The 72,089-nt window shown below is 43.1% G+C and overlaps 1 protein-coding gene across 1 annotated transcript; it reads left to right on the top strand.

Moving 5' to 3' along the window:
* Window positions 1-24,096: 24,096 nt before the first annotated feature.
* LOC136872092 (uncharacterized) lies at window positions 24,097-66,309 on the top strand. The gene is made up of 2 exons (XM_067145948.2): window positions 24,097-24,161; window positions 64,589-66,309. The coding sequence occupies exons 1-2, from the start codon at window positions 24,147-24,149 to the stop codon at window positions 65,135-65,137; spliced, it is 564 nt and encodes a 187-aa protein (XP_067002049.2). The 5' UTR covers window positions 24,097-24,146; the 3' UTR covers window positions 65,138-66,309.
* Window positions 66,310-72,089: the final 5,780 nt, after the last annotated feature.

Raw genomic sequence — 72,089 nt, 5'->3', positions numbered from 1 at the left:
GTCGGTGGGACGTAAAGCAACTTGTGTGTAGTCTATATAATGAGCAGAATACGACCAATTGTACATTGCGAACCCACGAACCTGCTACGCAGGCGTAGCAGGGGGAGAGGTGATACTCCCACGTGGCGCGTCCCAGGTGGCGGATAGGGGGGTCCTAACCGGCTTGCCGGCGGACTTGAGGGAAATAAAATACCTCTCGCGGACCAAACACACACCCCCTGTGAGTGGGGGAGGCTGACGAATAATACACCCACGGTATCCCCTGCCTGTCGTGCGAGGCGACTAAAAGGGGCGACCAAGGGATGAATGAATTAGAACCATGAAACGACTCTTGATTCGTACCATCATGCGGGGAACACCATAGGTTGCATGTACTTGCGAGTAGTATCACCAACATGGTACGAAGTATGTTTGTGATTCGTTGCAGTAAAAAGCCTCACCTGGTGGATTCCAGTACCCGTGCGTTGTACCCATGTGGGCAACACCGCGGGTCTGGGCGTAGCCTGTGAGTTGTGCCACTATATGAGCGACATCGTGGGTCTGCGTTGCCTGTGATTAGTACTCACTATGTGCGGAACACCACGGGGCCCTTGGGACCGGCACCCGTGACTAGTACCCTAGGTGAGGAAACTCATCGGTTTGCGTTGGCTGTGGGTGGCGCCATTGTGTGCGAAACACCATAGGTCTGCGTTACCTGTACGAAGTACAATACTTGTGAGTAGTACCATCTTTTGTGGAACACCGTGAGTCCTCGCTACTTCTGATTAACACCCCAACGTGACACATACCATGGTTTTATTTTACTCGCGACATGTACCATTCTGTGGGGCCTTAGACGTGGATTTTGCACCCCCTTTAGACACCAAGCATCATTGTGCTTTATGAGTGGTTCCTTGGTCGGTAATAATGTTATTTTCGTTCTCTGTTGAATCCGATCCACTGGTTTTTGTTTTTGTTTGTTTGTTTTGTGTTTTGTTGGGTTCATGTCCATCCATTCATTCTTCATGACATTTTTTATTTTTATTTTGGTCAGTGGATGCCTTTGTAATTTTTGTTCTTTCATTTCGTACCATTAGGGGCCGATGACCTTCGATGTTAGGCCCCTTAAAACAACAAGCATCATCATCATCTACATTGCGAACCATAAAGTTTGGGTGCAGACTTTTAAGGGGTCAAGGTTTGAAGTACAGGGTTGTTGGTAACCGAGGAGATAACTCCTCGCGATCAAGTGAAGGGCCAGCTTTTCCCAAAGTTCAGCCGTCAGCTACTACAATACTTAGCAATGAGTGTCATAATGTTTATGGAAAATATGAAAAAGTAAATACAGTAAAGAGAACGTTATCCGTCAGTTTACCTTATTTCAGAGGCCATAAGAAACTTGTCACGAACTGTGTATTTCATTCTATACGTGTGAGCTTTTAGGACAAGAGAGAAAGATAATTACACTCTAGCTCCGTGACTGAATGTTCAGCATAGTGACGTTCGTTTCGGATGGCCTTGGGCTCGATTTTCGGCCCGGTAGGGCAGTTTATCCGTGATTAGTTAATTGACTGGGTGTGTGTGTTCGCCTTAATACACAAAACACACTGGGTGTTTGGTACATCGTCCTTTCGATAGCCGCGCTGCTCTCAAACTCATCGGTTTCTAGGAAGGCAAATGGTCATTCTCCAAACATGTAGGTCCACTCATTCTTCGTTTCTTTCCAAATAACTTTGTGTGTGTGTGTGTGTGTGTGTGTGTGTGTGTGTGTGTGTGAGAGAGAGAGAGAGAGAGAGTGTGTGTGTGTTTTTTTTCAACCCTTGTCATGCTCCTCTACGGGGTCGAATATGATCTGTGTTTTTACGTCCTTTCTGACGTCAGCCTCATCAGAGAAGTTAAGGGAATGAAATTAGTCACGTGTATATGATAGTAGGAAGAGAGAGAGGGTGAAAACCGGTGCCAGCACATACAGTATGTGTCTCTTTTATTCGTACAGGCTTCAATTTCTCATGAAATCGCATATATTCACATTAACAATTGAGAAACTAAAATAAAACGTACATTACGAGTAAAAACATGGTTTGACAATGATAATTCGTTAGTCAAAACCATACTTATTTAGATACAGACAGCAAGATTTGATATGATTGTGCCGGCATCGACAAACGGGAGTACCAGTTGTATCCGTACACATGGGCAGGATGATGCGCACCGTTTGTTTGCGACGCATGGAAAAGTCGCAGTGACAACATACGACTGGTCAAGTGCATTAGTCTCCTTTCTAGTGTATCTGTGGTGAGCATGGGTAGGAGGACAGAGTTAAGTACGAAGCGTAAGAACGCTATACTTAAAGGGGCACTAAAAGGATTTTCATTACTATCTGCGCACTTTTTAGCGATAGATTTACACCCTAGTGCTGAAGCGGTCGACCTCGGCAATCTTCGAGATTCGTACTGGCAATCTTTGAAACACAAACTATGAATCGCTTATGCATCACTGTGCGACGTCTGGCGTACACTTTACGTACTAGTACTGTTGTTATTTACACAGCAAAGCCAAACTATAGAATTCACTCTAGGAATAAGATTTGCATCGAGAAAAGTTATATAATGTTATATAATGTGTGTGTGACACAGTTGTTGGCTTAAAATAACAAAGATTTAGAAAATTCATATCGATCGATCATATTATCGATTCATTCCAGATTTCATTTCCATTCAGTTGGCAGTACTAACGGAACCGGAAGAGCTCCCTCCTTACTCCTCAAACCCGTACACAAATCTATCGCTAAAACGTGCGCAGATAGTACGAAAGACTGGGCAGCTGGTCAATAGAACAAATTTTTGGATGCAGTATGTGGTTGATAAATGTAAATACAATGGCACTATAAAGAACACGCCAAGGAAACCCGGGAGAAACTGAACTGAAAGGGAAGAACGGTTTGTTGTTCGGACGAGTAAGTCAGATTCCAAATTAAATGCACCAGTATTGAGGCGACTCACGGGGGAACGAACTGGAAAGGAGATCAGTAACTCCACCATCCGTCGGATCCTGTATCGGCATGGACACTATGGAAGAATCCCTCGGAAAAGGCCATCCGTAAGTAGAAAAACCGTACGACTTAGACTGACATTCGCTAAGGAGCATAAAAATAAGGAGAACGAATTCTGGAATGATGTTATCTGGTCTGATGAGACAAAAATAAACCTTTTCGGGTTAGATGGCATCCACAGAATATGGAGAAAAATTGATACGGATAGTGAGTGATGTGGCAAATACATTTCCAACTGTAAAATAAGGTGGTGGGTGTGTAATGCTTTTGGGCTGTATATCAGACAGAGGTGTGGGTAACACACATTTCATTGATGGAATAATGAACAAGGAGGGCTATAATGAAATCCTTGAGGGCCAACGTGAACCAGAGTGCCGAAAAAATGGGGATGTCACCTGTTCCAGAATGATAATGACCCAAAACACACTGCTGAAATTAATAAGACATGCTTCATCTGGAACATTCTTAAGCAGCTTAGAATACCTCCCCAGTCTCCAGATTTAAATCCCATCGAACATCTTTGGGCTACGTTGAAGAGGAATATCCGTAGGCAACGTGTGCTTACGAAGGAGGAACTTAAAAGTGTGATTCTTCAGGAATGGCAGAATATCAGCCCGGACATGTGCAAGAAATTAGTGTATTTAATGCGGCGACGATATCAGGCAGTTATAAAGGTTAAGGGACATTCCACCAGATACTCACATGTTCCAGGAACCCTTTATTTTTTGTTTACTTCAAGTGTTCAATTTGCTTGTGCGAATGGGAAAGATACGAGATTATGGGCGCGCTTTTCTTTATTAGAAGCCGTATGTTTTGTAAACATTGTTGTAAACAGATATAGCAGATATATGTTTTTCTGAAGGATTTGTTGAATATACGTTCAGTGAATAAAATCCTTTTTTAGTTTATTATTTTCTGGCAGTGCGTTGAGGTACTAACGCAAACAGCCCGTACGAATAGAACAGGTACATATTGTAGTCTGTAGGGGGTCTGTTCAAGGCTTAATGTCTCCATCCGACGGACGAATCACTATAAACAGCGTCATATGCCCTCACTCCACATGAACAGTGCGGAGAGGTTTGGAACTGAATCCAGGTTTTCGGCACGCAACTTAGTGATTAGAAATTGTATACTACCACCTCTCCTACACTACCAGCCAATATTCTGATGGTGAGTTTTCATTTTATTTCTTACAGTTTACTTTACGTTGCACCTATACAGATAGGTCTTATGGCGAGGAGAAAGTGTTTTCGACCTACGGACTCGAACTGGCTAACCACGGTGTCATTAACGATAATGGTCACCAGGCGACCTTTTCGTGTCCATTTACAGTACGATCCTTCAATATCATCAGCCCAACAGTCCGGCTCCATGGCTAAATGGTTAGCGTTCTCGCCTTTGGCCACAGGGGTCCCGGGTTCGATTCCCGACAGGGTCGGGAATTTTAACCATCATTGGTTAATTTCCCTGGTACGGGGGCTGGGTGTATGTGTTGTCTTCATCATCATTTCATTCTCATCACGACGCGCAGGTCGCCTACGGGAGTCAAATCAAGAGACCGGCACCTGGCGAGCCGAACCCGTCCTGGGATCTCCCGGTACTAAAAGCGATACGTCATTTCCATTTCATTTCATCAGCCCGACACTTCATTACTGAATATTGGGCTTGACTGTCTCGGCGAGCACCGGTTGAAGTGTTGTTATTTGTGCACTTCACGTAATTTACCACTTCAGCTCATGTAGAATGTGGAAATACAGGGTTATTCACCAAATAGGCCTGTGTTCTATGTTCAGTATTCAGCCTTAAGGCTGGTTGGATCCTCAACAGCTCTGCCGTCAGCTGTCATAGATGGCCTAGGCATCACTGAAGAGGCGTACTAGGGAAATGAGGAGTGAGGTAGTTTCCCGTTGCTTTCCTTACCGAGCCAGAAGTTGCTATTACATATCAGTCTGCCAAGCCCACTGAAATGCATGCACCAACCGACCCTATGAGCAACATTTTCACACCATTCATAGCAGGGACTGGCTGCACAAGGAATGGCATTACTAGCATCGCTCATACCTCAGTCACTTTCATATTGTCTAAGACAAGGATAAGACAGAGACAGAACTATGGAAGTAACAACATTGCTCTAGCCTATACCAGAAGACATAGTGCACTGTAAACACTAGGTCCTGCCAGCGAAGGCATCAAATAGGCCTATGTTGCACAAAAATAAATTTGAATCCATTAAATATATCGATAGTCTGTTTTCATTTTCTTAAATTATATTAAGGGATTCGTAAAACATTGTGCTACACTTTTCCGAATAACGGATGCTTTTCCGCGGTTTCCCATTTTTACAACATGAAAATGCTGGGGATTTACTTCAATTAAGGCCGCGGCCGCTTCCTTCCCAGTCCTAGCTCTTTCCTACCTCACAAGACCTATCTGTATCGGTACTACGTAAAGCAGATAGTAAAAAAATAAAGTTTGTTTCCGTTCTTACGTGTTTCTGTTGTGATCTCTCCATTTCGTAGAGAAATTAATGCGGAAAGCTTTTGTTTAAACTGCTTTGTAGGGAAAGTTTAATTCTGAACGTTGGTATGATTGCCCTAACAAGGATAGTGTTATACTCGTTTAGCCCAAACGCAACAGCAAGAGATCAATAACAGAATTCTCCAAAGCAAGTGCGAATAACATCGTGGCATTAAGGACCAAAATGTCAACTAAAAGGGAATTGAACAAAGTCATTAAGACAAAAATATAAGCGAAATTAATGTAAATTCTAAAATCAAGATTGGAAATGACACGTATATTGAAAGGCTGTGAGGAAACAAGAAAACTCAGAGAAAAATATATGGATGAGATGAGTAAAATTGAAAATCAACTTGATTATTTCGCTCTTGTTAAGTTATTAAACAGATAATCTAAATACCAGGCTGGGGGTGATATTATGCAATATTAATAATACGTACCTCACTTGTGAACTATGTGACCTTGCCGTGGTGGGGAGCCTTGCGTGGCCCAATGAAGCAGGTAGCCGAGTCGTAGGTGCAATCATATCGGACGGGTATTTGTCGAGAGACCAGACTAACGAATGGTTCATCGAAAGGGGGGTAGCAGCTTTTCGGAAGTTGCAAGGGCGGCGGTCTAGATGATTGACTGATATGGTCTTGTAATAATACTTAACAAGGCTTAGCTGTGTTGATACTGCTACATGGCTGAAAGCAGCGGGAAACTACTGCCGTAACTAACTCCCGAGGACATGCAGCTCTCTCTGTATGAATGGTGTACTGATGATGGCTTCTTCCCGGGTAAAATATTCCGGAAGTAAAATAGTCCCCCATTCGGATCTCCGGGTCGGGAATACACTAGAGGGAGCAATCATCAGGAAGATGGATACTGACATTCTGCGAGTCGGAGCGTGGAATGTTAGAAGTTTGAATCGCTGTGGTAGGTTAGAGAATCTGAAAAGGGAAATGGATAGACTAAAGTTATGTAGTTGGTATAAGTGAAATAACTTGGCAGGAAGAGGAGGATTTCTGGTCAGGCGACTACAGAATGTTCAACACAAAATCAAACAGGGAAAATGCAGGAGTTGGTTTAATAATGAATAAGAAAATAGGGCAGCGGATAAGCTATTATGACCAGCATAGTGAAAAGATAATTGTGGTCAAGATATACACCAAGCTAATGCCCACTACAATAGTGCAGGTTTATATGCCTACTAGTTCAGCAGATGATGAAGAAAACGAAAGAATATATGAAGAGATAGAAGATTTAATACAGTATGTAAAAGGTGATGAGAATCTAATGGTGATGGGAGACTGGAGTGCAGTGGTAGACCAAGGAAGAGAAGGTAATACAGTAGGAGGATACGAATTGGGACAAAGGAATGAAAGAGGAAGCCAGCTGGTTGAATTCCGCACCGATCATAATTTAGTCCTGGCTAACACTTGGTTCAAACACCACAAACGACGGTTGTATACATGGACGAGACCTGGAGACACTGCAAGGTATCAAATAGACTTCATTATAATTAGGCAGAGATTTAGAAACCTGGTGTTGGATTGTAAGACTTTCCCAGAAGCAGACGTGAACTCTGACCACAATCTGTTGGTCATGAAATGCCATCTGAAGTTGAAGAAAGGAAGGAATACAAGGAGATGGGATCTAGACAAGTTAAAAGAAAATAGTGTAAGGGAATGTTTCAAGGAACATGTAACACAGGGACTAAATGAGAAGGCTGAAGGAAACACAGTAGAGGAAGAATGGACAGTCGTGAAGAATGAGATCAGTAATGCTGCTGAAGAAACGTTAGGAAGAAAGAGAAGATCACCTAAGAAACAATGGATAACTCAAGAGATGCTAGACCTGATTGACAAACGACGAAAGTACAAGAATGCAATAAATGAAAAGGGCAGAAAAGAATACAGCCGAATAAAGAATGAAGTAGATAGAACGTACAGGACAGCTAAGGAAGAGTGGCTGAAAGAGAAGTGCAAGGATGTTGAAGGCTGTATGACCCTAGGAAAGATAGATGCTGCATACAGGGAAATCAAGAAAAACCTTTGGAGAAAGGAAAAGTAGGTAAATGAATATAAAAAGCTCAGTTGGAAAACCACTTCTAGGTAAAGAAGACAAGTTAGAAATATGTCAGGAACATATCCAACAGTTGTATCAAGGTAAAGAAGTAGACTATGGTGTTCTGGAAAAAGAAGAGGCTGTTGATGCTGATGACATGGGAGACCCAATTTTGAGGTCAGAATTCGACAGAGCTTTAAGAGACCTAAGTAGGAACAAGGCTCCTGGAATTGATGACATACACTCAGAATTGCTGACTGCTTTAGGAGAAACCAGCCACGAACCTGCTACTCCCACGTGGCGCGTCCCAGGTGGCGGATAGGGGGGTCCTAACCGGCTTGCCGGCGGACTTGAGGGAAATAAAATACCTCTCGCGGACCAAACACACTACCCCCATGTGGGTGGGGGAAGCAGACGAATAATACACCCACGGTATCCCCTGCCTGTCGTGAGAGGCGACTAAAAGGGGCGACCAAGGGATGATTGTATTAGAACTATGAAACTACTTGTGATTAGTACCACCACACGGAGGACATCAAGGGTCGCTTTTACTTGCGCGTAGTACCATTATATTCGGTACGAAATAGGTTTGTGATTAGTAGCACACAGGAGCACCGTGCGATCGGCTTTTGCAGTACCTGTGATTGGTACCACCATATGAGCAGGACCATGGGATGATAGCTACCATGGTTCTGCCTTGCCTATGATTAGTACCCACTATATGAGGAACACCACGGGATAGCGGAAGGTCCCTGTGGTTAGTACTCTTATGTAATGAACACCATAGGGTTGCGTTGCCTGTAAATGGCGCCGCAATGTGAGAAAAACCATAGGTCTGTATTTTATGTCGATTTTCATAACCTGTGAGTAGTACCATAATGTGTGGAATACCGCGAGTCTCTGCTACTTTTGATTAGTACCGCAACATGACAAATACCATGGTTCTACTTTCCTAGCGATAAGTACCGTTATGAGGGGCCGATACCTTAGATTTTGGACCCCCTTTAGACTGCAAACATCCTCGATTCAGTATTATGCTCTAGCAGCAGTCCCTTGGTCAGTAATCCTTTTGTTTTTCCGTCAGTTTCTATGAATGTAAGGTATTGCGGGTGGGATCCACTGATTGTTTTAAATTCATATCCATACATTCATTCTTCGTCCTCATGTTTTGAATTCTGGTCAGTGGAGAATTTTGAGCTTTTAATTTGTCATTCCATTTCGTCTCATTTCGTACCATTAGGGGCCGATGTTAGGCTCTTTAAACAACAAACATCATCATCATCATCATCATCATCATCATCATCATCGAGAAACCAGCATGGAGAGGTTGTTCTGTTTAATGTGTAAGATGTATGATACAAGAGAAGTGCCATCTGATTTTCGGCAGAATGTTGTTATACCTATTCCCAAGAAAGCGGTGCTGACAAGTATGAAAACTACCGCACCATTAGGTCAGAATCTCATGCCTGCAACATTTCAACACGTATTATTTACGGAAGAATGGAAAGACAAGTTGAAACTGAGTTCGGAGAAGATCAATTTGGCTCCAGAAGAAATGTGGGAACACGTGAAGCAATCCTGACTTTACGTCTGATCCTAGAGGACCGAATAAAGAAAGATAAGCCCACGCACATGGCGTTCGTAGTCGGGATCAGGTACCGAGAAAGGAGAATTATCTACAATCTCCACGAACCTGCTACTCAGGCGTAGCAGGGGGAGAGGTGATACTCCCACGTGGCGCGTCCCAGGTGGCGGATAGTGGAGGTCCTAACCGGCTTGCCGGCGGACTTGAGGGAAATAAAATACCTCTCGCGGACCAAACACACATCCCCTGTGGGTGGGGGAGGCAGACGAAGAATTCACCCACGATATCCCCTGCCTGTCGTAAGAGGCGACTAAAAGGGGCGACCAGGGGATGATCCAATTAGAACCATGAAACTACTTGTAATTAGTACCATCGCGCAGGGAACGCCATGGGTAGCATTTACTTGTGCGGTGTACCACTATGTTAGGTACGCAATAGGTTTGTGATTAGTAGCGACAGTTTGTGAATCAGGATGTGGGTCCTACAGTACCTGTGATTCGTACCGCTATATGAGCGACACCATGGTTCTGCCTTACCTATGCTCCGTTCCCACTATGTGAGGAATTCCACGGAATAGTACGGGTCCCTGTGGTTAGTCCATTATGTGAGGAACGCTATGCGTTTGCGTTGCCTGCAGACAGCGCCGCAATGTGCGAAACACCATAGGTCTGTGTTACACGTGCGCATTACACTACCTGTGAATAGTACCATAATGTGTGGAATACCAATAGCCTCCGCTACTTTTGATTAGTACCGCAACATTACACATAGCATGGTTTCACTTTCCTAGCGATAAATACCATTATGAGTGGCTGACGACCTGGATTTTGGACCCGTTTCGACTATAGGCATAATCGATTCAGCATCGTGCTATAGAAGCAGTCCCTTGGTCGTTAATACGGTTGTTTTGTGCCAGCTTCTGTGCATGTGAGGCACTGTGGGTCGGATCCACTGATCGTTTTAAATTCATATCCGTCCATCTATTCATTCTTTGTCCTCATGCTTTGAATTCTGGTCAGTGGAGGAATTTGGAATTTTAAGTTGTCATTTCAGTTCGTCTCATTTCGTACCATTAGGGGCCGATGACCTCGATGTTAGGCCCTTTAAACAACAATCAATCAATATCTACAATCTATACAAAAATCAGTCGGCAGTGATAAGAATTGAGGGCTTTGAAAAAGAGGCAGCAATCCAGAAGGGAGTGAGGCAAGGCTGTAGTTTGTCCCCTCTCCTTTTCAATGTGTACATAGAACAGGCAGTAAAGGAAATCAAAGATGAATTTGGAAAGGGTATCAAAATTCAAGGAGAGGAAATCAAAACCCTGAGATTTGCCGATGATATTGTTGTTTTATCTGACTGCAAAGATCTGGAGAAATTGCTTGATGGTATGGACAGAGTCTTGGGGAATGAATACAAGGCGAAAATAAATAAGTCCAAAACAGAAGTAATGGAGTGCAGTCGAACGAAGGCAGGTGATGCAGGAAATATTAGATTAGAAAATGAAGTCTTAAAGGAAGTAGTGAATATTGTTACTTGGTAGTAAAATAACTAACGATGGCAGAAGTAAGGAGGACATCAAATGCAGACTAGCACAAGCAAGAAAGAGCGTTCTTAAGAAAATAAATTTGTTCACCTCGAACATTGATATAAGAATTAGAAAGATGTTTTTGAAGGCTTTTGTTTGGAGTGTGGCATTGTATGGAAGTGAAACATGGACGATAACTAGCTCAGAAAGAATATAAGCCTTTGAAATGTGGTGTTACAGAAGAATGCTGAAGGTGAGATGGGTAGATAGAATCACGAATGAGGAGATACTGATTCGAATTGATGAGAGGAGATCGATTTGGCTGAATTTGACCAGAAGAGGAGATACAGTGATAGGGCACATCTTAAGATACCCAGGTCTTGTACAGTTGGTTTTTGAGGGAAGTATAGGTCGTAAGAACGGTAGGGGTGGACCAAGGTACGGATAAGACAAGCAGATTAGAGCAGATATAGGATGTAGTAGTTATGTAGAAATGAAAAACGTTAGCACAGGATAGGGTGGCATGGAGAGCTGTATCAAACCAGTCTATAGACTGATGACTCAAACAACAACAACAACAACAAGAATACGTAATATTAACAAAGGAATGTAAGAAAGGAAATCTAAGCTTGTACATACAGCTGGTACTGTTGTAGGGAAATGCAAGGTCCGTGTTCAGACCTCTCAATGCCACCTTTGCAATAAGAGCTTGTGAAATTGTTTGCGGCATGACACATCGTGCAACCATCGTATACGGTAATGCATTCTCGCCACAGGCTTCACGTAAACCGCGATAATATTCTAATGCATTTTTGCCACGAGCAACCTCGATTTTAATCCATGAATGTTGATCACCTTTTGAAAACATGCTTTAGGGCGGTGAAATCGACACTCTTCACTTCAACGCCACACAGCAACAACACTCCCAAATGGACGCCCGTCAATGCATACTACACATCGACAACAGCGCCACCTGACCGCGCATGTCCAATCTCCTGCGAGTGTCTGGGCTGCGTTGCCACTCCTTTATCTACAGCCCTCGTATCTTCTTTCGTCAAGGTGTCAGACCGTTTCCTTTTGACATAAAATGTGTCCTAGAGGTAGGGAGCCATCCGAAAATTTGTGTAACAGAATGTATGGCGCGATGTAACATAGCAACATCACCCTGAGAGATGTACAGGCCACGGATCTGCATAAAGGGAGTTGCGCAGGCCGTGGATCTGTATTTCATGGCCATCCGTCAATACTTCACAACAGAACGTGCATGGTTGCTAGGTAACATCGCATCACACATTTTATTCAAAGGCATATTAATGATCATTTAATTTTCCCAAAGAGAAATTTAATATTTTTCTCTCTCCTGATTAACCATAACAACAACAACAACAACAACAATAATAATAATAATAATAATAATAAAATTAATAATAAATCCCTGGTGCAGCCCTTGAAAGGCAGACCCTCCGACGATTGTGGGCGGTATCCGCCGTGTATAGAATATGCGTGCCATTGTAGTGGAGAATAGTGTTGTGCGTGGGTTGTAGGAATGTAGGGGACAGTACAAAAACTCCGTCCCCGAGCCAATGGAACGAACTATTTAAGGTTAAAATCTCCCACCCGGCCGGGAATCGAACCCGGGCCCTCTGAACCCGAGAGCACTATGCTGACCATTCAGCCAAGGTGCCGGACGTACTTCCGCTTAAAATATTAATCATCACCATCACCACCGTATGATGTTGGCATGTAAAAGATCTATATTGCCACATTCACGTTCACACGACAGCAATTAATTAAAATTCAGCGCTAGATTACCTAATTGAGATCTGTTTTATCTCCCACCTTCAATAACGCGAAACGTCGACTTTTCTTTGCTTGGTTATTGTTAGGAAGTTTTGATTGATATGGTAAATGCGATGTACATTAAATATTAAAATGATAGTGGCTTTACGTCTCATCGACACAGACAGGTCTTATGGCGACGATGGGATAGGAAAGGCCTAGGAATTGGAACGAAGCGGCCGTGACCTTAATTAAGGTACAGCCCCGGCATTTGACTGGTGTGAAAATGGGAAACCACGGAAAACCGTCTTCACGGCTGCCGACAGTGGGATTCGAACCCACTATCTCCCGGATCCAAGCTCACAGCCGCGCGCCCCTAACCGCACGGCCAACTCGCCCCGTAACGTCGAAATTGACCCGTAACTAACCTCAATGGTGTACCCTTCTAGGTGGCCCGCCGCACCCCTTCAGGGTGGGGAATGAAAACTTGGAAGCAATGGTGTGAAAACTTTATGTACACACAGCAGCTGGGGCCATAGGATTATCATTCGTAAATGGAACTCTTTTTCAAGACAACGTTAGGCACTACAGTGCCTCCTTAAAAGAACACACTGAAGGTTTGTTAAATACATAGCTTTGTTAATGTCAGGCTTTACGTGGATCGGAAACAAAGTAGCGTAACTTGGTGTCACTTGCAAAATCTCTTCTTGACCGTTTTGGCCAGTTTTTTATGGTCGGCACTGTAGGCCTATGTGGATTCGGCCCAGTGTTACGGTCGGATGCCACGAACCTGCTACGCAGGCGTAGCAGGGGGAGAGGTGATACTCCCACGTGGCGCGTCCCAGGTGGCGGATAGGGGGGTCCTAACCGGCTTGCCGGCGGACTTGAGGGAAATAAAATACCTCTCGCGGACCAAACACACTACCCCCTGCGGGTGGGGGACGCACATGTAGAATACACCCGCGGTATCGTCGTAAGAGGCGACTACAAGGGGCGACCAAGGAATGATTGAATTAGAACCATGAAACTACTCTTGATTCGTACCATCATGCGGGGAACACCATGGGTTGCATGTACTTGCCAGTAGTATCACTAAATTGGTACGAAATAGGTTTGTGATTAGTTGCAGTAAAAAGCCTGGCCTGGTGGATTCCAGTACCCGTGCGTTGTACCCATGTGAGCAACACCGCAGGTCTGGGCGTAGCCTGTGAATTGTACCGCTATATGCGCGGCACCGTGTGTTAACGTTGCCTGTGATTGGTACCCACTATGTGAGGAACACCACGGGAATACCGGCGCCCGTGACTAGTACACCTAGGTGAGGAACCTTACCAGCTTGCGTTGGCTATGAGTGGCGCCATTGTGTGAGAAACACCATACGTCTGCGTTTCCTGTACAAATTGCAATACTTGTGAGTAGTACCATCTTGTGTGGACCACCGTGCGTCTTCGTTACTTTTGATCAGTACCCCAAAATGACAAATACCATGGTTCTACTTTACTCGCGACATGTACCATTCTGTGGGGCCTTAGACGTGGATTTAGCACCCCTTCAGACACCAAGCATCACTGTGCTTTATTAAATGGTCCCTTGGTCAGTAATACTCTAATTAACTACCTTCTTTTTGAGTCTGATCCACTGTTTTTTTTTTTTTTTTTTGTAGGGTTTATGTCCATCCATTCATTCTTCATGATATTTTTTATTTTATTTTGGTCAGTGGATGAATTTGAATTTTTTGTTATTTCATTTCGTACCATTATGGGCCGATGACCTCGAAGTTAGGCCCCTTTAAACAAGAAGCATCATCATCATCATCACGGTCGGATGCCCTGGAGAGGTTGAAAGGATTGATAGTATGTGTATAGATGAAGATAATTCTGTTAACCCTACACTGCATGATTTTCTATTTTATCCTTATTTTAATTCTAGACATGCATAATCTATTCCAGAGTGGGGAAAAAATGTCTAAAACTTATTAAAATTATTTTGGCAGATTTATAGCGTGAAAACTCACATCTGACTAACTAGTCCTACCATGCACTGACGACAAATATTACATATTTGTATTGAAAGTTCAATTCCCATTTTAAATTTGCTCACTTGATGCGAAAATCCATGAAACAGTGCTTGTTGTTTGTGATACACTATGCTAAATCGCACTTTTCACAAAATATCAGGGTTTTGTCCTTGCATGAGGGAAATTTACGCTGTTGTCGAGTGTCTTTGTGAATTAGCCAGTGTGAGCCAGTGTTTCAGACGACCTTGACGGACTGGTTGTGGAGGGCAAACTGCTGCTGGGGCTTCTTTCTCTTATTTACGAGCTCGCCTTCAACTTCAAAACTTGGCCATCCTCGCCAGTGTCACGATATTTTGAGTACCCAGACAGGCACTAATTCGATACAGAATCCAGGCATTCACAATTGTGATACCCAGGAAATGGTAAAAGAGTTTGATGTACCATTTCTTAGTTCTCACAATGATTTCATAACATGTAATGATTGCGGTCCGCGTCTGTGGTGTACTGGTTAGCATGATAAGCTGCCACCCCCGGAGGTCCGGATTCGATTCCCGGCTCTGCCACGAAATTTGAAAAGTTGTATAAAAGCTGGAACGGGATCTACTCAGCCTCGGGAGGTCAACTGAGTAGAAGGGGGTTCGATTCCCACCTCAGCGATCCTAGAAGTGGTTTTCCGTGGTGTCCCACTTCTCCTCCAGGCAAATGCCGGAATGGTACCTAACTCAAGGCCACGGCCTCTTCCTTGCCTCTTCCTTGTCTATCCCCTCCAATCTTCCCATCCCCACACAAGGCCCCTATTCAGCATAGGAGGTTAGGCTGTCTGGGCGAGGTACTGGTCCTCCTCCCAGCTGTATACTCCGATCCAAGGTCTTACGCTCCAGGACACTGCCCTTGAGGCGATAGAGGTGGTATCCCTCACTGAGTCCGAGGGAAAACCCAACCCTGGAGAGTAAACTGATTGAGACCGAAAGAAAGAAGTCATGATTGAGTTCAATAGTTCAAGCCATCCTTTATCATACCACTGCGTCACCAGACTGCATAATGGTACAAATTAGTTACATCCTCAAATTAAAAAAATAATAAATAAATAAATTTACACTAAATACCAAACCGTTCTCGTAGTGTATTTGAATATGAGTAGAAGACTTACTGGCAACAGAATGATTTTTCTTAGCGGCCCAATAATCCAGTTTCATGCTATTATTGCATGCGATTTTAGCCCAAATATTGAACTCCCTCTGAAGTACTGCCAACCTTATGAAAAATAAATGATACCCGCTTATTTTGCGCATCTAGGTGCATAGAAGGTTGATTTTGTCTTGCGTAACTATAGTTAGAGAGAAATATTTAACATGTGCCTGAATTGTTTCACCATGCATTGTAGGGTTAAGATGAGCAAAAACTGCAGTTCCCGAGCCAGAGGAATTAACGATACGCTGTAAAAATCCCCGTCCCTGTCGGGAATCGAACCCGGGCTCTCTGAACCGAAGGCCACTACGCTAGCCGAGGAGCTGACAAGTATTCATCTGCCTATATTCTCCATCTTAATTTTGTTGATATCGTTCAACACAACTTGATGGCGATACGTGGGTGCTGTCTGAAATATTCTGTGTTTTTTCAGGGGATTCAATAATAGCATTCTCTGTTCGGTAAGTTACATAACATATGAATGACTCAGGAGCAGCTCAGACGGAACTAAGAGCTCGTTCGTGCCACGTTAGTATGACTTGTGTAGTAAGAAACACGCACTCACATTCCTCAACTATCATTATGTTTTAGCCATGCTGCTTGTTCCGGGAAGTGCTGTAGTAGACGCTATCGTACTTGTGTATTACTCACGTTCCACACTCGCGCTCAGGCAAGTTTTTTTAACGACCAATATCAAATACCAATTTGTATGCGCTGATGACGACAAATCACGTGTGCAGGTGAGTGCAGCGATGATCCAAGGAAGTTTGTATTACATTCATCTCTCCTTAAAGTTCTGGTTTATTAGGAACGCTCAGAAATATTGTACAAGTAAGCAAATTCGACCTTATAAACAAATAATCAAATCAAATCTTTATTAGTTATTAGTAACTTCAAATTCTGGAAAGCAGAAGTCAGAAGGTGTATGAAGAAACAGTGTAACATTTACAACTGTAATGATTATTTCTTTGCTGGTGACAAAGACAGCGTCAATCTCACCTTCCACAAAATACGTTATCTAACAATCTGGCTGTGGAGTAGAAGTCCACCTTATCTACAATAAAATTATTCTTGGAGAGTGCTGGGTTTACGAACTTATGTTTTAGGTAATAAAATAAAACGAACGTAGTGGCTTTCCATGCTCTCATTCTTGTGACGAAGCATTATTTCTTTAGTTCATGATACAAAACTTATGTTTGCTCGACAATGCAAGAATACATGGGTAGAGCCCTGCGCGGATATACAGACTATTATCCGCATCCGCTCCGCATTCGCGAATGGTTATCCGCGGATATTGTAAATATAGTATATTACACCCAAAGTATTCAAACGGATAGATCTGTTAACATAATACAATAGGCCTGACACCTGGCACCAGAACCCCTACAGTCACAGGTTTATGAGAGATATTCTCTTGCGACAACTACCGACGTATTGACCTTTGTTCCCTCCTTCTATTATTTGCGGGCAGGAGCCAGTTAGGCTTATGTCGGATTTGCGGCTTTATGGTCTCAAGGCTCTTTATGTATCACTATTCTTCGATAAGGTACCATTGTCAAGGGTCGCCTAATCACAAAGAAAAATAACAGTATACCAGAGTGAAAATCAATAAACTTAATTATTTAGAAATTATCAGCAAAATTATCCGTACTGCCGTACAATTTCCATCCGCTAAGACTCAAACGGATAAAATCCGTGGATATCCGCATCCGTGCAGGGCTCTGTACATGGGATTGCATGGCTATATTCCATCCCGACCAATATAACTATGGGAATTTTAACATCCCGAAGTACGTTGCTCTCGTTCCGGTTACTGCATATTAGAGAGGTCCTGTACCTACGTTCAGAATACCAAGTGCCACATGAAACTGCAAGCTTTTCTGCTTCTTGGTTTTTGTTTTTATTTTCTCGTCGAGGAGATGAGCTCAACCTTTCTTAGTCTCAACATTCATTGAGCAAGAAAAAGCGGTTCCAAGTCTGTAGGCCAAACGGTCAGCGTAGCAGATGTCGGTTTAGGGGGTCCTAGGTTCGATTCGCGGCCAGATCAGGGATTATGGCCACATCCAGTTATTTCCTCTATTTTATAGAGACCGGGCGTTTGTATTTTTTTTTTTTTTGCTAGGGGCTTTACACTCACCGACACAGATAGGTTTTATGGCGACGATGGAATACGAAAGGGTTAGGAGTGTAAAGGAAGCGGTCGTGGCGTTAATTAAGGTACAGCCCCAGCATTTGCCTGGTGTGAAAATGGGAAACCGCGGAAAACCATCCTCAAAGTTGCCGACAATGGGATTCGAACCCAGTATCTCCAGGATGCAAGCTCACAGCTGCGCGCCCCTAACCGCACGGCCTACTCGCCCGGTGGGCGTTTGTATTCATCGTAATAACACCTTCATTCACACCAACCAGTGCAGAAATAGTGAGTACATCCCTACACATATGGTTGACTCTGGAAGGTACATCTGGCAGTAAAACTGGGCTTGGTCTAAATGTAGTGCTAGCATCAAGTAATTGGGAAAAGGTCAGGAAAGAAAGTATTTCCTGAATATATCTTAGAAAGTCGTCAGTATAGTTTTGAAAATTATATTTGACAAAACTGAGGCGGCAGTTCCAAAACTCGTCTTATTCAGCATAAAGGCTATTTCAGGAAAAGACAAGAACTAGATTTTGTAATATCTCACTTATATAATTGTATTACCATGCATTCAAGTCTAGAGTCAGAAGGGCGTCTTACCGAGGAATTATAAATATAATTAGTAGAATGTCAATAAATTAAATTTGTATTGGATAAGACGAGTTTTGTACCATCCAGTGAGAAAATAAAATATTTTACAGTACACAAATTTAAAAAGAAGAAAAATGTGTGTGAATATAACGTTGTTATGAAACACATTAGTACAATAATACATTTTCTCCTATCAGTATAATGATATTCACTAATGAATTTAACACTCCAGTGGATTTTTGCATTTACATCCTATCAATCAACACTCATTACCAAAGTTATAAACGTTGTTCGTTTTTGGCCCCATTAACTACTTTTATCGTTTTAGGAGAAGCCGTGGTACCGCAGTTTTGTCCCGCATTAGGTCTTTAACGTGCCAGTAAATCTACCGACACGAGACACGTATTTGAGCACTTTGAAATACTACCAGTCTAAGGCGGGATTGAACGCATCAAACTGAGCTCAGAAGGCCAGCGCTGTACCGTCTGAGCTACTCAGCCCTAACCCTGTGTGCATATGCAATTGTGTATTCAGCATTCTGACGAGAAACTTGAGATGTAGAAGAAAATAATGTTAAATTACTAACTAATGAAGACAAAATTGAAATACTTCAAGTAGACACAAGAAATTCGTCCTCAACAGAAACGTATTAATGAGGTTTCACTGAACTCAAATATTAGGATGTGACATTCATAGCCTACCTCCCTAAACTTTGGCGACATATTTCTGCGGGAAAAGACAAGTTATGACGCGTATTTTCGTGATGGAATTATCACAAATTTTACCAAGAAGGCATGCTACCTTGAACTCATTTTTCAAATAGGATAAAACGAGTTTTGGAACGGAGCGCCACAAATTGTCGACTTACTCGAGGCAAGATGCTATTTAAATTCCCGGATGATGACAGTGTTTACAAGATGACATCAGGAAGAAAAGAGTCACACAAACGGTTCAGATAGCTGGCTGTGAAAATAAGAGAGAATAATGTCTTTCAGATCATCATGTTACTCATGCCTATTGGAAGGAAGATGATCGAGACGTAATGTGGGCAAGGAATGAATCAGCATACGTACTGTCAAAATGTGTGCCAAATTTCTCCCAGTTTGGCTTATTCATTAGTGACATAATAGCAATATTATTCGGTCAGAGGTAATAACATGACCTCACTGGAGAAAGTACTCTGCATTCTGGCACACTGGATGATGACCCCTGTGGGTGCGGGCAGTAGAATAATACCCACGGTATCCCCTGCCTGTCATAAGAGGCGACTAGAAGGGGCCACAAGGGTTCTTAACTTTGGATAGGGGGTTGACGACCAAGTGGCCCTCAGCTGAGTCCTGGCATTGCTTTCACTTACTTGTGTCAGGCTTCTCACTTTCAACTATCCTATCCCACCTCCCTTGGTCAACTGTTGTTCTTTTCCGACCCCGACAGTATTAGAGTACTCGAGGTCTAGGAAGTATTTCATTTACACGCCCTTTGTGGCCCTTGTCATTCTTTCGCCGATACCTTATTTTTCGAAGTGTCGGATCCCTTCCGCTCTCATTAGTGTTATATAGAGGAAAGTCGTACTTTCTCTTAAAACAGTTATCACCACCATCACCACCACACTGGATGATGGCAGAATTGTTAGCGAGCTACAGTTCGATGTAGCTATTGTAGGGTCCTTAATGGCTGTAGTATTCTCATATTTGTTGTAGCCAGACACTAGAACAAAATGTATCATTCACTGTTGTCTCATTCTCACTTGAGTGTGATAGTGTAGACATTACTGATATATGTGTCATATGACATGATTAACAGTTACATAGCAATAGGATCTTTTCACTTACATGTACCGAGCGAGTTGGCCGTGCGGTTAAGGGCGCGCTGCTGTGAGCTTGCACTCGGGAGATAGTGGATTCGATTCCCGTCTTTGCCACGAAATTTGAGAAGTGGTACGCGGGCTTGAACGGGGTCCACTTAGCCTCGAGAGGACAACCGAGTAGAGGGGGGAATCGATTCCCTCCTCAGCCATCCTCGAAGTGGTTTCCCACTACTCCAGGCAAATGCCGGGATGGTATCTAACTTAAGGCTACGGCCGCTTCCTTCCCTCTTCATTGTATATCTCTTCCAATGTTCCTATCCCCCCACAAGGCCCCTGTCCAGCATAGCAGGTGAGGCCGCCTAGGCGAGGTACCGGTCCTCTTCCCCAGTTGTATCCCCACGAGTTTCACGCTCCAGGAGGCGGTAGAGGTGAGATCGCTCGCTAAGTTCAAGGGAAAAACTAACCCTGGAGAGTAAACGGACTGATTAAGAAAGAAAAGAGCACCCAGTCTTTCAAATCCCGTAATACGATCCGCTCTAACGCTCTGAATGCCGGATTTAAATGGCAGTGGTACGGAGTATATAGAGCAAGTCCATGTCCTTTTCTCTCACACTGCCACACATTTACTTTCGGACTACCATTTCAATATTCTCTGTGTAGTACGCCTACGCTGTGCGAAACAGGAGAGAGAAGTATGAGGGAGTAACTTACAGCCGAAATGCATTGTGGCTTCGCTATCATGTGTTGCACCCCGTGTGGATAGGAGGGGCTGAATACATCCAGAGGCAATCCCTGCCTGTCGTAGAAGGCGACTAAAAGTGTTATGCGTCCATCGGTCCCCTCTTGATAGTTTCATTTTTTCTTGAGGGTTAGTTGTTGATCGAAACAAAATTTGATGTGCGTCCTGCTCGGGGAGGGGCCTCTTACGTGTGCAACTACGATCTGAAGTCCAGACGGTATCTCCAGTCGTTTGGATGGGAGCGCCATGTATTCAGCAGTAGTGTCCGCCTGACAACGCCGAATGCCAGAAGGAGTTTAAAAAAAAATCTATACTTATTACTCTGGTTATGCTATAGGGTACACGCTATTGCGGGTGATTTGAGGAAGGGAGTCCTAGTGCTCATTGCCTCAGTCATCCCTTATTAGGCATTGTCTAATACCGGACCCCGGGCAATAGCTGCTACCCATGGGTATTGCCTTGGCTGCTTGGTTCGGCAGCAAAGGCCCCTGATCGGACTGGATGGCGTTTGGGGAGGATGTTTCCAGGCATGGGTGAAAAAATAACGTCTACAGTCTGCCCAGGGTGGTCCGCAACCAAAGTCTTTAAAGTTTGATACCCTCAGAGGGTCAACACCCTGGGAACAAGGCATGGGATTCAGCTTCCCTAGGTTCCTGTTCGCTATCAGAATCGATGGGCAAGATTTTAAGCTAGTGAAGTCTATCTTGTTTGGTAAACACATTGAAGGCGTGCCGTACATAATATGCTGCCTTACACCTGCGTGGGATCTGGAAATGGAAATCAAATCCACAATCGCCCTTGCAAAACATGTGTTTCTTAAAGTGAACAAATTGGTATTTTGAATCTCGTGTAAAAGTAAGGAAACACAGGTGATTTGTTTTCGGAAACTCCATAAAAGGGGAACTAAAAAGGGGGCCAAATTTTAAAATGAGCATGTCTACAGTATATCTCAAAAACTTAACATGTTACAGAAGTGAAAAATGGTACTTTTATCTCTATTAAAAATTAAGAAACATGTATTTTTTTGTTTTCGGATAAACCACCTGGGTGGGGGGTAAATATGACTGAAAATGGGATTGAATTATTTTTATTAGGATACTGATACCGAGCTCGATAGCTGCAGACGCTTAAGTGCGGCCAGTATCCAGTATTCGGGAGATAGTAGGTTCGAACCCCACTGTCGGCAGCTTGAAAATGGTTTTCCGTGGTTTCCCATTTTCATACCAGGCAAATGCTGGAGCTGTACCTTAATTAAGGACACGGCCGCTTCCTTCCCACTCCTAGCCATTTCCTGTCCCATCGTCGCCATAAGACCTATCTGTGTCGGTGCGACGCAAAGCAACTAGCAAAATAAAAAAATAAAAAAGTATACTGATATCTCAAAAACTGAAGATTTTACAGACGTGAAATTTGGTATTTGGATTCTCCTTTAAAAATAAATATGTATTTTTTTGTTTTCGGTAATCCACTTAAATGGGGGGGGGGGATAATTGAAAAAATAGTTTAATTATTTGTATTAAGATGCTATTTCTCGAAAACGAAAAATGTTACAGAAGTGAAAAATGGTATTTTAATCTCTATTAAAAATAAAGAAACATGTATTTTTTGTTTTCGGAAAAACCACTTGGGTGGGGGTAAATATGACTGAAAATGAGATTGAATTATTTTTAATAGGATACTGATGTCTCAAAAACTGAAGATACTACAGACGTAAAAATTGGTATTTGGATCTCCTTTAAAAACAAAGATAAACGCTTTTCGAGGGGAAAATCATCTTGGGCGGCGGGGGGGAAAAGGAGTTGAATTCCTTTTATGACACATATCTCAAAAATTGAAGACGTTGTAGTCGTGATAATTGGTATTTAAAAGATCCTTTACTAATAAAGAAACAAGTATTTTTTCAAGAATATTTAAAGGGTGGGGGGAGTGTGAAAGGAAGTGAAAAAAGTGAATTCTTTTTATGGGGAGACTTACATCTCAAAACTGAAGGTAACAGATATGAACATTGGTATTTGGAATCTCCTTTAAACATAAAGAAACACGCCTTTTTTTGGGAGGGGGTAGGTTGGGAAATCAACTTAACGGCGGTGGGGTCAAAAAGGAGTTGAGACCAATTGATTGTACTGTTCATGATGTATTGATTATGAACAAAAACCGATCATTTTTTTATCTTTCCTGGGTTCGTTTTCAAGAGCTATCTTTCCCTTTGGAGAACTTAGTTAGATTACAGTGGATTCTCCTGGAATATAAATAAAAATTTAAACACATTTGAAATAAACGATAGGAACGATTTTGACCGTGCAATTGTTCACCTCTATAATATCAACAATGCCCGGAAGTACAGTATATCATTTGTATAGCCAGAAATCCCGCGCACTTGCCTACGCGCGACAATGGTGCTAGTCACATTGTCAGCAATGACAATGGTAGCAGATGTAATTTACCGCCAATTAGCGGTCTTGTATCTTGCTGCGGGGTCAGAACATCAATAATAATAATAATAATAATAATAATAATAATAATAATAATAATAATAATAATGTCCTGGACCATCGTCAAAATGTGCGGACCGCCCTGGAAACGGGTCCTGGCTGGGTAATGACTAGGAATGCAGTTTGGCCGCGGGTTCAGTACCGGCAAGGCACCAAGACGACACCATACCGGATCTCCTCAAGGATTTGATTCATATTAAAAATGCTTTTAGGAAAAGAGGGCAAAGATTTAGGGACCCAACTGACCGGGATGAATACCTGGAGCTAGCCCGGGAAGTACGAAATCGTTTGCTGGAAAGAAAGATTGAAAAATGGGAGGAACTTTGCCGTCAGATCGCGAATTTTGGCGGATTATTTATGAAATGTTAAGTATTAAATTATAAATTTCAGTATAACACCGTAGCGAAGCACGGGTATCTTGCTGGTAATTAATAAATAATCTACATTTAGAGTTTTGGATATTTCATTTCTTATAACTGTGGATCACGATAATCCGTATCAGGAGAGAAATCTCATGCTGTCTACAGTATGCATGACATCAGGGTGATTATGACGTGATTCACGAGTTAGAAGAAGGGAAGGACGTAGTCTGTGGAAGCCTGACACCACCTTAACCTTGCTGTGCTATATAACTGCTTCGCAGAGACACACTCGTTCACTACGGTCCAAACTCCACACGTTCCTTCACCATCATGACGAACAGCTTGGTAAGCCATTCTTATTCTCCTTTATGTTCAATTCGCGTTTTACCGCCAGAGGCTCGACGATTATATCACTATGTACTTTTTTCACTGCGTACTATTATTAATTTCTCGTGAAGTACTCACCTCAAAACGTTGTCCTTGTAGCAATCTGCCCGAGGTAAAAAAGAAAAGTCTTCAGCAATACTCAGCAGTGGCGATTGGGAATTAGAAGTGGGGGGGGGGGGGCGCAGACATTTATAGAAAACAAAATATAACCGGGGCTTGGAGAATATAGTGAGGGGTGGTGTAGACAACAAAATTGAAACACAATAGCCACAATGCTCTCTGAGTGAATTTCGACAGAAAAGTAAAGGTTGACAGTTTACCAACTTAACTGCAATAATACTGGTTTTTGTTTTGAGATTTTGATTCAATGCTATACAATAAACTTTCACCAAAGGAACAGTTACAAATGTACTCTACTAACTTCCACACTCTGCTACACGAGTCTCCACTACTTGATGTGGCGTTGAAAAATCGGTTAGTTGCGTCGAATAACATTTTGAGCGTATTTCCACTAAGTAATTTTGTAATATATAAATTATGGGAAAGAATTAGGTAACAGACAGCAGCTTTTTAAATAAATTGCTTTTCTTGTAATTCCCAGCTTTAGCTGGCTAAAATGGAATAAAGATGTGTTTTTTCTGCACAAATTGGGGGGGGGGGGGGAAGTTAGGGAATTGGAGATTTGTAGTCAACTTTCAGATAAAACATCTTTTTAGACTTAGTCTTTTAGACTCCTCTCTTTGCGACAAAGTGAACTTTTACATCCATCCATTCATGCATATACAGTCAGTTCAGTCGGCAAGTCTCTGTGAATTTTGTTAAACTTCTCCACCTCTGTGCCCTCGTTTAATTCAATACATCTAATCTGTAAATCATTAGATACCGAGTCTAACCATCGTCGCCTTGGTCTCCCTCGACTTATCTTACCCTCCATGACAGAATCCATTATTCTCCTAGATAGCCTGTCATCCTCCATTCACCTCACATGACCCCCACCACCGAAATCGGTTTGTGCGCACAGCTTCATCCAGTTCATTTCTAACTTAGCCTTTTTCTCCTCATTCCGAGTACCCTCGTGCCATTGTTCTCACCTATTTTACCAGCGACCATTCTCACTATGTTCATGTCTGTTACTTATCAATAAGATATCCCCAGTCCACCCATATTTCACTTCCGCAAAGCAAAGTTGGTCGGAAAACAGTCCTATGTAAAGATTGTTTCATCCGGTAGCTGACTTCCTTCGTACAGAATACCGTTGATCGCAACTGCAAGCTCAATGTCTTAGCTTTATTGTACCTCATTTCAATCTCATTTACTACACTACCATCCTGGGAGAAGATATATCATAAATGCTTCAAATTATCTACCTGTTCCAGTTTTGTATTCGCAACCTAACATTCAAATATCTAAAGTTTCTTCCCTACGCAAAACCACTTTAGTCTTGAAAATGTTCATTTTCTTATCATGTTTACTGCATCAATTTTCAAGTCCCAAGATACTAGATCGTACCAGTTTGCCATTACGACCACGTCGTCGGCATGGGCCAAACTGCTTACTATGTTTCCACCAAATTGAATCCCTCCCTGCCATTAGATGATCCGATTTTAATTTTGAACACCAAAGGTATAACCCCTGTAAGTAACTTACCTTGAACCAAGAACTCATTCTACAGTCAATTCTCACTCCAGCCCAATTGTCAACTACGAACCTACTACGCTGGCGTAGCAGGGGGAGCGTGATACTCCCACGTGGCGCGTCCCAGGTGGCGGATAGGGGGGTCCTAACCGGCTTGCCGGCGGACTTGTGAGCAATAAAATACCTCTCGCGGACCAAACACACTACCCCCTGCGGTGGGGGACGCCCATGTAGAATACACCCGCGGTATCCCCTGCCTGTCGTAAGAGGCGACTAACAGGGGTCCAAGGGACTCTCAATTTGGGAGTGTGGATTAGAGACCACGGGGCCCTTAGCTGAGTCTTGGTATTGCTTCCACTTACTTGTGCCAAGCTCCTCACTTTCGTCTATCCTGCCCGACCTCCCTTGGTCAACTGTTGTTCTTTTCCGACCCCGACGGTATTAGAGCATTGGAGGCCTAGGAAGTCTTGCATTTTCACGCCCTTCGTGGCCCTTGCGTTTCTTCGTCCGTTACTTCATCTTTCGAATTGACGGATCACTTCTTTCTTCTTTTCTTTCTGTCTTTACCCCATGTGGGTGGGGGACACAGACGAATAATACACCCACGGTATCCCCTGCCTGTCGTGAGAGGCGACTAAAAGGGGCAACCAAGGGATGGTTGAATTAGAACCATGAAACTACTTTTGATCCAGTACGGTGAAGAACACCTTCAGGACAAAAATCCGACACTCCGACGGCTCTTTACGATTTTCACCTTCGTTAACATAAATTTAGCAAAGTACAAATCTTTATGTTCCAAGAAGGATATTCCAGGAATAATTAATGAACAAGGGGAGCATGTATGTGAGGATCTTCAAAAGGCAGAAGTATTCAGTCAGCAGTATGTAAAGATTGTTTACAAGGATAATGTCCAGTTGGAGGAGGAGACTAATGCTAAATAAGTATTAAAATTTACGTATGATAACAATGGCATTTACAATAAGATACAAAAGTTGAAAACTAGGAGAATTTTAGTGAAGACTGGATTCAGTGCATCACATGCAAGGGTTAGGCGCATGAAAACTGTGCTAATCTTGAAGGGGATGTCCTTCATTACAAATGTGACATTTGTGTTAAAAAGTAATGTAATGGTACAGTGTAATAGGAACATAATATAACAATACTGAAAATGTCCGATACCGTGTGCCCATGTTTTTAAACGTATGAAAACTCAAGTGTTTATAAATGCTAAAATTTCATTCCCGCCATTACTTGCTGTAGATTAAAGCATTGGCCCTATTAAACATAAACAATGTATGGTTCCAAAAATAATTTTAAATTTTAGTTAGACCGATTCCAAAATGTATTATTCAAAGACAAGCTTAACTGTCCGATACCGGGGTACCTTCCCCTGCATGTACGAAAGAGTCCGACTCGTTGGCTGAATGGTCAGAGTACTGGCCTTCGGTTCAGAGGGTCCCGGGGTCGATTCCCGGCCGGGTCGGGGATTTTAATAGCTTCTGATTAATTATTCTGGCTCGGAGACTGGGTGTATGTGTCCGTGCCAACACTCTCCTCATCATATTTAGACAACACACCACACTACTAACCACCACAGAAACACGTAATAGTGATTGCATCCCTCCATATAGGGTTAGCGTCAGGAAGGGCATCCGAACGTAAAACAGGGCCAAACCCATATGTGTGACGCAGTTCGCACCCGCGACCCCACAGGTGTGGATAAAGTGGCAGGTAAAGAAAGAGAATTACATGTACGAAAGAACAGGTTTCTGAGAATGTTACAGCCAATATTTCTTGTAAATGTTTCGAATAGTTTTTGAATTATGACAAGTGCCATGTATAAAACTGAAAACTATGGAAAATGAACACCAATCAGATGAGAGAGTGAGAGATAACAAGTGACATACAAACATATCTTCTGAAGAAGTGGAGAGATTACAACAAAATCACTTGAATATATAATGAAATAGATAAAAAAAAGTAATTCTTTGACTTCAGTAGTGATACCGATGAGTCGTTTTTCTGATCTCAAGGCAGTGGGTTCGATTCTAGCTCAAGTCGGTAGTACTTGAGGGTGTTTAAACGCAACAACTCCATCTTATTGTTTTCCGGGACGTTAAAGTAGTCTTCTGGTTAAGATTTTCACACTCTCGCTCCTTTCGAAAGCTATAGCAACTGAAGGTACATAAATAAAATGGATATTATATAGCCTACACCGAGAGCCCAAAAGTCACGGGAAGGGGTGTCCCATTAGAAAATGTACCGTGTATGACCCCTGAGCGTTGCGGCTAGGTGCGCCGTAGCCGAGCAGTCTGTCTCAGACACCAGTGTCGTGAAGATGGCAACACGTCGCGAGTTACCCGACTTTGAACTTGGGATGATCATCGGCGCACGGCGCATGGGTCATAGCATTGCGGAGATTACACGCGAATTCGGGTTTCCGAGGTCGACAGTGTCGAGGGTGGATCTTCATTATCGCAGAGAGAATGTTACCGCCCGCGTAAACCGCTGCAAGGGGAAGACCACATGTGTTAAACGAAAGGACATCATGTCGCCTCCCCAGAACCATATTGGGCGTTCGACGGGCTACTGTGAGTCTGATCACCGCCCAGTTGAATACTGGTAGTCAGGAACCCATTCCTACCAGGATTGTAAGGAGGCAACTGCACCGCAAAGGCTTCACCAGCCGACGACCAACTCTTGTCCCTTTGCCGACACCTCGATACAGAGTTCAACGACGTGCGTGGACCCGCGAACATCGGCAATGGACAGTGGCGGCCCGATGAATCCTGGTTCCAGTTGTATCGAGCTGATGGGCGCGGGAAGCTATGGATCCTGAGTGTGATCAAAGTTGTGTCCAGACGGGAGGTGACTCAGTTCTGGTCTGGGCAGCGTTCTCATGGTGGCAATTAGGCCGCATTGTTCAGCTGCAGGAAGCGCTGACAGTTGCACCTTATGTGAAAATTCGTTCAGACCATCTGCATCCCTTTCTGGCCCTAGAGTAACCTGATGGAGATGCCATGTTCCAACAAGACAATGCGCCATGTCACCGCTCTTTGGTGGCACGCAGGTAGTTGGAGGGGAACTCCAGTGAAGTTACGACCATGGATTGGCCCTCCAGATCCCCAAATGTTAATCCAATTGATCATTTATGGGATGCTGTCGATGCTGGTGTATGCTCCATGAACCCCGCAACAACAACACAAGACCAATGTGGGTAGCAGTGCAAGATGCGTGGGTCCAGATCCCTCCAGAACGATTCCAGCACCTTATAGAGTCATGCCGTGCCGTATTGCTGCCGTTTTGAGGCCTCGCGGAGGAGGAACTCGTTATTAACATCACATTCAGTGTCTTCCCATGACTTTTGGCCACTCAATGTATATACTGCATATATGCGTAACATTTACAATGAGCCTTTTTTTTTTTTTTTTTCACTCCGCATTTAACGTTTATTCACCTTTTAGTCTCTTTGAAGACCAATGCGCGATTTTTTAAAAACCTCTCTGTGCCTGTTTTTACCCTTAAAATGGAATACATATTGGAGATATTTCAAACAAACTTTACATTTAGAACGTGAGAGCGAGCAAATCCACTACGGGTACTGATGGATCTAAGAAGACAATAGAAAGTAAAGCATTTAATTTTCATTGGAATTTTTTATCTTTTACAAGTTGTTTTACGTCGCACCAACACAAAAGGACTTATGGCGACGATGGGATAAGAAAGGGCTAGGAGGGGTAAGGAAGCGGCCGTGGCCTTAATTAAGATACAGGCATTTTGCCTGGTGTGAAAATGGGAAACCACGGAAAACCATCTTCAGGGCTGCCGACAGCGGGGTTCGATACCACTGTCTCCCGAATACTGGATACTGGCAGCATTTAAGCGACTGGAGCTATTCAGCTCGGTCATTGGAATTTTAGAAATTTTAATTGCAGTATTCATTATTTTCGGGCAACTGCCCCGGGGTGGATTTAATGTATTTTATCACCAACTATTTTAAGTTATGCAGATTGTTTGGTACATTTTGTGGGGGGGGGGGGAAATCTTTCAAAATCACTACTGACATATAATTGCATGTCATTCTCTTCAGGTATGTACATATAATTTCAAAATCCCGGAATGCAATGGGGGTTTCCATGAAGCACGAAATAAAATAATTTCGGTTATCTTCATTGATATTGAATTTACGAAGATATGTTAGAAAGTAAAAGTAGATTAAATATAATTCTGTAAAATGTAGTTAAAAGGTTATTCTAGGCAACTTCACTTTTGTTACATGCACGACTTCGGTAGGATGAAGTTTTTAGGATTTTGGAATTATATTTTTCAGGTAATTACTTGATCTTTTAAAACCTGAGCATTATTTCATGAATGGAATGAATGTATCATACATTAATTATGGTCAATTACACTTTGAAGTGCCCATTCTATTTGCGGTGAATTAAATTACATCCATACGTCACAAAACACAAGTCAGTGACTTTATAACAACTGGCCCGTCGGGGACGGGTACTTTCTGCTAGTTAAATATCATAGAGAATCTTCTTTATTTAGTGACTTGGAAGCCTTGACCTATGAGGGGATTACTGTCCATGTTTCATGTGCTTGCTCTTTCGTGAGACAGGCTTGAAAAATATTATTCAGTATAGCTGCTAAATTATTCTAGAATTACTTCTTTTATTGCATACTATTGGCGGATGTTGTATGTTTATGTTCTCCAACAGAATGTGGACTGTAGCACTTTACGATACCGCACTCAACTTCTACCAGCATATAATAATGGCGTGTGGCCCCTGGAGAGGCCTGGTGCAGGTCTTTCGATTTGACACCCGTGGATGACCTGCGCGTCGTGATGATGAAAAGATGATGAAGATGGCACATACACCCAGTCCCCGTACCAGGGGAATCAACCAATTGTGGTTAAAATTTACGACCCTGCCGGGAATCGAACCCGAGTCCCCTGTGGACAAAGGCCAGTTCGCTAAGCATTTAGGCATGGAGCCGGACTCTGCCAGCATGAAAATACACTATCAGAAAGCATTTTCAATCCACAGTTAGCCTACCTACAAGAAAAGCCTTCCAACTGTAAGTCTCCATCCGATCGGATCGAGATTTCGTACGACGTCAGTAGGAATGCTTTATTCAACCATATCAAAATGTGATGCCCGGCCGAATATTTAGCACTTGTTTTAGGGTGTCGAAGTTTGCTCATTTAAGTACCCCGTAGACAGGAGTGAGAGGCGAGAAGCAGGTAGAAGTGGGGTAGTAATGTGTGTGTGTGTGTGTGTGAGAGAGAGAGAGAGAGAGAGAGAATGCGTGACACATGAACTGGCCGGCCGCCCCGCCTCTGCTCACTTCTGTATACGCGGGGCTACTTTGACACCCCCTAAACAGGCGCTAAATATACGACTAGGCATCTAATTTTGGTATTGCTGAATAAAGCATTCCTACTGAAGTCGTTGTACCAAACCTCAATCAGATCGGAGACTTACAGTGGGAAGGATTTCCTTGTCAGTTACTACCAGACTGATGGTTACAATGATTCATGATTGTCGACTGTTGGAATGGTGGGCTCTGAAGTGAGCACAATAATATTGAATATATCGATTCTTTAATCAATGGTGGCCCTCAAATTTATTATTATTCCATTATTTCGTTTCGGTTAAATATAGACCACGTCATTTCAACCGTATCTTTCTGAATTCGTTCGTGGTGTTGTTCCTTTCTCTCCAGTGCCCATGCCTCTCCTGATTTTAGCTTCGGCTTTTCTAGGAAAGCATGGTATGCTAAAAGAGTGGAACACGCTCCAGAATGTCATTACCTGTGATCATCAGTTCAAGACGTCCGGCTCCGTGGCTAAATGGTTAGCGTGCTGCCCTTTAGTCACAGGGGTCCCGGGCTCGATTTCCGGCAGGGTCGGGAATTTTAACCAACATTGGTTAATTCGCTGGCACGGGGGCTGGGTATATGTGTCGTATTCATCATCATTTCATCGTCATCACGAAGCGCAGGTCGCCTACGGGAGTCAAATCAAAAGACCTGCACCTGGCGAGCCGAACTTGTCCTTGGACACTCCCGGCACTAAAAGTCATACGCCATGTCATCAGTTCAAGATCTCTTTCTACCTCATTGAACCATGCTCTTTTGATTTTCTTGTCTTGAAAATTTAATTATTATTACAAGCAGAAAATCCGTTGAGAACTTAATACAACGGGCTGTAGAAATGAATGGTTCCGCTAATTGTGTTGAAACCTGAAATTACTGAATATGGAAGCGTCTGCAGGGATGTGGACTTTCCTCCCAGGGCTAGCGACATGGACCCCACCAAGCGTTGCCCCACATTTAAAAAAACTTCTAAATTTTTGTACTTTTATAATTTTTGTTCCTATGTGTTTTTTCTTTACTACATACAACTGTCCACGACTGAGCACAGGGTCTTTTAGGAAAATACCCACTTTTTCTAATGTACGACCTTGCCACAAATGCACGTTTAATTGGGAATTGTTAACTTTTTGAAGTAAAGAGTAGGTCAGTGTCGGTGGGTGCAAGGTCATTTCGCGGAATGAAAATGATAATGTTGGATGCTGAACCGTCAGCACCTCCGCGATAATTACATTTGGTCTGAAATATGTTTTATAAGACTTGTTCCATTACACAAACTTCTTTTGGTATTCAGATTTCTGAGCGCGATAACAATAGCCCCTACTTTCAGTATTGCAGCTTTCCGACTCGTTGGCTGAAAGGTCAGCGTACTGGCCTTCGGTTCAGAGGGTCCCGGGTTCGATTCCCAGCCGGGTCAGGGATTTTAACCTTAATCGGTTAATTCCAATGGCACGGGGGCTGGGTGTATGTGTTGTCTTCATCATCATTTCATCCTCATCATGTTGCGCAGGTCGCCTACGGGGGTCAAATAGAAAGACCTGCACCTGGCGAGCCGAACCCGTCCTGGAATATCCCGGCACTAAAAGCCATACGACATTTCTTTTTCAGTATTGCAGCTTATTGATCAAAGCGAAGTTTGTTAGAAAACAATGAATAAGGAAACAGGAATCAAAAGACTAAAAAGATAATACGTGCCAAGCAATGATGTCGTATATACTGTATAATACTACCAGTTACCCGCGGCTTCGCTAGCGTGAATCTCGTCATTTCATAAAAGTAATCGTTCCTCAGTACTGTACTAAGACATTATCTGAAAATACCTATGGTATAAAAACTCACCGAAAAACTGCGTTTTACTTACCCCAGAAACTCTTTGTAAACCACGTTTGTGGTACTGCCTTTTGGGGATAGGATGATCATGCGACGTAGAATAGTACAAGTGAGAAACAGTCTTCTCTCAAGTCAAAAACAAACAAAAAATACATCCTTCTTTATTTTAAAAAGACATTCCAAATACCTGTTTCCATGTCTGTAACATCTTCAGTTTTTGACATATAAGTATCCCCATAAAAATAATTCAACCCCTTTATCTGTCCTTCCCCACCCCCACCTCCACTTAAGTGGATTTTCTAAAAACAAACAAGTACGTGTTTCTTTATTTTTAAAGGAGATTCCAAATACCAACTATCAGGTCTGTAACATCTTTAGTTTTTTAGATATAAGTATCCTCATACAAAGAATTTAACAATTTCTTCAATTCTTTCACCCCCGCCCCCTTAAGTGGATTTTTCGAAAACAAAAAAATACGTATTTCTTTATTTTTAAAGGAGACTTTAAGTACCAGTTTTCAGCATTTGAGATGTCAGTATTCTAACCAAAGAAGTTAAACACGCCTTTTCAGTCCTTCTTACCCCCCTTAAGTGGGTTTCCGAAAACAAAAAATAGTTTTTCTTATTTTTAAAAGAGATTAAATACCAATTTTCACGTCTTTAACATCTTTGGTTTTTGAGATATAAGTATCCTCATACAAAGAATTCAACTTAATTTTTCAATTCTTTCACCCCGCCCCCCCCCCCCCATTAAGTGGATCTTACGAATTTTAAAGGAGACTCTAAATAGCAATTTTCACGTCTGTAACGTCTTCAGTTTTTGAGATATCAGTATCCTAATAAAAAGGCTTCAATCCCTTTTTCAGTCCTTTCTACCTCTCCCTTAAGTGTTTTTATTCCGAAACAAGAAAATACATCTTTATTTATTTTGCCTATATTGGCCTGTAGCCGAGTGTCATAGCGCCGATTTCTACCCTTAATAACAAAACAGTTGATATGAAAGCGACTGAGGTGTATTACTAACAGTGCTAGCTAGTCCCTGATGTAAAAATGTTACTTATAGGGATAGTTGGTGTATGCGTTTCAATGGGCTTGGTAGACTGATATGTAACAGCACTTTTGATTCGATGGGGAGAGGAACAGGAAACTGTCTCACTCCTCATTTCCCTAGTATTTCTCTTCATTGACACCTAGGCTACTTATTAAAGGTCCAACCAGCCTGGGGCTGAGTTCTCAACATACATTACGGTTGGTATTCGTTGTAGATTCTTATGTTCCCTATACCGGAATCTTCCCTCTAAATACATAACATTACATCATACGATTTCAGTATACTAAATCGACTGTGTTTTAAGATTATTTCATACACTTCACGGTTCTTATGTCCGACTCCTGGTTAGTTTTTTGCCCTTAATATAGATAGTTATTAGCTCGAAATTTGAATTTTGAAAATATATGGAAGGTCACTCATACTAAATATAAAGTTATTCACTTGTTTAGTATTAAACGCTTGACGACGTCACTATATTGCTTCAGAGACCGAATGTTGTCCCACAGGTGAACTGCATAACAACAACTTACAAGATAGAAGCCCAAGTCAGTTATACACAATCCAAGATCCTACCACTTGGCGGCTGGTCAAAAGAGACGACAATAGCGTCGGTACCCATTAGAGATAGAATAAAGATTTTAGGATTAGTGTTCACCCCTAAAATGGACCAAAATATTGACACAAACTGGTAATCCATAGTTTCAAGGGCACATGCCACATTGTCAATCAATTGTAGCCGAAACATCATTCAAAAGGTGTGGCGTGTAAACTTGTTTGCTCTATCTAAATTGTGCTATGCGGCACAAATTCTACCCATGCTGGGGAAAATAAGCCAGCGAGTTGAACTACTGTATGTATTAGCTATTATTTATGAGGAGAATACGTGTTTCGCGTAGCACGGTCGCAAGTGAGAAAATCAGTGGAGAAAAGGAAAACTGAGTTTCATCGCAGTGGCTGAGAAATGCAAAGTGCTATTAATGCGAGAGATAATGATTGCTAAGACAGGCTCAGGAGCTGAGCATAATACTTATTTCTGGAACACACTTCAGCAAAACCCAAACTATTCAGTGCCGATACGATGTTTCAGAAGAGTGCTGCAGGCGATAGACACGATAAGAGTGACAGGGAACACTGTATCTTCTATTAGAGAAAACTGGAACACAACCCCAGGTCATGGAGAAGTACCAAATAGGAAATGGAAAAATATCTGGAGAAATTTCAATGACCCTTATATCCCAATTGACTGAAAAGTAACCGCATACAAAACTATTAACGAAATAATTCCAACAATAGATAAACAATTCTCTTCCATCAAACCCCAATCCCGAGCCAAATCCACAAGTGTGGCCATACAGATGTGGGGAAAGTGGTAGAAAAAAGAAGAACAGGAAATCTTGAAGTTTAAGCAGATCTTCTCCCCTTCTTTCGTAATTGGTAGACTTTATTTAATTCGTTTACCTGAACATTCCTTCAGCTTTAGACGACGGTAATACAAAGATGGACGTAAAGATAGAAGACATACTTATATGAGCTTGTAGGTCGTGGTCGAATTGGATTATTTATTCCCAAGAATTCGCCGAAAACAGCGCCCGCCATTCTCGAGTGTTCCACTCTCTTCGAAGGTAAGTTGTGGTCCGGTGATACCTTGGGAGCATTTGCCCAATTCGACCATGGCCTATGAGTCTGCAGTCGTCTATATTCATTGAGATGCTGTCCGTGTCTTCTTCCTCAGCTGCTTTTCACGCACTCTAGTGGTGTCACTGGTGCGAACTGTCACTCTTAGTTTTACGTCGCACCGACATAGGCAGATCTTGTGGCGATGAAGGGATGGAGAGGACTTGGATTAGGAAGAAAGAGAGCTGAAAATGGGAAGCACGGAAAAACCATCTTTAAGGCTGTCGACAGTGGGGTTGGAAGCTACCGTCTCCCGAATGCAGCCTAACAGCTACGTGATACAAAACGCATAACCAACTCGCTTGTTTTATGACCCTCTGTCTTTCCTGACAGTAAGCCTATGTGCGGCGATGTATTCACTATTGCATGTTTCTATGGTGGTTGGTAATGTGGTATGTTGTGCGTAAATGAAAGGTGTCCAATGAGAAGTCTAGTCTCCGAGTCGTATGAATTAATCAGACGTGGTAAAGTCCTCGACACAGCCGGAAATCGGACCCGGGACCATCTGAACCGATTGCCTCTACGCTGACCATTCAGCCAAGGAGTTTATTCATCCCTTCTAATAATATTAAATTAAAGAAATATTGCTAAATTGAAGTCGGGTGACTTGAATACGTGGTACGAGTCGTGAAGCTTTCCAGAGATAGTGGTTTTCAGTGATTTCCGATTTTCATATCGGGCACTGTTCCTTCACCTACTATTTCTCCAGTCCTAATTTGTTGTTCTCCGTGACTGTTGGTATCGTGATCATACTTTATGCTTCGAATTCGAACCACAAGAACTTCGAAAAGAGTAATGCTTTGGTCCCAAATTCTGTCTGGCTAGAGTTGCAGTGTTAATGCCACTCAGCAGTCAGGTATCAATTCCTCGACATAAAATGAATATACTCATAAACCATCGGCCGTAACTTCCAGAAATACATCTAACACTATTGAAGTTCATAACCACACCGTTTTCTGAGAATGCTGGCGACTGTCCATGGAGTGGTGTGCTGTTGAAAATATTAGAATGTTTAAAAATAGATTAAGAGAACGAATTCTGCAAAAGAAGCCCCACCGGGCGAGTTGGCTGTGCGGTTAGAGGCGCGCGGCTGTGAGCTTGAGTCCGGGAGATAGTGGGTTCGAATCCCACTGTCGGCATACCTGAATATGGTTTTCAGTGGTTTCCCATTTTCACCTTAAGGCCACGGCCACTTCCTTCCAACTCCTAGGCCTTTTCTATCCCATCGTCCCCATAAGACCTTATTGTGCCGGTGCGACGTAAAACCACTAGCAAAGAAAAAGAAGCCCCATATACACGTATTCTCATTACTCTGCCACTTTAAAAATAAAGAATTCATTTGAGAATAATACTTGTCTATTTATATTTGATATATTAATATCCCTACTGTGTCTTTCAGCAGCGCTCGTCAATATCTTCAAATAATCATAAATTTCACTACTCAGTTGATGTAGCAGCTTCTCTCGTTCCTGCCACCTTCCCACAACGCAAACTTCCCGCGAGATTCGAATGGTAGACTTGAAGCTTAGGACAAACATTTTGAAATGTGAAAGAACCATTTGAGATTTGTTGACGACATCACTCTCCTTGCCGGCAGCTAGGACGACCTTGCTGACTTACTAACAAGAGCAAAAAAGATGTGAGCCCTTTGTATGGACTAAAATCAACCGTAGTTACTTCAAAGTGGTGATAATTGACCTAGATGAGGTCGAGATGTGGTGTTAGTAAATAATGCTGCGTGTACAGTAGACCGAAGAGAAGTACCAGTATGGTCCATCATCAAACAGCTTAACATCTCCAAATGACTTTCTTCCGTGTCAATTATAAATTCCAATTCTTTGGACACATCACGAGAAGAGAAGTAGAATATCTTGAAAAATGTTAGACGAAGACACTGTAAAGGACGATTTTTCAATGTTAACGCTGTTTCCAAACTTTTGTAGGAAAAAAATGAAATGGCGTATGGCCTTTAGTGCCGGGAGTGTCCGAAGACAAGTTCGGCTCGCCAGATGCAGGTATTTTGATTTGGCTCACGTAGGCGACCTGCGCGTCGTGATGAGGATGAAATGATGATGAAGACGACACATTCACCCAGCCCCCGTGCCAGCGAAATGAACCAATTGCGGTTAAAATTCCCGACCCTGCCGGGAATCAAACTCGGGACCCCTGTGACCAAAGACCAGCACGCTAACCATTTAGCCATGGAGCCGGCTCATGTACGGTATCGCGCCTGTACTGTTTCTCACCACTCTATGCCATCACATATAGTTCTCAGGACTGATATCTCTCGTCTCTTTGGGTCTCCTTTTCTATTGTTTGAAATGTAGGTCTTTTTTGTCCGAATTCCCAGTTTAATTAAAATGATCGATGGCATTTCCAATGTGAAAATTTATGTAAAACTTGAAAATATTGTTTTTGATATGCTTTGCCTGTCAGGCAGCCTTTAAGGAAGCAGTTCAAATGTAATTTAAAAAATAACCTAAAAGTGTACAGTATCTAATCCATGCGTTTATCGGATTTTAAATGGGGTTAAGTACGTATTAATGAAAATCCACATCCTGTTTCCAGTCGTTTGATCGGGTCAGGAATGGAATGAATGAAGGCCCCATCTAGCGGCGAGGATAGAAATTGTGCCGGCTGCCGAAGCCTGTCGTTCTCCTCTGGGGATATGATTAATGACTGACAGATGAAATGAAATTTTATTGGAGAGTGTTAATGGTATGAAAGATGACAGAGAAAACTGGAGTACCCGAAGATAAACCTGCCCGCCTCCGGTTTGTCCAGCACAAATCTCACATGAAGTGACCGGGATTTGAACCACGGAACCCAGTGGTGAGAGGCCGGCGCGCTCACGCCTGAACCACGAAAGGTCGAGTTTTATTATTATTATTATTATTATTATTATTATTATTATTATTATTATTATTATTATTATTATTATTATTATTATTGTATATATGTTCATTCCTCATCTCGAAGACTGGTTGGATCCTAAACAGCTCTGCGATTACCTGCCATAGATGTTCTAGGCATCGCTGAAGAGGCGTACTAGGAACATGAGGAGTGAGGTAGTTTCCCGTTGCTTTCCTCACTGAGCCAGAAATTGCTATTACATATCAGTCTGCCAAGTCCACTGAAATGCATGCACCTACCGAGCAACATTTTCACACCATTCATAGCAGGGGCTGGATGCATAAGGAATGGTATTACTGAGTTACTTTCATATTGTCAAAGCCAAGGATACGACAGAGACACATCAATGAAAGTAACAAAATTACTCTAGCCTATACCAGAAGATACAGTGCACTGTAAACACTAGGTCTCGCCAGCAAAGGTATACCACGAACCTACTACGCTGGCGTAGCACGGGGAGAGGTGATACTCCCACGTGGCGCATCCCAGGAGGCGGATAGGGGGTCATAACCGGCTTGCCGGCGGACTTGAGGGAAATAAAATACCTCCCGCGGACCAAACACACTACCCCTTGCGGGTGGGGACGCACTTGTAGAATACACCCGCGGTATCCCCTGCCTGTCGTGAGAGGCGACTAAAAGGGGCGACCAAGGGAAGATTGAATTAGAACCATGAAACTACTTTTGATTCGTACCATCACGTGGGGAACACCATGGGTTGCCTGTACTTGCGAGTAGTACCACTATATTAGGTATGAAATAGGTTTGTGATTAGTAGCAGCAAGAGGGGGTTCTCCTGTGGGTTTCCAGTACCCGTGCGTCGTACCCATGTGAGCAACACCGCGGGTCTGGGCGTTGCCTGTGAGTTGTACCACTATATGAGCGACACCGTAAGTCTGCGTTGCCTGTGATTAGTACCCACTATGTGAGGAACACCACGGGATGTGTGGTTAGTACACCTAGGTGAGGAACCTCATCGGTTTGCGTTGGCTATAAGTGGCGCCATTGTGTGAGAAACACCATAGGTCTGCGTTACCTGTACGAAGTACAATACTTGTGAGTAGTACCATCTTGTGTGGAACACCGTGAGTCTTCGCTACTTTTGATTAGTACCCCGACATGACAAATACCATGGTTCTACTTTACTCGGGACATGTACCATTCTGTGGGGCCTTAGACATAGATTTTGCACCCCTTTAGACATCAAGCATCATTGTGCTATATATGTGGTCCCTTGGTCAGTAAAACTATTCTTTACAATCTTTTTTTTTTTTGAGTCTGATCCACTGTTTTTCCGTTTCTTTGTTTGGTTGTTTTTGTTTTTTGTCCGGTTCATGTCCATCCCATCATTCTTCATGACATTTTTTAATTTTATGTTGATCAGTGGATTAATTTGACCTTTTTGTTTTTTCATTTCGTACCATAGGGGCCGATGACCAAGATGTTAGGCCCCTCTAAACAACAAGCATCATCATCATCAGCAAAGGTATATTATTATTATTATTATTATTATTATTATTATTATTATTATTATTATTATTATTATTATTATTATTATTATTATTATTATTATTATTATTATTATTATAACAATACATAGTAGTAGTATGAATATTCTTCAAGTTTACAGGTTTGATATTTGTAGCCGACTTTCCACAGTCATGTAGCTGCTTCGCTTGTCTCGAGATTGGCAATGCTGTCCAAATTACTGGCGCAATCACAAAAGATCACAGGGCAGTACAGCGTGCAGATGGTTTAGGTTTTCCGCAGATTTTAAGAAAAGCTCAAAAACGTCCAAGATGGAGAGCGCTAGTTGATGCGGTCACGATGTTGAGACATGTGTAAAGCGGCTGGTCATAATGAATCATGAATGATGTGGTTTTGCTCTAACAACGGAGATGATGTCATTAAACTTGTATTACTGTTGTGGACCACCCCTCTCAGTCTACACGTTTCTCTCATCCAAGCGAAAGTGTTCCAGTGTCACAAGGCTGCTGGTCTCGTACGTTAGTCGAATCTCGGTTGTTCAGGTAAGCAGCTTGGTACATTGTGTGCTATGTGTGTGATGTATGATAACTTGGCTGTAGTGTGTGTAATAGACATGAGCTAGGTTTGTGTAGGAAGCAAACGCGAACTATTTTACCGAGCTTGTATTCGTCAGGAGCTGCAGCACGTCTAGGATGACCGAAAGACGTGTTGCGTGAGGGTGAGTCTCCTAAAGATGTTGTGACGTGTTGTTCGAGGTTGATCGTCGGTTCAGAATTAACACATTAACACATGAAACTGATGTATGTAAGAGATATCAATTTCAGTGGCGCAGTTTAGTCCTTATTGTCTTTCTGTTTCCAGAATAGCGGGTAGATCCTGTGCATTTTAGGATCTATCTCATTTGTTTCCAGCATGTAGAAGAACTCAGCTTCCTGATTCTATCATCGACCGCCCGAACGGTGTTGTTTCATGTCTTTTGATCCAGCGCTTCTGTCTTTCAGACTCTCATTCTTGCCCTTCTCCTCTTCGTCCAGAAATTCTTCTGGTTCTATGAGTGCGAACTTTCATAATTCCTGAGGTAGACGATTTTTGTCGAACGGTGCAGTATCCGTTCCAAAAGGATTTCACTTTCGTTGTTAGATAGCAGTAGATTCAGAATTTCGAAATTGATAGGCAGGCTGCCTAGATCGCACAGCTACAGATGATCCGCACCACGGTAGCTGAGGCCATACGATTATTATTATTATTATTATTATTATTATTATTATTATTATTATTATTTTCGTCATCCCTGAGTAGAACGATTTGACTCTTCACCTTGATAAAGGAACATTCGCAGCGGGGAATAAATTTTGATTCTTACTAATGGTATGGAATTAGCTACCGTGTGTAGGCATTTTGATATGCACCATTTACGCTGCTCGCGTGCCAATTTGGAAGTTCCGGTTTGCTCTACCAGAGGACAAAGGAACTAGAAATCTCTTTGGTGATATGTGGCTGACTTCCTATTAATTTTGCGGAGTAAACGCAGAAAGTGTCACTCGAAGTCTTTCACTTGCCGACATCATATGACATGGACTGTTGAACTACCTACCTTCTTTCCACCATTCAAAGATCAAGCTTCCTCTGCTGAATTTGAACCCATGATCTTCGGAGCAGGAGGTCGTAATTCTACCACTAGTCCACATTTTGAGATACATTTTGACTGCAAACAAGGCAATTCGTCACGCCAATTACTTTGATGTGTGTAACTGCGTTACTCGTCTTGTTCGCTTCCTTTCCGGGACTGGCGAAGTAAGGCGTCCAGCCAATTGTGATGCATGTGTCCGGGGAATACTAGTTAGCTCGTCCTGCCCATCCTGATTTACATTTTATCATTCTAAGTGATAGCTTAATATTTCATTTGACTTCTTTGAAATATATTTCATTGATATTAATTCTGCCTCTGAAAAAAAAAAAAAACAATAAAATGGTATTAGTGTCCTATAACCTGCATTATCAATACAAATAGAAATATTGCTACTAAGTGTTTTGCATCAAATCTGAAAACTACTGTCATCTGTAAAACTTTAGACGAACTTGACGATATAAACAGACATATTAGTTCGTTTCGCCTCTTAAAGAACAGTTTTTCTCTCAGCGTGGGATGACTGTCACTACCTGGCTACTCTGTGCTACGGGAGGAGTAGGTATAGCACCAAGGATGCTATCAATGCAGGCTTTTAGTTAATCGAGCATAACTGACAAAAGGTTCAATGATTTTTACCAAAATTTTCAGTTTGTTATTAATGCATAAACACACATACATCATAAGTTACCGGAATTACCTAAGGCCAGCGCCGTGAAGGAATCATATAATGCTTTCAAATCGAACAAGGGAAATGACTGGACCAAATATAGAAGTAGCTAGAAGCCAGTTTTTTTTTTTTTTTTTTTTTTTTAGAAATAAGATCTCATTATAGGTTTCTGTACTATGGTCATTAACATATAAACTGCGAAAAACCACACTGTAGCGGCGATTGGGAGTTAAAAGTGCAGGGGAAAAAATACAGACAACAAACAGTAGGCTACTCGGGTTTGTGGGATACAGCGGATGGGACTTTCTATAAATCAAAACTGAAAAAAGAAAAGTTTTAGATACTCTCTGAGCGAAATTCGACAAAGAGATAAAGGTTGACAGTTTACCAATTTAAGTGCGGTAATAATAGATTTTTGAGATTTTGTTTCAATCCTAATCAATGAAACTTTCACCAAAGGAACAATATTACACATGTATTACAATTAAAGAGAAGTAGGGTGTGATTATACAATTAAAATCATTCACTACTTGACTACACGCTAATAAGTTAACAGACACTGAAGAGATTGCCAGACTGACGAATGCGCGCGGCAAGAGGGTGAGGCATACCTCAGTATCCATGACCTTTGCAAAAAGATATACTCCTGTTGCCGTTCCTCACAGCACACGCAAAGTGCCCACTACTTGCTGTGGCGCTATACTAATCGGTTAGACGGGATGAACGGTATTTTGTGCGTATTTCCGCTAATAATTTTGTTAATAATTAAAGTAAAGAAAGGAAAGAATTAGCTGATAAGACAACAGGGCTTGCAAACATTCTTTCTTTAATAATTCCTATAATTCCTAGTTTCAGACGGCTAAAATGGAAAAAAAATTGTGAAATTTTCTCCAGAAAGTGGGGGGGGGGCGAGTGCGCTCCCCTTAATAGTCGCTACTGAAGTCACATACATTTCCTACACAGTAACTATTACTCATTATTTTACCCTGTATCGGAAGATCGGAACAGAAATAACATACCGTGTGACCGCAACTGATGTTGAGCATAAATATCTGCCTGTTCTACTACGAACTCGACAGTCAAAAACCAACTGAAAAATTTTCACAGGATATAAGCAATTCTTTGCAGTATTCAGAGGCCCATAATCTGTCGTGAACATTTCCCTTTGCCCTCTGTATTTATGCATGTCTTCCCAGACAAACCCACGGTTGATAACATTATGGACGATATTTTCCCGCGTATCACAAGCGACATCTCTGTCATGATCACTACTTTTACTCTCAGATTCTATATCCTAGTCCTCGTTTAACAAAACGAAACTGTCTGCATCATCATTTGCTATCACGAAAAAAGTTTAGCTGCTACGGTGTCAACAACAGAACTTGTTTCTTCAGACGTGATATATGTAATCGATAAAAACTCGATAGATATACACATCAAATGAAACATCGATGCTTTGACTATACATATATCTCATTACATTTGTAATAGTTTAATGACTGTTCGCTAGATAGAAGCACAAAGCAGAAGCTGCTACGCGCGTGCAATGCACATCACTCCGCTACAGAGAGCGTTAGGGAGTCGGCGTGGTACGGCACTCCACGTTGAGCGGTTCAGTGATGCTAATTCTGTCTCTGAAAAGAAAACCAATAAAATGGTATTAGTGTCCTATAATAACCTACATTATCATGACAAATAGAAATATTGATTTGGAAGCTGTTGTCATCTGTAAAATGATATCGAGGTCGATAGATGCAGAGTGGGTCTCGGCCCATAAGTTGCCACGGTAGGTCCTGGTCCGACAGCTCTGCACTCAGACCGGCCAACCGATCAGAGGAGTGGTGGCCACGGCTCTATCGTGATTCTACGCTTCTGCATTCGGGAGACGGGACATGGCTGGACTTTATGTATGGCCCCAACCGTCGGCTGTCCTAAGAATGGTTTTCCGTGGTTTTCCATTCTCATGCACTAAGGCGAATGCCGGGACAGTTCCTAGTATAGGCCACGGCCGCCAAACCCCTCACCTTCTCCGAGCATCTCCTTCACCGTAACAAATCTCCCGGCATGAGAGACGGCGTCACCGTCTAAAAGGACCGCCTCCCCCTTCAGGGGAGGCATAAAAACATTATAGCAGAGTAGTGATAGTCGAACTTGACGATATAAATAGACATGTTAGTTCGTTCCGCCTCTTAAAGAACTGTTTTTAAACGGGTGTCAAAACTTGCACGCCATAAGGGCAGTGCTTGTACACGAGGATGCAAGTCGCTACCCCTCATTCGATTTGTACTTCTTACATTGCTGACTCAGGGCTCTGCACGCCTGCCGGTGATAGGCTGCATAGGCTGTGGACAGATACAGTAATTAGTTAGTGTGTGTCTGTGTACTTCTGTATCAACAGAGTTGCTTGAAGAGGGGCTAATTTTAACGTAGCGTATTTTCTTTTGTTTAAGTTTATAAAAGCATGACTTTTGCTACAGAAGCGATATAGTAGTGGCATAGTATTCTGTATCATTCTGCTTCATAAATGTTCATAGGAGAGTTGAGCATGTTAAGCCTCTAAACAAAAAATACCTTTTATTTTGTATTTCATTGCTTATACCAACCTTTAAAAAGTAATTATTCTCTTGGTGCACAGTGATTACAAAGCATGTTGTTCGGCACATTTTATACAAACGCAGTGTTGAACACATTTAATTTTGGAGGCCGGTAACCTTAGATGTTAGGTCCCTTTAAACAACAAGCATCATCAGCATCATTTAATTATGTACGTCATTGCATGAAAGAATATATGTAGGTAGTGCATGGAGTGCAATATATAGTTATATACGTGTAATGTACACTCCTCCAGACTTGAGATATGATAACATCCTGAGCTAGCACTCGTAGCAGCTCTTTCTCATGCGCTCAGAATTGTCAATCTGCTCGTGACCTTGTCATGCCTGCTGTACACGGTCAAACGACTTTTGGTAGACGAGCTAACTCTTTACATCAGGTAAACAGATTTTCCATATCAATGTCGTGCTCATTGTAGTACAGGTGATACATTAGTGATCATATCCTTTTATTTATCAGATATGTTTATTAAACAGTCCCTAACGTCGTTGTGCCTCGAAATACCGTCATGTGACAACGTTGAGGAGAGAAATAGCGACCCGCAACACATGTATCACTTAGAACGAAAATTCGTTGACGTAGTTCATGCAGTACTGGACCTTTCACGTCAGACTTCTAAGCTGAAACATTATTACGTAACGGTTTTCCTAGGCGCACAACGATATGTTATTTTCAAGGACTCCCTCTCAAATATGGCTTGTTGGTTCCTGTCAACAATGCTAGTTTTATAAATGTCTTCTATAATTAGAAAGATGTTTTTGAAGACTTTCGTGTGGAGCGTGGCATTGTATGGATGTGAAACATGGACGATAACCAGCTCAGATAGAGAATAGAAGCTTTTGAAATGTGGTGTTACAGAAGAATGATGAAGGTGAGATGGATAGATCGAATCACGAATGAAGAGATACTGAATCGAATTGGTGAGAGGAGATCGATTTGGCTAAATTTGACGAGAAGAAGAGATAGAATGATAGGACACATCTTAAGACACCCTGGACTTCAGCTGGTTTTTGAAGGAAGTGTAGGTGGTAAGAACGGTAGGGGTAGACCAAGATATGAATATGACAAGCAGATTAGAGCAGATGTTGGAGTTACGTAGAAATGAAAAGGTTAGCACAGGATAGGGTGGCATGGATAGCTGCATCAAACCAGTCTATGGACTGATGACTCAAACAACAACATTGCGTGAGATCTCGTGAAGATGTGTTGCACTCTGCGGTGAGTCAACATCCAACTTCCGTAAACTAACGTAGTATTGCGAGTCATCTCATAATGACGGAAGAGACAAAAGAGGTTCTTGGGAATTAGGGGAAGTGTATCCGTTGAGTAGACCGCAAGAAATCAGCTTCCTTCCTCTAACTTCGACAGATCATTCGTCACCCCTCCTTCTCTTTCTCTCTCTCGTGGCTCAGACGATTAGAGACTGATGATTTCCAAGAAAGCTTGTTCGATTCCATTAGTGGCATTTGAGGGTGCTGTGTCTTTAATATTTTGAATAAATCTTGTGCTACAAAACCCGTCAGTCTGGCATCCATTACGAGTGTTAATAATAATAATAATAATAATAATAATAATAATAATAATAATAATAATAATAATCGGCTCTCTGGTGTAGCGTTTAATTAGTTGCAAACCCCTGAGGTCCGGGTTCGATTCCCGGCTCTGCCACGAAATTTGAAAACTGGTACGAGGGCTGGAACGGGGTCTACTCAGCCTTGGGAGGTCAACTGAGCAGAGGAGACTCATTCCCGCCTCAGGTATCCTTGAAGTGTTTTTCCGTGGTTTCTCCACTTCTTCTCTAGGCAAATGAAGGATGGTACCTGACTTAAGACCACGGCCGCTTCCTTCCCTCTTCCTTGCCTATCCCCTCGGATATCCCCGCACAAGGCCCCTGTTTAACATAGCAGATGAGGCCGCCTGGGTAGGGTACTGGCCCTCATTCTCAGTTGTATCCCGACCACGCTCCAGGTCACTGCCCTTGAGACGGTAGAGGTAGGAACTCTCACTAACTCCGGTCAAAAACCAACCCTGGAGGGTAAACGGATTAAATAATAACAATAATAATAATAATAATAATAATAATAATAATAATAATAATAGGATTTACGTCCCACTAATTACTTTAAAGATTCACCATTCTTTTAACTCTTGTCAGTGGATACATTTTAAAATTTTAAATATCATATATCATGTCGCCAATCTCGTTCCATTAGGGGCCGATGACCTTCGATGTTAGGCCCCTTCAAACAACAAGCATCATCATCATCATCATCATCATCATCATCATCATCATCATCATCATCATCATCACTTTTAAGATTTTTTGGAGATGCCGAGGTGCCGGAATTTCACCCTGCAGGTAGTAAATTGACCAACTCGAGGCTGGTGTATTTGAACACTTTCAAATTATACCACCGGACTGAGTCGGGATCAAACCCGCCAACTTGGAATTAGAAGACCGGCGCTTCTAATGTCTGGGCCACTGAACTCGGCTAGAAATTTGACGTAGCCATAAGGCAGAACACCTAGATAAATAGATTATTATTATTATCTCCAATACGCAGTGTGAGGAGGGCAGCCCGGCAGACCATCGCCTAGTGCCATCTGTTAGGAAGACGTGGAGGCATGCCAGGAAGATAGGCAGTGTTCTATTTCACCGACAGATCGCGGAAGACAAACTTCGTAGAACTTACCTTGACCTTGCCGGAGAAGAAAACATCATACAGTATATTACTCACAATATTTGTTTATTTATTAGCGTCTCATAACACAGTGAAGCCTCTTTAAGTCAATCACATCGTAATACCAAAAAGCGGTCTTTTAGAGAGGTGGTATTCTTAAGGGAAATATCAAACCATCTAGCACTACTACACTACAGATCGCGATCGCAATATTCCACTAACTACTTGTAAAATGATAACCTGTTAGAAATGAAATAATCCGATCCTTGCGGGGAAGTTAACTACACTTAGAACAGAAACAAATTTGAGAGATTTTCCCTGCAATATTGGTTCACTTACAGGTAATGCCTTAGTACAGACTCGATTGACCCGCTGGAAAACACATCGTGACTTCTTCGTTTGTGGCTTCCACCTTTTAACAATATCTGTACCAGCACGTTCCTCCTATTGCGTTCAGTAACGGTTATAGTTTGCAATGAAGGTTTGGATATAACTCATTTTACTCTTAAACTCGTATGCTTTATCACATTGAGATCTTCCCTTACCACTCTCCTTTATTACAGAAATTCGTTCTTCCTGTGAAGGAACATTCATTGCTTTCTCTTACTCTCACACACTCACTGCCCTCTAGTGTCTAGTAACAATGGGAATCAGACATCCCAAGAGTAGTGCGTTATAGGGATGTAAAACACTACATTGCAAATATTTCTTCACAGTTTTCTGGTCGTTCAAAGGAAGGTATAATGCTAACTAGCTGATGTACCCGTGCTTCGCTACGGTATTCTCAGAAAGGCTGTCTTTGCGGTTTTCCCAACTGAAGTCAGCATAGGCCATTACAATTACGTCAGTAGGAATGCAGCGATTAAAAGCAATGTTATCATATAAAATACTCGGTCAAATGAAAAACCGCATATTTTCTCATTTTTAACGAACAGGTACTACGGTGCCTATCTAACAGTCCAAAGTTCCAGAGCTGGAATGAACAGGCCGCAGACAGCCGCGGAAACTCATCTGCCATTATTCCGTTAAATGTGCATACTGCTCATTCCAATCAGTTCCTCAGAGTAGGGAATGAATAGCTGGAATGCTATGATGAGCCAGTGTGTTACGTACCAGCAGTATTAGAAAATTTATGAAGCAGAGGAATGACACGTTAAAGAAGCGAGAGATCTAACTTCGCAGCTACTTCCCACCAATATTCAGGCAGGCTGTTACACTCGGTACGCAGCAGTAATCCCATCTATCGGAGATGAGTGACATAAGAAGACGCAAAGCACATCAGTGTAACTTAACGTTATTGTTGATCAATTTTATGAACTTTCTATATTGTCGGCCTTCACATTTAGTTTTCTTCCGACTCTGTGATATTGGGGCATCTTATAAAATTATGTATAGCGTTAGACTGTAGTTCCTTATTTCCCGACTTTACATACCGTACCGATTTTCTTTAAATTCTGTTTACCCATTTTCTCATGACACGGTGCTGATATGGACTTAGCAACAAAAGTCCAAATTCATGAATATCTCTGTTATCATAGCAAGAGCCATGCGCGGATATACAAAATATTATTCTCATCCGCACTTCCTTCATACGCACCTGCATCCGCATCCACGAACGTTTATCCGCATCCACAAAATGCATATCCGCGGATATTGTAAATATTTAACTGCAGTATATTACAGCTAAGGTATTGAAACAGACGGATCTGATAGCACAATACGACACACCTGACACCTGGCACCAGAACCCCTACCGTCACAGGGTTACGAGGGACTTTCTCTTGCGACAACTACCGGCGTATTGACCTTTGTTCCTTTCTTCCATTAACTGTGGGCAGGAGCCAATTAGGCTTAGGTCACATTTACGGCTGTATAGTATAAGGCACTTGTATATCACTATTCCCCCATAGCAATGTCAAGTCGCCACACCACAAGCAAAAACAAGAGTATGTCTGAGTGAAAATCAATAAACATCATTATTTAGAAATTAAAAGAAAAATTACCCGCACGGCCATGTCGCCTGTATCCACCAAGACACTAGCTTCGCGGATATCCGCGGTTAAATGATCGCAAATTTCATATTCTAGCACAGTCCCTGCCAGGTTCCCCATTTTCAACTGGAACACCTGTCCAGAAGATCGCTGCGCCCAAGGCGGCAGTTGCTGATAACACAAGAAAACAAGCTCGAAGGTGGGTCCATCCCGGCCTTCGACCACCAATATACCTGTGCCGGCTAAGAAACCTACGCCGGCACAGAAGGGGAAGAAGACAACGTCTCCTTCCCGCACGAGGTCGGCGAAAGCGGCGCCTAAGCCGGCGGAGGCGGCATCGTCGACCAGGGCTGGCAAATCACCTCCCAGCCCGTCTAAACAAGAATCGACGGTGGGGAAGAAGAGCGCCCGAAACAGGCGTTCTTCTACATCTCCTAGAAATGGAACCTCACGCCCTCCACCTGGAGGGCCCGATTATGCGCCACCGAGTCTGCCATTCGGAAGACCTGCGCGCTCCCCTCCTAAGAGGAAACCCCACCCCCGGACTAAGTCGAAGAAATTGAAGGCATTCATCACCTCGTCTAGTGACGGGGAGATGCACATGGAGCATGAATCTCCATCTTCAGATGGGGATGTGAGTGTAGGTTAGGTTAGGTAGCATTTCGCTGCTCGTAAACTAAACCCCAGAAGTCCAGACTTACAATATGGCACTGTTACAATGGAATTGTAACGGTTATGATAGGCATCAAGCTGAGCTGCGCCAGCTCATTAGCGAGTATTCGGCGATTATAGTCTGTATTCAGGAAACAAATTTCCGAACAGGTATCATACGGTGTTGAGAAATTTTCGACTATACTCGACAGAACGACATTATGCTCACCGGGCTTCCGGAGGCGTTCGCATTTTGGTCCGTCCTGATACCTACAGCGAGGGGTTCCAATAAGAACGTTCCGCTGCCTGTCATAACAGCAGTGTGTAATGTTTATTTTCCACCAGGCCAGCGTCTTAACATCAATGATGTCACTGATCTTCTAGATCAGCTTCCACCTCCCTTCCTCTTGTTGGGCGACTTCAACGCCCATCACCCCATCTGGGGCTCTGAGACGCCTTGCCCCCGGGGAAGAGAGCTGGAAACATTAGTAACAGAGCTGGGTTTATGTATTTTGAACACGGGGGAACCAACACACTTCAGTGTACGTTATGGCACATTTTCTCGCATAGACGTAAGTCTATGCAGCCGAATGTTGGTTCCGATGTTTTGGTGGAACACACACGACGATCTTTGTGACAGTGACCATTCTCCCATTATTCTTACTTCGATGAACCAAAAATCCTTCGAGGCACCACCTCGATGGACTTTAAAACATGCTGATTGGCCAAAGTACACATCACCAGCTGTCTTTAACGACGATATCAGGCGGACCGTCGAAGAAGAACTAACTTATATCACCCACGTTATTCTTGCTGCTGCTGAGGAGTCTCCGTTCTTATCGGGGACTCCTCGCCGAAAATTCGTTCCTTCGTGGAACGAAGAAATAGCAGTAGCTATCAAAGAACGTCTTCGCGTTCACAAACGTTACCGCAGACAGCCTACTGTGGCCAACTTGGTAATATTTAAGAAAATCCGCGCTCAGGCGCGAGTTCTTATTCGCCAAAGTAAGAAGGCTTCATGGGAGAGATATGTGTCGTCTATCACGTCACATACTCCATCATCTCAAGTGTGGACAAAGCTTCGACGTATTTCGGATATCCAAGGATCATTTGCTGTACCGGGAATTTCCATTCCAGGCATTGTCGCCACTGACCCTCCCACGATTGCTAACCATCTAGATAGTCATTCCACGGATGTATCTGGCTCCGGGAATTACCATCCTGATTTCCTCCCTCTGAAGCGGGAGGCAGAACGTCATCACCTTAGTTTTATCACCCAAGCTTCAGAGGACTACAACGCGCCCTTTACGGAGTGGGAACTCCGCAGCGCCTTAACGCTTTGCAAGGACACGTCTCCTGGACCGGACCACATGCATAACCAAATGTTGAAACACCTTAGTGTTGATAGTCTTCCATATCTCCTTCGTGTGTTCAACCGAATCTGGATAGAGGGTGATTTTCCGCCTCAGTGGCGAGAGGGCATAGTCATTCCTGTCCTCAAACCTGACAAAGATCCCAACTATGCAGGAAGTTACAGACCGATTTGTCTTACAAACTGCCTGTGTAAGATATTTGAGAGGATGGTAAATCGCCGACTCTTGTGGTGTCTGGAGAAACAATGACTCTTGTCTGAGTACCAATGTGGTTTTCGAGCCGCTCGATCCACCACTGACCACTTGGTGCGCCTGGAGAGCTCTATCCAGGATGCGTTTCTCCGCAAACAGCACTTGGTAGCTGTTTTCTTTGACTTGGAGAGGTCCTACGACACCACATGGCGAAATGGTACCCTTTCAGTCCTGCATCAGTGGAGATTCCGAGGTAACTTGCCGGTATTTATTGCGAATGTTTTGTCCCTCCGTCTATTCCGTGTCCGAGTAGGGAGAATATATTCGCAATATCACGTTCAGGAAAATGGAGTTCCACAGGGAATCGGTCCTCAGTGTCACTCTGTTCGCGATTGCCATAAACGGTATTGTCGCTGCTGCCGATCCAGCAGTAATACCGTCGCTATATGTGGACGATTTTGCTCTGCACTATAGCTCGTGCAGTATGGCAGTCGCAGAGCGACAATTGCAGCAAGCTGTTAGGAGGGTGGAACAGTGGACCTTAGAACATGGTTTTCGGTTTTCTGCCGCAAAGACCTCTATTGTCCACTTTTGCCGTCAATGTACTGTTCACCAACATCCTGAGCTTTATTTAGGAAATGTTGTTCTTCCAGTTGTTGACACTTACCGATTTCTTGGGCTCCTTTTTGACAGTAAATTATCGTGGGAGCCACACGTGCGGGAGCTAAAAGTGCATTGCACCAAGTGGCTTAATCTCTTGAAGTTTCTTAGCAGCACTAATTGGGGAGCTGACCGCGCTGTGCTCCTACGATTTTACAGGGCACACATTTTATCCAGGTTAGACTACGGCAGTGCAACATATGGCTCAGCAAGACCAAGTGTTCTTGCGAAGCTGAACAGCATTCACCACGGCGGGGTTAGGTTGGCGACGGGAGTTTTTCGTACACGCCCAATCGTCAGCCTGCTTGCAGAGTCTGTTGTGCCGTCTTTACACCTGAGGCGCCAGCAAAATCTTCTTACCTATGCTGCTAATTTGCGTCAGATGCCACTTCATCCAAGCTATCCTTGCGTGTTCAACAATGGCAACCGTTTGCTGTACGCTGCTTGTCCTCGAGCAACGCGGCCGGTTGGAATACGCTTGGATAGCAGTTACAGATTGTTTGATGTACCTTCATTCCCTTGCCTAGTCAGACAACCATGTGGGGTACCTCCGTGGGTAGTACGGCGACCTGAAATAATCCTGGACCTACACATTGGGCCGAAGGAGAACACGGACCCTTCGATTTATCGGAGGCTCTTCCTGTCCGTTGTTGGCCGCTATCCTGGTTCAGTCGTCGTCTACACGGATGGTTCAAGGACAGATACGAAGGTGGGCTGTGCGTTCGTTGTCGTCAGTGATAGATTCCTTTTTGCTCTCCCGGGAACCTGTAGTGTGTACACAGCAGAGCTCTAAGCTATCTGTGCAGCTCTGCCGCGCGCACTGTACAATGAGCGCCGACACTTTCTTGTGTATACTGACTTCTTGAGTTCGCTCCAGTCTATTGATACCTGTTTCTCTCGGCACCCTCTAGCGCAGCAGATCCAGGACCTGCTGGCCGGGTGTTCGGATGCCGGCACCAGAATTACGTTTGTGTGGCTCCCAAGCCACATGGGCATAGAGGGAAACTAGTTAGCAGATCAGGCTGCCAAGGAGGCAGTTACACTGCCCCCGTTGCCTTTCAAGGTTCCAGCAAGTTATATTCGCTCTCAGCTGAGACATCTGGTTATGTTCCATTGGGAGATGGAGTGGCAGGCCATTCCACTTCCCAATAAGCTGAGAACGATAAAAGGAACAACGAAGGTATGGAAGATTTCCCTTCGGGCTTCGCGGAGTCAAGCCGTGGTATTATGTCGTTTTCGGATCGGCCACGGTATCTTGACTCACTCGCATCTTTTGAAAGGGGAACCCCCTCCGGTGTGTATCTGCGGCGACCATCTTACCGTGGTACACATCCTTACGGAGTGTGTGGACCTGGTCGATCTGCGCCGTAGCCTTAACCTTCCGAGTACAATCTCCCGTATCTTGCGAGATGACGAGCAGTCAGCAGACCTCGTCATCCGCTTTATGAGGGATAGTGGTTTGTTTTATCGTGTTTGATGATGTCCTTTTTCCTAGTGTTTTTTGTGTCAATTGCGCTTTTATCCCATTGACTTCATTTAGTTTGCGTTGCGTATTTTACTGTGTTATTTTAAAGTCTAACGTAAATTATGTGTATATATCTGTACTACCAGACAATGCCTTTGTTTTCCTGTATTTTCTCTTATTTTATTCCACGAACCTACTACGATGGCGTAGCAGGGGGAGAGGTGATACTCCCACGTGGCGCGTCCCAGGTGGCGGATAGGGGGGTCCTAACCGGCTTGCCGGCGGACTTGAGGGAAATAAAATACCTCTCGCGGACCAAACACACTACCCCCTGCGGGTGGGGGACGCACATGTAGAATACACCCGCGGTATCCCCTGCCTGTCGTAAGAGGCGACAAAAGGGGCGACCTTGGCGCGGACATGGATTGTGGTTTGGTATAATGTGTTGGACCTCCTGTGGATGGGAGAGGCTGAATACATCCATAGGTAATCCCTGCCTGTCGTAGAAGGCGACTTAAAGGGTTATGTGGCCATGGTCCCCTCTTTATTTTTTATTATTTTTCCGAGGGTCAGATGTAGACCACTCAAAATTCTGATGTGCGTGCTGCCCGGCGATGGAGCTCCTATGTGTGCGACTACGCTCAAAAGCCCGTGCCAGCAACCACCCAGGACGCGGCGGGTGGGAGTGTCATGTACCCGGGCAGTGGTATCCGCCTGACAACGCAGGTCCCCGCACAGCCGAATGCCAGAAGGACATATTATTATTAATTATTTTTATTTATTTTTTCTATATTTAGTGCTCTGTATACGCTATGGGGTACATGCTATTGCGGGTGACTGGAGGAAGGGAGTCCTAGTGCTCATTGCCTCAGTCATCACGTATTAGGCATCGTTCAACATCGGACCCCGGGCAATACCTGCTATGACCAGGTGGGTATTGCCTTGGCTGCTTGGTTCGGCTACAGAGACCCCTGATCGGAGTGGGTGGCACTCGGGGAGGATACTTTCGGGATGGCGTCGAAACAACTTCCGCCAGCAACCTCGGGTAGTTCGCTACCCAAGTCTTTAACTTTTGATTCCCTAAGGGGGGCAACCCCTTGGGAACAAGCGCAGCGACTTAGTCTGGGTTCCAGCTTCCCTAGGTTCCTGGTTGCTACCAGGACCGATGGGCAAGACTTCAAGCTGGTGAAATCGATTCTCTTTAGTCGCCACATTGAAGGTGTCTACGGTGAACTGGAGGACCTGAAGAAAATGCGCAATGGTGGTTTGCTTTTAAAGACGAGCACTGCGCTCCAAGCAGATCGGTTGCTTAAGTGCGACCACTTTGGCGACATCCCCGTCAAAGTGGAAGAGCACAAAACCTTGAATCTGGTTCGTGGAGTGATTTTCCACCGCGATCTCGTCCTGAACACTGACGATGAATTGATGGAAGACATGAAGCACCGCGGCGTGACCCACGTCCGGCGTATCACACGCAAAGTCAACGGTGAAGACGTTGCCACGGGTGCGTTTATAGTCTCCTTCGAATTGTCAGTGTTGCCAGAGAAAGTCAAGGTGACAACCTATCGTTGCGATGTGAGGCCGTACATCCCGCCTCCTATGCGGTGCTATCAATGCCAGAGATTCGGACACATGGTATCTCGTTGTTCGAATCAGTCAGTGTGTGGTACATGTGGGAAAGTAGCTCACGGCGCGGAGGAATGCACGCCTCCGTACAAGTGCACTAACTGCTCTGGTCTTCATTCTCCTCGGGATCGGAACTGTCCGACCTATCTGAGTGAGAAGAAGATCCAGGAGATCAAGACCCTGGATGGTCTTTCCTACCAGGAAGCGCGCCGTAAGTTTAATTCCCTGAATGCACCGGCCAAGACACTTGACTTCAGCTTGATAGCTCAGTCCCTGCCAGGTTCCTCATTTTCACCTGCAACACCTGTCCAGAAGATCGCTGCGCCCAAGGCGGCGGTTGCTCCTGCCAGCAACGCCGCAAAGAGAACAAGCTCGAAGGCTGGTCCATCCCGGCCTTCGACCACCAATCTGCCTGTGCCGGCTAAGAAACCTACGCCGGCACAGAAGGGGAAGAAGACAACGTCTCCTTCCCCTACACGGTCGGCGAAAGCCGCGCCTAAGCCGGCGGAGGCGGCATCGTCGACCAGGGCTGGGAACTCCACTCCCAGCCCGTCTAAACAAGAATCGACGGCGGGGAAGAAGAACGCCCTTAATAGGCGCTCTTCCAAATCTCCCACAAATGGGGTGTCACGCCCTCCACCTGGAGGGCCTGATTCTGCGTCAGCAGCTCTTCCTTCGGGGAAACCTGCGCGCTCCCCTCGTGGGCATAAACCCCGCACCCGGACTACGTCAAAGAAGTTGAAGGCCTGCATCACCTCGTCTGATGACGAGGAGCTGCACATGGAGCACGAATCTCCATCTTCGGATGGGGATGTTAGTGTAGGTTAGGTTAGGTAGCATTCCGTTGCTCCTATCCTAATCCTCAGAAGTCCACACTTACAATATGGCACTGTTACAATGGAATTGTAACGGTTATGATAGGCATCTTGCTGAGTTGCGCCAGCTCATTAGCGAGTATTCGGCGAGTATAGTCTGTATTCAGGAAACAAACTTCCGACCAGATCATCATACGGTATTGCGAAATTTTCGACTATACTCGACAGAACGACATTATGCTCACCGGGCGTCCGGTGGCGTTGGCATTTTTGTCCGTTCTGATACCTACAGCGAGGAGGTTCCACTAAGAACCCCGCTGGAGGCTGTAGCTGTTCGCGTTCCGCTGCCTGTCATAACAACAGTGTGTAATGTCTATTTTCCGCCAGGGCTACCTCTTAACATTAATGATGTCACTGATCTTCTAGATCAGCTTCCACCTCCCTTCCTCTTGTTGGGCGATTTTAACGCCCATCACCCCATATGGGGCTCTGAGACGCCTTGCCCCCGGGGAAGAGAGCTGGAAACATTGGTAACAGACCTGGATTTATGTATTTTGAACACAGGGGAACCAACACACTTCAGTGTACGTTACGGCACATATACTCGCATAGACGTAAGTCTATGCAGCCGAACGTTGGTTCCGCTGTTTCGGTGGAACACACACGACGATCTTTGTGACAGTGACCATTTTCCCATCATTCTTACTTTGATGAACCACAAATCCGTCGAGGCTCCCCCTCGATGGATTCTTAAACACGCTGATTGGCCAAAGTACACATCACTAGCTGTCTTTAACGATGATATCAGGCGGACCGTCGGCGAGGAAATAACTTATGTCACCAAAGTTATTCTTGCTGCTGCTGAGGAGTCCATTCCGTTTTTCTCGGGGACTCCTCGCCGAAAACTCGTTCCTTGGTGGAACGATGAAATAGCAGCAGCCATCAAAGAACGCCGTCGCGCTCATAAGCGCTACCGTAGACAGCCTACTGTGGCCAACTTGGTAACATTTAAGAAACTCCGCGCTAAGGCGCGAGTTCTTATTCGACAAAGTAAGAAGGCTTCATGGGAGAGATATGTGTCGTCCATGACGTCACATACTCCATCATCTCAAGTGTGGACGAAACTTCGACGAATTTCGGGTATTCAAGGATCATCTGCTGTACCGGGAATTTCCATTGCAGGCAGTGTCGCCACTGATCCCCTCGCGATTGCTAACCATCTCGCTAGTCATTTCGCGGATGTCTCTGGCTCCGGGAATTACAATCCTGATTTCCTCCCTCTGAAGCGGGAGGCAGAACGTCATCACCTTAGTTTTGCCACCCAAGCTTCAGAGGACTACAACGTGCCCTTTACGGAGTGGGAACTCCGCAGCGCCTTAGCGCTTTGCAAGGACACGTCTCCTGGACCGGACAACATCCATAACCAGATGTTGAAACACCTTAGTGATGATAGTTTACTATATCTCCTTCGTGTGTTCAACCGAATCTGGACAGAGGGTGATTTTCCGTCTCAGTGGCGAGAGGGCATAGTCATCCCGGTCCTCAAGCCTGACAAAGATCCTAAGTATGCAGGAAGTTACAGACCGATTTGTCTTACAAATTGCTTGTGTAAGCTATTTGAGAGGATGGTAAATCGCAGACTCGTGTGGTGTCTGGAGAAACAAGGACTCTTGTCCGAGTACCAATGTGGATTTCGAGCCGCTCGATCCACCACAGACCACTTGGTACGCCTGGAGAGCTCTATCCAGGATGCGTTTCTCCGCAAACAGCACTTGGTAGCTGTCTTCTTTGACTTGGAGAAGGCCTACGACACCACCTGGCGATATGGCATCCTTTCAGTCCTGCATCAATGGAGATTCCGAGGTAACTTGCCGGTATTTATTGCGAATTTTTTGTCCCTCCGTCTATTCCGTGTCCGAGTAGGGAGGACATATTCGCAATACCACGTTCAAGAAAATGGAGTCCCACAGGGATCGGTTCTTAGTGTCACTCTGTTCGCGATTGCCATAAACGGTATTGTCGCTGCTGCTGGTCCAGCCGTAATACCGTCCCTATATGTGGATGATTTTGCTCTGCACTATAGCTCGTGCAGTATGGCAGTCGCAGAGCGACAGTTACAGCAAGCTATTAGGAGGGTGGAGAAGTGGACCTTAGAACATGGCTTTCGGTTTTCTGCCGCAAAGACCTCCGTTGTCCACTTTTGTCGTCAACGTACACTTCACCCTCATCCTGAGCTTTATCTAGGTAATGTCGTTCTTCCAGTTGTTGACACTTACCGATTTCTTGGGCTCCTTTTTGACAGTAAATTATCGTGGGAGCCCAACAAGAGGAAGGGAGGTGGAAGTTGATCGACAAGGTCAGTGACATCATTGATGTTGAGAAACTGGCCTGGTGGAAAATAAACATTACACACTGTTGTTATGACAGGCAGCGGAACGCGAAGAGCTACGGCCTCCAGCGGGGTTCTTATTGGAACCTCCTCGCTGTAGGTATCAGAACGGACAAAAATGCCAACGCCACCAGAAGCCCGGTGAGCATAATGTCGTTCTGTCGAGTATAGTCGAAAATTTCTCAATACTGAATGATGATCTGGTCGGAAATTTGTTTCTTGAATACAGACTATACTCGCCGAATACTCGCTAATGAGCTGGCGCAGCTCAGCTAGGTGCCTATCATAACCAATACAATTCCATTGTAACAGTGCCATATTATAATTGTGCTTTTAACCTATTGACTTCATTTTAGTTTGTGTTGCGTATTTTAATGTGTTATTTTAACGTCTAATGTAAATGAAGTATATATATATATATATGCACCACCAGGCAATGCCTTATCCCTTTTCTCCCTGTGTTTTCTCTTATTTTATTAGAAAATAAGGCATTGCGAATTAGATCCACTACTGTTTTAATCTCATACTCATTTTTTCATCACCATATTTTCTTTAACTCTTGTCAGTGGATACATTTTAAAAATTTTGAATATCATGTATCATGTCGTCCATCACGTTCCATTAGGGGCCGATGACCTTCGATCTTAGGCCCCTTAAAACAACAAGCATCATCATCATCATCAGCACCCCAACACACTGAGTCTAACATCGACTTCAACAATTAGTCCCCCACGAACCTGCTACGCAGGCGTAGCAGGGGGAGAGGTGATACTCCCACGTGGCGCGTCCCAGGTGGCGGATAGGGGGGTCCTAACCGGCTTGCCGGCGGACTTGAGGGAAATAAAATACCTCTCGCGGACCAAACACACACCCCCTGTGGGTGGGGGAGGCTGACGAATAATACACCCACGGTATCCCCTGCCTGTCGTGCGAGGCGACTAAAAGGGGCGACCAAGGGATGAATGAATTAGAACCATGCAACTACTCTTGATTCGTACCATCATGCGGGGACCACCATGGGTTGCATGTACTTGCGAGTAGTATCACTAATATGGTACGAAATATGTTTGTGATTCGTTGCAGTAAAAAGCCTGGCCTGGTGGATTCCAGTACCCGTGCGTTGTACCCATGTGGGCAACACCGCGGGTCTGGGCGTAGCCTGTGAGTTGTACCACTATATGAGCGACACCGTGGGTCTGCGTTGCCTGTGATTAGTACTCACTATGTGCGGAACACCACGGGGCCCTTGGGACCGGCACCCGTGACTAGTACCCTAGGTGAGGAAACTCATCGGTTTGCGTTGGCTGTAAGTGACGCCATTGTGTGCGAAACACCATAGGTCTGCGTTACCTGTACGAAGTACAATACTTGTGAGTAGTACCATCTTTTGTGGAACACCGTGAGTCTTCGCTACTTCTGATTAATACCCCAACATGACACATACCATGGTTCTATTTTACTCGCGACATGTACCATTCTGTGGGGCCTTAGACGTGGATTTTGCACCACCTTTAGACACCAAGCATCATTGTGCTTTATAAGTGGTACCTTGGTCGGTAATACTGTTATTTTCGTTCTCTATTGACTCCGATCCACTGGTTTTTGTTTTTGTTTGTTTTGTGTTTTGTTGGGTTCCTGTCCATCCATTCATTCTTCATGACTTTTTTATTTTTATTTTGGTCAGTGGATGCCTTTGTAATTTTTGTTCTTTCGTTTCGTACCATTAGGGGCCGATGACCTTCGCTGTTAGGCCCCTTAAAACAACAAGCATCATCATCATCAACAATTAGTCCCACAGTGACTCTAACACTGACTCCACCACGGAGACCAAGACTGGCCGACTGTCCACTGTTAGCCTCCCTTTTTATAGCTCGGGTGACGTGTACCAGAATATTCGCGACGTGGCTAGAGACGAAACATTCTCGTTGCAATTTTCAGAGACTCACTGGTAAACCAGCCGAGGAGAACAATACACGAAAGGCCGGTCCCGCCCTCCAGGCCGGCTGGGATATCCGTGGTCGTCTGACTCACTAGCCGTTTCCTTGAAGTACCGAAAGGGGCGACCATAGGGCTGGCACGTAACAATATTTAATACAGACGTATAAATGAAATAACTGAGAGTTTTGTTGACCAGGCGCATAATTTCCAGTAGTGATTCGTGGGCTGAACCAGAAAGCAGAGATATTTTCCACTGTTATTCCTTTCCTATATTATTCCTTTCACAATCTATGATTTCGCTGATTGGGTCGTATGGATAGGTTTTGATGTTTTTGAGAGTTAGTGCCTTTTACTATGCCCACTACGAAACGAGCTATCCTTCAAAAATTATTCAAAGTTTAAAAATGAGATTATCCAAGGTACCTGGGACTCCTTTTCAACGCAAACCTAGGCTCGATGTGCAAAGGGATCACCATTTGTAACCGATGTTATTCTTCTTCCTGGTATTATCACAATTACACATTATTGCAATTACAATGGCACTTTAAGTGTGGAATAAGTTTACGGCTGTATACCTTTCCTGACGCCAAACCTACATGGAGGGATATATTCACTACTGCGTGCTTCTGTGGTGTCTGGCAGTGTTCTGTGTTATATGTGAATGCGGATGTGTATTAAAACGAACAAAAACACCCAGTTCCCGAGCCAGAGGAAATGGCAATACACCGTTAAAATCCTTGAATCCACCGCGAATGGAATCCGGGGCCCTCTGACCCGAAGACCAATACGCTGACCATTCAGACAAGCAGCCGGACGGAGATTTGTGAAAGAGAAATACCCGTATCTACTATTGCAAGTTGGTAACTAGGACTGTACTTGTAGGAAAGGAGAAACGAAACAGTCTGTTGTTCATGGATAGCTTCGTTACTCGAGGTTCTAAGGAATTACGCATTTAATAATAATAATAATAATAATAATAATAATAATAATAATAATTTGCTAGTTGCTTTACGTCGCACCGACACAGATAGGTCTTGTGGCGACGATGGGACAGGAAAGGGCTAGGAGTGGGAAGGAAGCGGCCGTGGCCTTAATTAAGGTACAGCCCCAGCATTTGCCTGGTGTGAAAATGGGAAACCACGGAAAACTATTTTCAGGGCTGCCGACAGTGGGATTCGAACCTACTATCTCCCGAATACTGGATACTGGCCGCACTTAAGCGACTGCAGCTATCGAGCTCGGTAATAATAATAATAATAATAATAATAATAATAATAATAATAATAATAATAATAATAATAATAATAATAATGTGGCATCAGATACTTTGTGTGGAAACTTTTTGATTTGACGCCACTTAGGTTCCGTGCGTGTCAATTTCGATGCTGATTTTTTAATTAACTTTATCGGATAAACAACAAATGTGTCCCCAAATGTCGACCTCGTAGGACATGGGAGTATCAAATAGACTTTCTTCTACTGTACAAAATTCTGGCTTCCCTCTTCGTGTTTGAACCCACGATCTAACGATCCGCAGCCCGACACTATGCCACTGATCCACACTGGGAGTTATTACCTGTTTAACAGCCATCGACCCATTCAGCCCTTAGAGTGCCTTGGCTTCTTATATAAGACTGCTGATATCCAGCCAGATGGCCTGCAGTTTTTTTAGTATCACGCACTCAGCTTGACGATTCCTCAGTTGTATATTGCTCGGCTGTTATGACTGGATCTTCTCATTTGATATCACAAGGCTGAGAGAACCCTGCTCCAACCCCCAGAGTGATTCTTGGTTACTAAATGGATGTTCCTAATTTCCATGAAGCTTTCAGATCTTCCAGTGACATATTCTTTGCATGTTCCATGGAGTCTATCAATCTTGGAGCTGGCTGCCGTCGTCTCCTACTCCCCTCTACTTTTGCTTGAATAATACTCCTTCCAAGGAATCGGGCCGTCTCACGATGTGCTTAAAATATGACAGATATAACCTTGTAAGTGGTGGTGGTGGTGTCCGTCTCTGTGGTGTAGTGGTTAGTGTGATTAGCTGCCACCTCCGTTGGCCCGGGTTCGATTCCCAGTTCTGCCACAAAATTTGAAAAAGAGGTACGAGGGCTGGAACGGGGTCCACTCAGCCTCGGGAGGTCAACTGAGTAGAGGTGGGTTCGATTCCCACCTCAGCCATCCTGGAACTGGTTTTCTGTGGTTTTCCACTTCTCCTCCAGGCAAATACCGGGATGGTACCTACCTTAAGGCCACGGCCGTTTCCTTCCCTCTTCCTTGTCTATCCCTTCTAATCTTCCCATCCCCCACCAAGGCCCCTGTCCAGCATAGCAGGTGAGGCCGCCTGGGCGGGGTACTGGTCATCCTCCCCAGTTATATCCCCCGACGAGAGTTTGAAGCTCCAGGAATCTGCCCTTGAGACGATAGGGGTGGGATCCCTCGCCGAGTCCGAGGGAAAACCAACCCTGGAGGGTAAGCAGATTAAGAAAGAAAGAGTGGTGGTGGTGGCGGTGGTGATGTTGATTTTTATGATAAATGCCCCGCGGAACAGATCGAATAAATCTGCTGAATGACCTGCTTGTTTGTCTTCATGTTCGTCCAAGGTAAATCTAAAATTCTTCTCCATTACCACAGTTCAAATGCATCAATTGGCTTCTTCTTTGGCTTTTTTAAGACTCCTCTTTCACAACCATACGTCACGACGGGAAAGACTAACGTTTTAGCCATTCTAACCTTAGAATGCACAGACATAGCTGAGCATCCGAAGGTCTTATCTAGGCCCTTGAATGCTGCCCTGTCAAGTATTAATCTTCGGAGAATTTCTGGACCGCTGAAATCATTCAGACACAGGTGATGCTTGAAGGCAAATTGTCGATCAATTTGATGATTTACTTATCAATCTTGATACAAGATGGTAATCTTTCTTTCTTTCTTTCTTTCTTTCTTTCTTTCTTTCTTTCTTTCTTTCTTTCTTAATCCGTTTACCCTCCAGGGTTGGTTTTTCCCTCGGACTCAGCGAGGGATCCCACGTTATGGGCAGTGTCCTGGAACGTGAGACTTTGGGTCGAGGGTGAAACTGGGGAGGAGGACCAGTACCTCGCCCAGGCTGTCTCACCTGCTATGCTGTACAGGGGCCTTGTAGGGTATGGGATGATTGGAAGGTATGGACAGGGAAGAGGGAAGGAAGCGGCCGTGGCCTTAAATTAGGTACCACCTCGGCATTTTTCTGGAGGGGAAGTGGGAAACCACGGAAAACCACTTCGAGGATGGCTGAGGTGGGAATAGAACCCCCTCTACTCACCTAACATCCCGAGGCTGAGTGGACCCCTTTCCAGCCCTCGTACCACTTTTGAAATTTAGTGGCAAAGCCGGGAATAGTACCCGGGACTCCGGGGGAGGCAGCTAACCACACTAACCACTACACCACAGCAGCAGAAAGATGGTAATGCTGTCATAAAAATCTTGGTTTTGCTATTTAAGATGCAGTACCATCCTTTCACTCTTTTCATCAAATGTCATTTTGGTGCCCTCCAAGTCGTTCTTACTTTCGGCTATCTAAGTGATGTCATCTCCATCCACAAGTTGATTTTTATCAGATCACCGGTCTGCACTAGACTACTAGTTAAAAAGGGTGTGAGAATTCAAAGTTTCATTAGTTGTGTTACCCTAAATGCCATCGCAGTTTTGTTAGAGTTCTCACAATTGATTTACTTTTTGTTGCAGAAACTGGTATTCCTGCTCCTTACAACAACAGAATTTCTACTTATTGCTGCAAGACCTAGTGGTATGGAACATCCTTCTAAGGGTCCATCAGAGGACGGCCCCTGCAGAGTTCTCAGTGGCAGATGTTTTTCAAAACTGAAGGATGAAGAGATTATGAATATACCTGCCCCGTACACCCGTCCCCTTACTGCAGTCGAGATAGATAAACTGTTCGCAGATCAGCATGGAAGAGATGAAGTGATAAAAACTTTACCAGATCAGCCCCAAGTACGACAACACGGAGAAATAGACCATTTCTCAGAAGAGGGTCCCAATGCTGATAATGGAGTAATAGAACATTCTTCTGAACAGTTTCTCGATATTGATGATGGTGTGATAGAACACTTCCTGAAACAGCATCCCCAAACTGAGAACAATCTGAAGGAACATTTTCCACGAGAGCATCCCGACAGTGAAAACGATGTATCAGAACAGAGTGAATATATTAATTTCACAGAACAGCACCCCCAAAATGATGGAATATTACACAGAACAACGTCCCAACAATGATGATGTAATGGAACATTTACCAACAAACATCTCTAAATTGTTGATATCGTGGAATATTTAGCGGGAACATCGTCTCCAAACTGATAATATGATGTAACATTTCCCTGAACAACGTCCCCAAATTGATTATATGATGGAGCATTTCCCAGAATACCTTATCTAAATTGAAGGGTCAGGGGAAAAAACCAGGCAAGTCACTTTTTCATCGAAATTGAGATATTGTTACAGTCCGCTTCAGAGTGATCATGCGCATCTATCGAGAGGTCGGAAATGGAAAAAAAAAAAGCAGGCAAGTCAGGAGAAATTAGCACTCAAAGTTTCGCTGTTAGGGGAGAGAAATAGGGAATTCAAGCACAAAAGTTGCTTTTTCTCAAGTTGTACAAATATTGATCTCCTGCTTTTTTTCCCCTGACCCTTCAATTGATGATAATGCGATACAACATTTACGAGAATATCGTTCTCAAACTGATAGATTTATTCTAAGGTTTTCATCCCCAAATAGTTGATGAGTTGAAACATTGTGGAAACTCCTTGTGCTCGATGTGAAATAACATTTCTTAAACCGTTGGTTCCAAATTATGGACAGCGTAACAGGACATGTTATCGGATACAAGCTGTCGACGGTGTAGTAAAACGTTCTAGGATCATCGGCTTCAAATTACCGACGATGTGATGAAATACTTCTAAGAAAACTGCCCCCAAATCGCTTAAAACATCGTCACCAAATTTTAGACGAAGTGCAAGAATTCTTAGAAAAGCCTTCCCGAAATGTGGATAAACGTGCTAGAACATTTCTAAGAATATGGTATCCAAATTTTGGACGATGTGAAAGGACATTCCTTAGAACATCGTCCCGAAATTGTGGATGTGTTACAGACTTTCTAACAATGTAGTCTCAGAATTTTGGGTGATGTAAAATAACATTCTTTTGAACATCATTCACAAATCGTGGAGGACATGATGGAACTGAAGAGGAAATTGGACCTCGGCAAGCAGACATCATCGCTGTAAGCAATATCCCGCAACCCAAGGAGGATATGGAGGCACGCTCAATAGTCGAACTTAACGGAATAGTGGAACGATTTGCGGTAATTGAACCCTGGGACCGTACAAACATGTATCGAAATACTTGTATAACTGACATATTAAATTATCTATTTTGCTGATTAATATTATGTTCTGAAATTGTATTTCCTATTTACCTGTGTTTGTTCATTGCATGGAAGTAGCGTACTAGGCTACTTGTAAACCAGCATACCCATGATTCAATATTTCCAGTAAAGTCGAACTCAAGACATCTACAGGTAAGTATAAATATTACATTAATGTTAGACTAGTGGTTTTCAGTATTTGAGCTTCACCAGAAATAACCTGATACAAAACTCATAGTGGGTCTCTCTCTCTCTGTAATACATTATATTTGGTACACTTACAGCACAAGCGAAAGGAATACAACGCATTCGAAAGACATTCATTTTAGAATATCAATATCCCCTAAGGAATGGCTCCTGATAAGTTCTCTCCGTTTACCCAACGGCCACATAAAAGCATAGAAGCAATCAAGTCTTGATAGTGTGATAATACTTTGTTATTATTGTTGTTTTTGTTGTTAATAATACATTGCTAAGCATCTTCGTTAGTGTTTTCAAGAAAATCATTCTGAAAGAAAACATCAGTAAATAATTTCTGAAGTATAAGTTTTTACTACTTTTGTGTTGTAATTTGAGCGCCTTCCCACTGCCAAAGCAAGCATTGTTACATTATGTGAACCCATTGAACATTTATGAATTTTGCCACAGGGTTTTAAATTATTATTATTATTATTATTATTATTATTATTATTATTATTATTATTATTATTATGACGTGTAAATATAGCTTTCCTTTACTGCATAAAAATGTGCAATGCGCCTGAATGTGTGCATATAATTACCGTACAAATAAAGAAGTATCCGTCTCAGCATTTGACAATAAAATACTTGATAGGTGGATCCGTGATGTGCACCGAAATGATTCTGAACCCGGAAAATATGCTTGTGTGTGTATTAGACATTTCTCTCAAAAATATATAATTTGGGTAGACACCTCAAAGAGACCAAAGGGTTCTATTTTAACTGTTCGTAAAGGTAAAGCAGAATTTACTTGTGATGCTCTGTCAACAATATTTCCTGAGCAACCCTCGTACTTGCCATAACCAACTTCCAACAAATGAAACTCGCCAGAAGGAAGGAGAGCAAATATTTCAAAATAAATTGAAGGCATGATGTGAAGAAGACACAATTAAGGTATGGAGATTTGTTGGATAAATTACTGTAACTGAACTTTTCTTTGGTGCGAGGCGAACAATTCCCAAATATTTCGTGACATGTTGACAAAATAGCAACTGTCGAGAAATGTCCAAGGTGAGATAGTCGTCTCAGTAATAAAATACCTCGTTTACGATTCTTCGACATCATTTAAATGGAGTTCATGTTATTTGACACGTTTAATTATAACTTACGTTATTTTTTAAGATTAATATGATCACATATAGCAGACTCAGAAAAGAATATAAAAACCTTCTAAAGAAGAAACGAGACGATTTCACAGAACTCGAGGCTAGAAGAATGGTGGAAGAAGCAAAAGAAAACCCCTACATTGCTCTAAAGCCACGACAGTCACAGACAATGGGGAAAATAGAGATGCCAATCTGGGAGGCTCACTTCACAAACATCCTAAACCAATAAAGTGTCAACGAAGCTCATGAAATAACAAGACAATACGATGACATCAGAAGATTTACAACAGAGGAAATTAGAAACACTATATCAACATTGGAAAAACAAGAAGGCAGCAGGCCCGGATGGGATATTTAACGAGCACATCAAAGCAGCCTCGGAAGTTTTAATCCCAGCAATCACGAACATGATGAACTTATGTCTGTATAAAGGACAAATCCCGGTGAGCTGGAAAACCTCGAAAATTAGAATGATATACAAGGGAAAAGGAGAACCAGTTGACCCAAACTCGTACCGGGGTATCGCGCTAGAGAACAACTTTCTCAAAATTCTGACGAATCTTGTGAAGATAAGACTAACAGAGGAAATCGACAACAAGATCCCAGAGGAACAATTTGGATTCAGGAAAAACCGAAGCACCCTACATGCAGTCAAAAACCTCATAGACGACATCGAGGAGGATATAAGATTCCCAAAAGGAAAATTCCACGCAGTATTTGTCGATTTTACAAAAGCGTTCGACAATCTCAACAGGACCTTAACATGCGCCAAACTAGAACAGATGGTGGAACAAAATAAGGAACTAAGCGTCTTGATACACAACATCCTGAGTAAAAACACCATCATAATTTCAGACAACGTAACAACCTCGCAAGAAATTATACAGACAAACGGAGTGTTACAAGGAGACCCCCTTAGTCCCCTTCTGTTCAACGTAGCCACACATGACGTGGTCCAAGCAATAAGAACTTCCGCTCCGTCCCTCAAGATTTATATATACGCAGACGACATGGTGATGGGTTCTCACGATACTAACGAACTCCAGAAAGGAATAAATGCTCTAGGAACATGGGCTGAATACAACGGACTGCAAATAAACGCAGAAAAGACAGTACACATGGTCTTCAGGAAAGGAGGACGCCTATCTGCAAGGGACAAAATTTACCTCAAACATGAACCTCTACAAACTACGAGCAGCTTCAAATATCTGGGCGTAACGGTCCAGACAACAGCACACTCATTCAGAATTCACACAACACAACGAGCAGCTGCCGCAACCAAAGCCATCTACGACATCATGCCATTAAGACAACTTTCCCTGGAAACAGCTATAGCCCTCTTTGAAGCCAAAATCGTTCCTATTCTAACATACGGAATAGAGATAACATGGGAAAAGTTAAGCTATAAAGACCTAATACGAATGGAAAAAGTGAAAGCCAGATTCTTGAAAGCAGCCCTCGGAATTTCAAAGTACACCAAGTCAAGACTAGCGTACGAACTCGCGAGAGAAACATTTCTAATAGAGGACCTGAGATGGAAATTCAATCTGCCCTGTACAGAGAACTGGAAGAAACTGCGGTTAGAGAGGGAGAAGAAAAAGAAGGAGATATGGCCAGAGTTCTACTCTTCAGAGGCCATGATGAACAGAGCATGGACCGGCACAAACCAGGAGCTGAGACATTTTGTAAATTCCATGGCAGTCCATGGCTACCATCACAAAATATGTAGGTCGAAGACATACCACGACCCGGGCTCGATGTGCATATGTGAACTCTGTGATAAACATTGTGACCGATATCACGTACTGTCGTGTAAAAATCGTGTGAAATCAATCATAGACCTCTGTATTGATTAATTATCCTAATACTGCACAACTTGTGCGCAATAAAGTTTATATATATAATATGATTTATCATTTTTCATAAAATATTCACTGGCATTTGGCAAACCTAGAATTCCTGGGTCAGATTAAATACAGTAAATAAATGACGTAAAATTACTTGAATTTTCAAGCAACATTGACATTGATAACGGTTGGTTTTACGGTCTTCAAAATAAAGACATTCCTACTGTCAAGATGCCTATGATAATTTTCAAAGATTTAAGTGTGCCTAAATGGTTATAAGAAACCTTCTAAAGAAAATTGCTGGATTTTAGGAAATAGGCTATGTACAAGATGTTCAGTACCGGTACTTAAGTGTTTACTAATCCATTTGACTTCTTTTAGTTATTCTTTACATCATTGGATAAACGAGTTAAATTATTTAAAGCTCTGCATGGAACAACATATTAATGATTTCCTAAACACTGATTGCGATGACACAGTGACACTCTTTAAAAACATCACAAGATTTTAAAAGCTTGCACTCAGAAGCAAGGTATTCACCAGAGATGTTTCTGTACGTATCTTCAACATCTCTTTCATGTCTAGGTGCATGCATTAAATCGATAAATTGTAGTGTTTGATACTACCCCACTCCTTCTACGAAGGAGATATGAAGGATATATTTCATAGAATGATGATTTAAATTTGGCAGTCAGTTAATTAAGGGACTTCGAAACTGGCCCCAATACTGCATAAGTGTTGTTTCATACAGAAAGCTGTTTTTCACAATGTATAGTGAAATGTGTACTGATTCCAAAAACTGTTGTAATTTTTAACAATGAATACTATCAACAGAAGACCTGAATGATGGAACAAATTCAAACTGATGTCGTCTTAATTTTTACACTTCGTTTCATACGACGTACTGATGCAGACAGGGAATTGTACGTAGATGAAAAAAACATACCGAAACAAATAGTTGTTGAATCCAAGAAGAAGTCGTGGGAAGAATTTGGTAATAACAGGCATCAAGGAAACCTTTCTGGGCTGTAAAAGAAGAATCTAAGAAAGGGAGAGGAAAAGGAAATTAATAATGTTTTGGGTAAATCAGGTGAACTCATAATAGATCCTAGGGAATCACTGGAAAGGTGGAAGGAATATTTTGAAAATCTTTTCAACATAAAAGAAAATCTTCCTGATGACGTCGCGAACAATCAAGCTCATGGGAAGTAGGAAAATGATATTGGTGAAATTACGCTTGAGGAAGTAGAAAGGATGGTAAATAAACTCCATTGTCCTAAAACAGCGGGAATAGATTAAATTAGATCTGAAATGGTGAAGTATAGTAAGAAGGAAGGGATGAAAAATCAGCAAACTTATTTACTACTACCTGTTTTCAATGGATCGGTCGAAACTGGCTAAGAAAATCGCCAGGAGCTGAATCTGGGCCTCTTAGACTTATAAACAGAGTTAAAGGGGCACGTCCCTAAAATAATAACAAAATAACGCAGATCTAGGGTTAATTTAAATGAAACAGATATATTATCACAAACAAGGAAGAAATCAGTACAAGACTGGCATAAAAGAACACATAACTAGGGATAAGGGAAGTCAGTTACGTACATGATGTTCAACAAAGGTCCATCCAAAGGGAGTGTTACACAATCTCGTAATTCTTCAGTATACTTCTAGAGAGCATGGTAGAGGAATTCGTTTTATAATATACTATTTCTCACACCGCATAGTGAGCACAGCGATCAAGATCAGATTCCAAAGTATTTCTTTGTCGAAATAAAAAAAATAACCATCGCGAGATACATAATCAGAATCTATATTCTCACCTATTTTAAAACAATCCCCATGGAGCTTAAATCGCCAATAAAATCAAAGATGCCAGCAAAATCAAGACCGGCTGAAAATAACAATCATGGAACACAAGACAGTAAAGAAAAGGTTTGCGACAGTAACAAGAAGTAAATAAACACGAGGCAGAAAGGCGTAAAAATAAGGTTAAAATCCAAAACAACCAGATAAATCAGCTAGGAAGGCCAGAAATGAAAGAAAGACACAACGAGAACAATGATGATAATAAAAATAATATCTAGATACTGAAAAGTAGCATAGGTCCGGTAATCACACCACACTCACGCGCACACATAGAGACCAGCATACGAAATATAAAGTACTATAGTGCAGTGGCACGACACACGACGAGATGATTCGTACAGCATAAAATGCTTCTGTCAACGGCTCATGAGTTCGATCTGAAAGCACAAATCAGAAACCTGGATTGCCGCAAAAGGGGCATGGCACACCCAGTCCAAACACACAACGTAAACAACTTACTCACTGCATAACAAGTATTCATATCGTGCAGAAAGATGGACATGAATCATACAGTATCAGCGACAAAACACAATTTAGAGCACGAACTTGAGCAAGGACATCGAAGATAAAGATAAATTAAAGGTCTCCAACCAAACACAACAAGCAATCCCATCACGCACATGAACAATCGGGCCGATGCCACCTTTCGCTCTTAGCTGAAATGAGCACACATAAGCATACATGTAAAGGAAGGGAGGTAACGGAAAATAAGTCTGCAACAAGATATAAAAGAAATGACACA

This window comes from Anabrus simplex, chromosome 4 (assembly GCF_040414725.1).
Source record: "Anabrus simplex isolate iqAnaSimp1 chromosome 4, ASM4041472v1, whole genome shotgun sequence".
NCBI classification, from domain to species: Eukaryota; Metazoa; Arthropoda; class Insecta; order Orthoptera; family Tettigoniidae; genus Anabrus; species Anabrus simplex.
This window is presented reverse-complemented; position numbering and strand designations above follow the sequence as displayed.